Source organism: Phragmites australis, chromosome 5, assembly GCF_958298935.1.
Source record: "Phragmites australis chromosome 5, lpPhrAust1.1, whole genome shotgun sequence".
Lineage (NCBI taxonomy): Eukaryota > Viridiplantae > Streptophyta > Magnoliopsida > Poales > Poaceae > Phragmites > Phragmites australis.
In genome coordinates this window covers 41867440-41939013 of record NC_084925.1, presented here as the reverse complement: position 1 = coordinate 41939013, position 71574 = coordinate 41867440, and the positions used below count along the sequence as shown (strand labels likewise).

The 71574-nt window shown below is 44.5% G+C and overlaps 6 protein-coding genes across 6 annotated transcripts in view; 5 read left to right on the top strand and 1 right to left on the bottom strand.

The window, feature by feature from the left end:
* Positions 1–12716: 12716 nt before the first annotated feature.
* On the top strand, positions 12717–16510 carry LOC133919761 (TORTIFOLIA1-like protein 5). Its single transcript, XM_062364256.1, has 5 exons — positions 12717–13609; positions 13709–13838; positions 14153–14664; positions 15273–15649; positions 16025–16510. The coding sequence occupies exons 1-5, from the start codon at positions 12827–12829 to the stop codon at positions 16032–16034; spliced, it is 1812 nt and encodes a 603-aa protein (XP_062220240.1). The 5' UTR covers positions 12717–12826; the 3' UTR covers positions 16035–16510.
* A 6289-nt stretch (positions 16511–22799) lies between these two features.
* LOC133918089 (E2F transcription factor-like E2FE) lies at positions 22800–26152 on the top strand (the record flags this gene model as incomplete). The annotated part of the gene is made up of 10 exons (XM_062361845.1): positions 22800–23200; positions 23289–23409; positions 23507–23584; positions 23680–23745; positions 23853–23979; positions 24068–24135; positions 24218–24290; positions 24437–24498; positions 24583–24997; positions 25669–26152. Coding segments are annotated over 10 exons (1533 nt in total), but the record flags the coding sequence as incomplete, so codon positions are not given.
* Positions 26153–36163: 10011 nt separating this feature from the next.
* On the bottom strand, positions 36164–37148 carry LOC133917707 (uncharacterized). Its single transcript, XM_062361571.1, has 4 exons — positions 37066–37148; positions 36702–36975; positions 36514–36601; positions 36164–36408 (listed from the first exon to the last, which is right to left on the bottom strand). The coding sequence occupies exons 1-4, from the start codon at positions 37075–37077 to the stop codon at positions 36276–36278; spliced, it is 507 nt and encodes a 168-aa protein (XP_062217555.1). The 5' UTR covers positions 37078–37148; the 3' UTR covers positions 36164–36275.
* Positions 37149–41032: 3884 nt separating this feature from the next.
* Positions 41033–45177, top strand: LOC133919758 (pyruvate dehydrogenase E1 component subunit alpha-1, mitochondrial-like). The gene is made up of 8 exons (XM_062364255.1): positions 41033–41843; positions 41942–42021; positions 42565–42642; positions 43526–43621; positions 43704–43775; positions 43879–43932; positions 44022–44087; positions 44827–45177. The coding sequence occupies exons 1-8, from the start codon at positions 41162–41164 to the stop codon at positions 44869–44871; spliced, it is 1173 nt and encodes a 390-aa protein (XP_062220239.1). The 5' UTR covers positions 41033–41161; the 3' UTR covers positions 44872–45177.
* A 9958-nt stretch (positions 45178–55135) lies between these two features.
* Positions 55136–56838, top strand: LOC133919757 (probable galacturonosyltransferase-like 2). Its single transcript, XM_062364254.1, has one exon. It carries the CDS (start codon positions 55151–55153, stop codon positions 56438–56440), a length of 1290 nt encoding a protein of 429 aa, XP_062220238.1. The 5' UTR covers positions 55136–55150; the 3' UTR covers positions 56441–56838.
* Positions 56839–67464: 10626 nt separating this feature from the next.
* LOC133919756 (formin-like protein 16) overlaps positions 67465–71574 on the top strand; it is a 4557-nt gene continuing 447 nt past the window's right edge. The window contains exons 1-2 of the mRNA XM_062364253.1: positions 67465–68765; positions 70455–71574. The exon at positions 70455–71574 is cut by the window's right edge and continues 447 nt beyond it. Of these exons, the coding sequence (XP_062220237.1) occupies positions 67513–68765; positions 70455–71574 (2373 nt within the window). The 5' untranslated portion in view covers positions 67465–67512. The remainder of the gene's footprint in view (positions 68766–70454) is intronic.

The following is a 71574-nucleotide window of genomic DNA, read 5'->3' as shown; positions in this document are numbered from 1 at the left end:
TGGAGTGACTCAATCTTTAATGGTTCTTACTTCTCAGCCAATCGCGCAACCATTGTCAGCACCATCAGCATAGAATGTTCATCTTCCCCATCTTGTATCACATGCGTCTGCTCACGACTCTTGTTGCTACTGCACTCCTAGGCCCTATGACCATACTTGTTGCAGTTACGACATTTGTCGGTGGTGGAAGCTCAGCTCATTTTAGCCCTTGCGTAGCGTGTGCAGTTGGCGCAGCCATGCCCTTTTAGACATCGCTTGCCGCGCCTACCGCCACTCTGGCCACCTTGGTCACCGCCTTGTTCTCGTCTCTTTATATGCGCCAACCACTCCTCTTCAGTGAGCAGCAAGAGCTCACCCTTCTCGTCGCTGCTCCCGATCCTGTACTGCTGCTCGACAGCTCTCAGGCGTCCTATAACCTCCTCCACCGAGAGCACATTGAGGTGCAGCAGAGTATCGATGGGAATTGCCACCTAAGACAACCTGTCCAGAATAACTTCTAGAAGCTTTCGCATAATTTCATCGTCTATGATTTCATCATCTAGTACGCGAAGGTTATTGGTAAGGCCGATGATGTGCATGGCGAAGTCATCGATAAACTCTCCCTCCTTGAAGCTTCTGGGCATTGGCCTCCTTCAAGTGCTGCACACCAACACTATAGTAAACATGGCCCTCTTAGCGCATGTATGTGATTTTGGTGATTAATTAAAACATAATCAATGAGACTAACATGTTTGTCAAGCATATACTTTAGTAGGTCTCATGGATGCAACAAAAGAAAGTCACCGAAGTTGAAACAAAGAGAGAAATGAATTGGACTTATTAAATGAATTTTGATATGATCAAATGGGATGGATATCTCTACAGTCATGTAGAACACTTCAGAAGCTTTTTATAGAGTCCAAGTTCATCAAAATCGAAGTTCAGAGCGAAAAGTTATACCTGAAATACGAATTGCTAGTCAGCTGAAAATATGCACGCCGGATATTCCAGCGTTCACAAAGAAAATATTATGATGTTCACAAAAATGCTCCAGTGTTCATAAAGAAAATACTTCGGCATTCAAAAAAAAATTACAGTGAAGTCTAATACATGCCAGATGTTTTGACGCTCACAAAATGAACACACAGACCATTTTTTGCGGAGAGGATGAAAATGGCTCGGTTGGCATCGTATGCACGTCGGATGTTCCAGTGTTCATATGAGGACATCACGCCGTATCTTTCGGCGTTCACAATGAGTCTGAGTGGGTTTTTAATGGCTAGTTCATAGATGATGTACACACCGGATCATCCTACGTTTATAGAAAATTTAAGCCGTTTGAGCAACAGCTAGTTCATGGGGTTGATGGTATAAATACCCTCCACTCAGTCATTTAAAGGTGTTGGAGTCTAGAGAAGCTCACATACACTTAAAAAGATATTCAAACCACCAAAGTACTTAAAGTGATCATACAAGGCAATTAAGTATAAGATTAGAGAATGATTAGTGCTAATAGAACTAGAGAGAACTATTGCTAGGTGTTGCTGTCTAGAGAGTGGATCAAAGAGTGATCCTAGATTGTACCAGGTGGTATGCTGTCACCTTAGAGTCTTGGTGACTCGCCGGTACCTTGGGCCTTGGTGGCTCAAGCTTCTTGACCCTCCGATTTGGTGTGGAGTGGTGGCAAGACTTTTGTACGGGGACACGAAGACCCTTGCTTTGTGGCATCAAGCTCCGAAGTGAAGACGACGGTAAGTGATCGGAAGAAATGCTTGTGGTGAGGCATTTCTTTTGTGGCTTGGTGACTCAGCCTACTTGAGGTCTAAGTGGCTCAAGGGCCATGACTGTATGCCATCCAGAAGCTATACCCTAAGTGGTTGTTCCAACATGGACTAAAGGTGGTGTTTATGCCATCGATACCACGAGATAAAAATCACTTGTGCCGAGTTTGCTCTCTCTACCTCTTTATGTTTCGCATTTACTTCTTACAATCTATCCTTGCATGTTTATTTTTATGGAGTAGTTTTCTAGGTTTGGCTATAAGTTGCAAACCTTTGAACAGTAGAATAGACACATTAAATAAACTTAAAGCATGTTTAGATAGAAATTGATATAGGTTTACCTTATGAAGTTTTTAGAGTTGATTAGTTTTAAGTATCCTAATTTAATCCTTCTTAGGATGTCACTGATCCCTTCAAGTGTGCATGGTCTTCACCGCCTCCCATGCCGCCTTCGCCGTATCCTTGACCTCAAGGGTTGGGAGCAGCTCCTAAGGCACCGCCCGAAGGATGGAAGACAGGGCCAACCTATCTTCGTAGAAGTCGTCGTTGCCAGGCTCGATCACATCTCAGAGCCCTTGGCTTGGAGAGTGACTCGCATCACCAAGGACCATTCTTGATAATTGGTGCTTATGAGCATTGGGCACACCACAATGCCGGATGTCGCCCTCACGACCCTCTGCACCACCAGGTCACAGCCTCCATCGTCACGATGTCACGGATGACACTGAGGAGGCAATGACGACACACAGCGGTTCCAGTGTGGAGGCGTCCGGAAATGCGCACCCCTGGGGCCCACGATGACATGGAGGTGCTCCTTCAAATGACAACCGACTCTGATGTCAATTATTGGATCTCCTATCGCACTGGATCGCTCACCCTCGCAAGAAATCGACACTCAGACACTTGCCCAGAACTCTGACGGATATGATGAACCCGGCACTATTTTATTGTCGACAATAACGCGCAGAGCTATGATGAAGCTGGCAAAAATTGAAGACAGGTGGTTTTGGTGCTGCGAAAGCTTGCAGCGTTTTTTTATTGATTTCACTGAATAAATAGACAATAAAATAGTGGCCGAAGTGGCCGATATGTGCGCCATGATCACCACAACTCGTGCCATCCCACAAGTGCGATCATGCCGCGCATACATGCAACAAACATGGAAGTAAACAACAAACTCCGACTCTAACGAAAGTGATTAATCACGACTGGGCTAAGAAAACAGGAAACCGGGGAGAGTGCAGATCGTGCGAGAATTAGACCCTCTCAGCTCATACCAATTCGACTACCACGAGGCAATAGCTAATATGCAACAAGGCAATGTACTCAGGCTGGGCGATCTGGAGCTGCATGCGGAACGACCAGTGTCTCAGATTCTGCCCGAGAAAGAAAAGATGATTCAGATGAGGTTGTGTTGTAGTGAGATGCGGTAGTGGTCGATTCTGTTTCTTTTTCTGATTAGTTCATGCCATGAGTTGCTGTAATAGAGTAGCTGTTCTGATCAGGTGCTTGAGGATGCTACAACTACGTGATAAGGTTGGCGAACCTTATCAAACGATGCTGTATCTGTAAACGCTTTTATGGACCTTTGCAATGCAGCGAGACTGAAGCATCGTCCCTAAAACTCTTAAGAAAATTAGCAAAGAAGAAAATATGGCGCGAATATGGCAGGAGAGTGTCCTACATATCAGGCCGTAACATCTGGACCGACAGACCATTGCTTTGCTCCTAAGTGTCGACTAGCAAAGGGTTGCTAGAAATCTAGACAGCTCCAGGTCTAAATAATTCACAATCATCAACGACTCGGTTCTTTTTCTATGCGCGACAACTATGAATAACACAGCTGCTTTTGACTAATTTACAAGCTAAGAAAATCTAACGACACGTGCCACAGGATTACGAGCCCTGATGAATGAATGTTTCCAAAGCTCCCGTGGTCCAGCATGCATTATGGATACTATCAACGTCCATGGGAACATAGACAAAATGAATTTATTTATGGACCAACCTCCGCAGCCTCTGAAGAAATTCGATGAGGTCTCTCGGAATTTACCAGGATTTCTTGAAACTAGCGGACTAACCGCGCATTGTCGTGGGCTAGCAGACTGAAAAACATAAGCCGTATTGTACAACAATCGAACAATATAAAAGATTAGAATGCTCAATATTGGGCCCACTTGATTCAAAATGCTCTGAGTAAGTCATTGTACTTGAATTTATTTTTCTCAATAAAATTATCTGAATCACATGCCATGATATTTTGTTCATGGAATCAAACATGTATGCTACATAAAGGTGAAATACTACTTCGATTGCTATTGGTAGGTAGCCAATGTTTAATTTACACCAGCAAAATGCATCAGGTTTCTATTGTGATGGACGTTCATACTGTAAACTACAATAGCTATACCAAGACACGGTCACATTTCATTATTTAACTTGCATGTGCCAAGAAATGCTGTATTAAGTCACACTTCACATATGTGACATTTCAATTTCTCACCTTGCAAAAGTATTGCATAATCTGATTGTTTCAGCACACCTGGTGGCACCAGTCATCCTATTTTAGACAATCATGCTATTTTAAACCGGACGAAAGAGAAGAAATTACCGATACATATTTCAATACAAAATAGAATTCATACTGCCACATGCTCTTTTTATTTTTTTTAAACGATATTATTTGTTGGAACTATACACATTAAGCATTGGACATCATCAGCGCAGATCAGGATGGGTTAAAAAACAATTGTGGCAGCTCAGGGCAAGATCAGGAGTGAGGACTTACTGTCACCATTATGCATTACATAATGCAGCCATATTTCCCATATATCTTCACAAAGCTCTTCAAATTTCCCATGTGTCATGGCTCCTGCAACAAATAACCCACATAAAAGTAATGGCTTATGCCAACATGTTGCAAAGTTTCAGAGTTTTAAGACCAAATATCACCCCCAAACAACTTAGGACGTCTCAATCACAGGAAAGAAGTAATTGATTTTGTAAAAAAACACATTTGAACGAAATAACTTACATGGAATCTGATCCATAATAGGAACGGGAACAATGGTCGCTGCATCAGAAAATCCTAGGCATCTTCTCAAGTAGTGCAATCATATTTTGTTGGTTCTGAATTCTTATGGCTCACATGTGTCCCTCAGTAAATGCTGGTTCCGCTCTTCAAGCACATCGGAGTGTAGGACGAGGTGGCGCAGGGGCTAGAGAGGCCAACGAGTGTGCGCCGCATCGTCGCGGCGGTGGCGGAGCCGAAGCATGGGCCTACGAGGCAAAAAGAGGACCGAAGACAGAGATGAGCACGGAGAACGCGGGGTGGTGTCTGGGTAAATCGCTAATTCGTTGGGGAGAGGACGTAGTCAACGACTTGGTGGACGTTTAGGCCGCTCGGCCAAGACGGAGGCTTCTGGAGGCAGGGAAACGTGGGCAGCTCGTGTGCCGTTGCTAGGAGATCTGAGGAGCCGGGCGTGGAAAGGGACTGTTGTATGAACATTGTAATAGTAGCTGACGGGAAAACCATAGAATCTATATGATATGATATGATAGTTGGGTTTTCCTGACCAGGACCGTGAGCGACCAGCTCCCACGAGCAGATCACGAGATCAGTTCACACGAGCGAGCAGACGCACGACTAGGAAGATCCGATCACACAAGCGATCAGCAAGACGTGCTGCACTCGAGTAGTTTCCAATTAGCACGTGCACGACCACGTGATCCGCCAGTGACCACGCAAGTACGTGCTCGATCACCCTGTCCGACCAGGTGAGCGCCCGATCACACGAACAACCCGGCGAGAAGCAAGACAGACGATCCGTCAATCGGAACTCGACGAGAGAACACAAGAACACATAAATTTCTGAGGCTGCGACAGCTTAGCCTTTTCTTTTCTTCTATTTCTTCCGAAGTCTAGATTCGAGATCCGAGTTTGTTGGGTACTTAACCGAGTACTTCAAGCTTTCCTTGACCCAATCGTAGATCTGAGCTCTCCGAGTATCTAACCAAGTACTTTGAGCTTTCCACGATTCGATACCCCGAGGAGATCCGAGCTCTCTGAGTATCTAACCAAGTACTTTGAGTTTTTCCCTCCGATGCATGTAAACTCTTATTACATGCCCTTACTTATATAGGTCCTGAATACTCAACCCGCCAGACATACAAGCTAATCGACTTGTATCTAAGACTCCGTACACCTGCACGTGTACTTTACCATACAAGCATACAGACTCCAATTCAAACACTACGACATGGACACATGTAAGCATACGACTCGAACTTAATTGGTCACCGTGTATTCCGCGGACTCGTAGACCTTCTATACAATTAAGTATACGGCAGCTGACCAACCAAAACTATCCAAATTTTCTACTTGCATACATCTGACTTAACTTTACTAAATACTTAACTTACCTAAAGACATCAAAACAAAATTAATTTCCAACCATGATTTGCAGGAAAAAAAAACGCATCACAGTGTCCCAACTAACCTCCGTGTAAAGCAGTGGTCCTGTGGCACAGTGGCAGGGGTGATGATCGCTAGGGATTTTTTTCGGGGTCCAAGAAATTAAGTGAGCACGTAACCGGCGTGATGGATGGGAAGCAAGCACCTATGATTGTGCCGCCGCGCATGTGGCGATAATTGGGAGGGGCGCTGCCTTTTTCCTTGCTCTTTGAATGGCTCCCCTCCCCTGCGACATGGCATGGCATTCCATTACGCAGCCTTCCATGTCAGGGGCACCACAACCGTCAAAGCCACATGCCACCGGCCAGGGACTGCGACTGTGAGCGCCACCAAACAAGCGTCCGTGGTCAGAGTCATTCACTGGCTTCGCCACTGAGCCATTGGCAGTGTGCGTACACCTACCACAACATTTCTTCTTTCTTGTTTGATGTTTCAAGAGTTTAGGCCATGTTTGGAGCATAGGAATATATATATGTACCGTACCTAGCTAAAGGTTGTTCCGGCTGAAGAAATATTCTACACAAACGTTCTTCAATTTGAAAGAAAATAGCGTTGCAAGGATTGTTCATGCATCAGCTTCCCACAGCGATCCAGGAATACAAAACGTTTTCCAAGGGCAACAGGATCTAACAAAGCCGTAGGTGGTGAGCCGTGAGCGTTTAAGCCAAGGAATGGTGATCCGTTGCTAGCTTTTGGGTCCTGTGGGTGGTCCTCGTGTTGATGCCGGCACACATAAAGGGTCATTCTTTTCCTTCAGTACTCTCACATGATGTGCCATGCACTGTACTCTGTTTATGCGGTATTGACACTGATTTTTATGAGGTGTAGATGTGCAGTGGTTTCTTGGAACCCAATCTGAGGTCCATGCATGATAGTAGTAGTAAGATGAAGAACCAAAGAGCTCACTGTGATCTTTTTGTTTTCCTCAAACTATTTTCTGCCATAAGGTGGGGAGTTGTATCAACATTTGTACTGTCAGGTATATGAATAAGGTTTGTATAAAACGTAGAAATTTCTCAGGACTACAGAAAATTCACACGAAACAATTCAATTTTCCTTGAAAGATGGAAACTTTCCATCATTAATTCGTGCTGTACACATAGGCGAGTAACCACTTTACATATCAGTCGTCGAAGCATGATAGACTAGATCAACCATCCGATGGGGGATAGACCTACCCCATGATCTTCTCCCGGCCGGGAGAAATAACAAACTGTTCACAGACCTGAAGTTCATTCATCATATCAATCTCCTGGCCGGTTGCACTGGAAAATTTCTCTTTGGAGGCCAACATCCAAGTGGCATCCACTTGAGCGTCTGCCAAGATTCACCTATTAAACCAGGCCGGTGGATGTGGATCCCATGCAATTCAATATCGTCCAGCGATCCTGAAAGTTGCTACCATGCCATACGGTATTGAGCAATAATCAACTTTTGGTGCAACCCCTTTACGAGAGCATAAAATGCTTATATTCTCAGACGAAACTACGAAGATCTTTTGTCAAGCCATCATGCATGCATGCATGCCTTTCCCTTATATCTTAATACAATAACACTTTTAGCTAGAATTAATTAACAATGCATGAAATGAAACAATCCTATTTGCACTTTGTGCAAGCACTCTCCTGAGTCTTGTCTCCACTTAGTTACGGAATGCTCCTTTACCATATAGTCTAGTAGGGTCTTGACAGGAAGCTAAGGCAACCAACCATCCGTCCTAAGGCTGCAGAGTCACTCCATTTAGGACTGATGGATCGCTATAACCCAATGCATCCATTCCTCTGGAAAGCCTTGAGATTGTTGGCTATACTTATCTCTTGGAGATCCAGAAGGAACGGAACAGATGCATATTCAACAAAAAAGAGAAGCCGGCTGTACAAATTCTGAGCATTGTGCTTCATGAGATGGGTATCTGGACCTTTGTAGAGGCGCACCACTTACGGTACTTTATGGCGAGAGATTAGCTCGCTCTCCCCTTTCGGTTTTTGAGACCTCCGCTACGGTTTGGGAGTGAGAAAGCCCTTTTTACTCCTTCTAATTTATTGTACTTTTGGTTTTTCAGTTCCTTCTCCTTTTTAATACAAAATTAACACTGCCGGTTTGGGTTTAAAAAAATGAAACGTCAACGCCAGGTCGTGTTCAACAATGGCTGAGCTGGATTAAGAATGCAATGCATGCACAGATCGGCGGATGCATGGAACATCACGTTCCATGCGTAAAAGGCCAAGCAGAAGAGGCGTTTCGGTCACATGCATGCGCTGCGAGCGCGGCGCGGTCACACGTCGCATGGGATGGTTCTGGACTTGCCATACATGCATGCCATCCGGGTGCAGCGAATGCAGGCAATTGCCTATGGATCACACAATTGTGTGATGGCCATGGATGCGACCTCGGCCTTGATGTTGAGTTGGACGCACAATTTTCTTTGGACTTTTGGATTAGCCTCGTGGTTACAGCTATGGGGAGCACTGAAGCAATTCTCTTGCTCACAAACGTTTGAGGTCCTATGCGTGTGTAGTTCTGTGACTTCGTTTGCTGTTACTCCACCGTGAAGGAATGAATGACTCGGGCAACAGACCTACTCACTTTCGGTCATAAATATTTATCTCTTTAATTAAAATTTGATTAAACTTTTAAAATTTTGGCCTTCAAAAACTTATATAATATTTAGTTTAAAAATATAAAAATCATAAGTGTATATTTTTTAAAATACTTTCATAATATTATATTTTTATTAGATATTATAACTATATTTTAATAAAAATAATAATCAAAATTACACATCAAAGATATAAAAAATTAAAAGTGACAAATATTTAGGATGGGAGGGAGTACATTCCAACGCATCTTGCCAAGAATCTGACAGTCACGCGTGTGTTCTACAGGCTGTACTATACATTGCCATGTGAAAATGGAGGACAAATCGCATCGCATGGCAATTATCCAGCTCAATCATCTGCTCATGAGTTGTGCATGGAATATTATGTCTGTTCTATTTTTTAAAAAGAATATTATGTCAGTTCTTTGCTTGATTGGGTATTGTCTCGTACGTATGCCATCATAAAAATCGGTTTCCTGTTAACGCCGACGCTTAGGCGGTGTTGTGATGTTTTTTTTAATTCTTCGAGAGGGTTTTTAGGTGAAAATTTGGTTTTGGTGTTTCAAATGGGCGACAGTGGTGCTATTGGCATCGTGCACTCGTTAGCATGGATTAAAATTTCATCAAAGTTTCATAAATTTTATAAATTTTGAAGGAAACGAATTATCTAATTTTAAAATTTTCTTTCAGTGATATGAATGACCCATAGAGCAAAGTACGGAAAATAACCGAAATTTTAGTGAAATTTCATGAATTTTGGTATTTTCGCCTATGAGAAAAATAATTGTAAAACGAAATTGAAATCCCTACTCCTTAGATGTGTCGTCTGTGAGTTCATTCCTCATGTTTTCGGGTGGTAGCCAGCTTGGATATGACCTTGGTCCGTTCTGTGGCTTTGTTGATCATTTCCTATCTAATTTAGCTAGGTAGCTGATTAGATGATACGTGATGTAAGATCTAGTTTAGCTAGATAATTTAGCCGTTATGTTTGCGTTTTTATGTTTGTTTTTTCTTTAATTAACTAAGATGATTATGTGCATTTTAACTATATAGAGATCGAAGATAAATTTTTATCCAGTTATATATTTTTGATGTAACAATGAAAGTCAATCAAAGCTGTTTTTATCGGGAAAGGAAAGAAAAGGAATTCTCCTTGAGTTCAGATTAAGTGAGCTGTCCTTCTGTCGATGGGTTGTTACGTTTGTTCGGATCGAAGCCTAGAAGATCAGATTTTCCAGCTTCAGGAAACGTACGACGATAAACTTTTTCCACGTAAGATTCAGAGCTCGCATGCACAGTATATATTCACTTCGGTTTTTTAACTTTAAAGAGAGCATCGAAAGACAATTTCTAATAGCTTTTGTTTTCTGCATACTAACGTACATATACAAAACCGTGTTTTTCCCTCTCTCTTTTTTGAAGGCCAGCTCCGGCTTTGCGCAAAGCCAAAGCTGGCACGCAGCAGCATGCCATCACGTGCCGGTCGCCCAGTTCGTGGAGCGGTGGCCAGCTCGGCCGTCACCCGCCGAGCGTGATTCTCTCGCCCGCGCGCAGGCGCAGGCGCAGGCGCAGGCTGCGATGCAAGTCGAGCACGGCACGGCATGACGCCAAGCGGCAGAGCCTAGCACCAGCGCTCACCACCTCCCTGCGCCCCCGAGCGCGCGGCTGATATGACAGCCTTTTTTTCACCGCGCTGCGCGCCCGCGAAGCTAGGTCGACCCGTCCTTCCCCTCGGTCGGTTGGTTGCGGCATTGCGTGCAAGAGAAACATGGAGCTACTCCCTGTACCAGTGTAGCTGTAGCTGGCATTTGTGTGCTGTGGTGGAGGGTTGTAAATTGGGTGTCTAATTTGTGCGCATCTTAGCGGGCCTGTGATTTTGGATAATAGAATGATAATTACACGTATTAGCCGGCCTCTTTCTTTCTCGCCTCCAACGGTTCACGCCTGCCCCTCCTTCTATAACTGCTCCCTCGTCCCGTCCTCCTCCATCATCTTCGGTGGCTCCCCGTCGCTGAATCCCTCGTCGTCACACTAACTTAGTATTGTCTTGCAGTTGTTTTGCCACCCGCCAACGATACCGTCTACCGATGGTCCTCCACCACCTTATAGGCGTCACTGGCCTTAGCCCCCCCCCCCCCGGTCGCCGCCACCGTCACCTTCTCCTTCTCACTTGCCGCTACCCTGGACCTCCCTCTAGGCCCATCGGGACCCTAAAGTCTAACCCTAATTCAAACCTGGATCTTCCTCACCAACCGTTACCGACTCGGACACGAACAAACGTATCACGACTTTTCAAATCACGCGCGCTTGTATCAGCCTTTTGGCTTGTAAATCCGTGGTAGGTTGGTTGGTGCACTGGTGCCAGTATGTATTCCGGCTCCATACCGGCACCAGGGTCAGAGCAGAATTTTTTTACGGTGCTAGTACCCGGGAGGAATTACAGCATTAACTAAGAATTAAGTGGTGCTAAATATAGGCTTTTCGCTATTTGACATGGAAAATTTACAAAGTAAACTAGTTCTGTACTTGAAGCATTGGGGGGCCAAGGTGGCCCCTAATTCCCCCTCAAATTGTCAGACCATAACGTCTTCTGATTGTGCCACTCCATTTTGTCGCACATTCTGTAGTTTCTTTATGGGCTCCTAAGATACAAATGGACCATTACCTTTTTAGGCCTACATGTTTTTTTCCTGGAATTTTGTATGCTCACATGTTAAGAAGACTTAAAAATACCAGTAGTCATGCAGTCTCTAATACTACATTTTAGTGACCGTGTATTTGCAAGTAGTTCAGAGACGAATCGTGTCCAAAATTCTAGGTGGAGTAGAATTTTACTAGACCTTGATCGGCATCAGCTTTGGCATCCACTGTTGAGCCACACTCACCCGCTCCTGGATAACCATAGGTAAGATCATCTTTAACCATATTTTGTTTATTTCTTTCATTTTTCAATTTTTTTCTTCGTTTTTATTTTCTTTATTTTTTTTATCTCTAACAGCTTTCTTTCGATAGAAATTGCGAAAAGAAAGGATATAGAATCCTGTCCTAAAGGAAATAATCTTAGAAATATTTTTATGATAAAAACTGTGAAGTAAAACCGTTGAAATATTAAAGGGAATGAAAATCTATTCACGACGGGAATTTAAACTGTGAAGGAGAACCCTTATCTAATTAGGACAGCTGCTCGATTTATTCGTAAGAGGTGATCCGCCTCTGGGGTAGTTAGTCCCATGAAAACATAGATCAATTCCGTGAATATGTCTAGATATACCATCACAGCTAGTCGGTATTTTCTGTCTCTTTTGTTTTTTAACACAAATGGATTGTTGCATCATAAAGCCTCTGGGAACTCCAAACCATATCATTAGCAGGAGTGTATTGGTTCGATTAATGTGCCTCATTCCAATCATTAATCCGGTGATGTGCCGAGCTACTGATTAATATTAGCATATCCTTTTCTCCCAGCTTCTCTGATGAAGAAACGGTGGCAGACGTAGTAGACCCCTTTTCTAGATCGGTTGTGTCAACACAAAACGCCGCACGACGTCGGGATGTTCTTTCCTATCCAGTTAATCATCGTTTGATCATATATTTTATAAGAACTAATTTATAATAAAAAAAATTAAAATATATTATCAAATATTGATCAATTTTAAGACATATAATCAATTTTCGCATGGGTTAATACTGCACTGGTAATTTATGGAGTTTGATACCGGTGTACAAAGCTGCTTTGAGCTCTTCCATGTCAGACAGAGGAAAAGAAAGAAAAGGAAAAGTTAAAAAGAAGAAAACAAATGAGAAGCGCATGAATAATCGCGCAGTAGCAGTACTGCCTACCCCGGACCCGGCACCTATTAGAGAGAGCGTCAGTAGCTAGGCAGCTTCCATGCCACTCCACGGCACACACCAATAACTTGGCGGCACTTAGCGGCTGTCGGCTCTTCGCGGAGCCACACCGCGACAGCACCGCTCGTGGCTCCCGCGCGCGCCATGGGCACCGCCGCGCGGCGTGAGCCGCTCAAGCAGCGCGTGAACCGCTGCCTCCTCAAGCTCTCCGACCGCGACACGGAGGCCATGGCGGCCGCGGAGCTCGAGGCCATCGCGCGCGCGCTGGGCCCGGACGAGCTCCCGGCCTTCGTCTCCGCGGTCTCGGACGCGCGCCCCACCGACAAGACCCCGCTCCGCCGCCACGCGCTCCGCGCCCTCGCGCTCGTCGCCGCCACCCACTCGCGCGACGCCGTCGCGCCGCTCGTCCCGCGCATCCTCGCCGCCGCGCTCCGCCGCGTCCGGGACCAGGACTCCTCCGTCCGCGCCGCGCTCGTCGACACCGTCCGCGCCGCGGCGGCCGCGGCGGGCTCAGCGTCCGCCGCTCTCCGGCCCCTCACGGACGCGCTCCTCCACGAGCAGGATCAGTGCGCGCAGCTAGCGGCCGCGCTCGCCACGGTCGCCGCCGTCGAGGCATCCACCCTCGCCGCCGACCTCGCTTCCTACCTACACAAGCTCCAACCCCGCCTTCTCAAGCTCCTCCGCAGCAATGCCTTCAAAGCCAAGCCCGCGCTCATCACCCTCATCGGCGCCTCCGCGGCCGTGGGCGGCGCTGCCGAAGTCACCGCCTCCATCCCGTGCCTCCGCGATGCAATCGCCAGTGACGACTGGGCGGCGAGGAAGGCCGCGGCGGAGGCGCTTGCTGCATTGGCTTTAGAGCACACGGATCTTCTCATGACCTACAAATCCTCTTGCGTAACCTTCTTCGAGGCCAGAAGGTTTGACAAGGTCGGTCTTCAATTTGGCTCGGATCTTGATGATGGCATTCATTTTTTTTTTATCCGAGTGTGCGTGTTGAGTTTCCGGTGTTCTTGTTGGCCAATGCAGGTCAAGATTGTGCGAGAGTCGATGAACCGGATGATCGAGGTCTGGAAGGAGATCCCGGATGTTGAAGAGGACGAATGCTCCTCCGCTGCGCCACCAGCCTCGCAGTCACAACGAAGATCTTCTCTAACAGGTGAGGATCATTCCCTTTGTAGTTTTAGTTGCTACTTGCTACTACCTCTGCTTGTGCAGATCTGGTAAATTTAGGCGTTGTCTACACAACGCCTGGTTCCATTATAGCAATTCCGTAAATTTATGTTTGTACTTTGCAAGAAGTAAAGAACCACAGAAACTTTTGTATGTTGCAAGTAGTAAAGAACCACATAAAAGGAGTTCGGTAGTTAGAAGAGGATTCTATTGTAATTTGCTGATAAAGTCTTGAACTGTTATGTAACTGTGTAAGTGCTTCATCAATTTTTTGACACGGATTATTTTGTTATTAAACAGGGAGTGCAAGTGACGGGCGATATCCAGCTGCTTCCCTAGGCTCAAACTCAGTTCAATCGGCGACGAGGAGGAGCAGATTACCAGTGAGCAGATCACCTCCGCCTGATGTGTCGCACAGCGTCACCAAAGCAAATAACCCTTTATCCATCAGGAACAAGAAGCTGTCGCCTCCTTCACACCGCAAAGTAGGCATTGCTGTTGCTCCGGATGCTACCCCAATCAAAGTGGTGACGGAGGAGAAGCTTCTGAAAGGAGGCAATGTGAGGGAAAGACTGGAGGCAAGGAGGACACTCTTCCAGGGAAGCGAGGAGAGAGCGAACAAGCTGGCTGGACTGAAAGCAGGGTCCCGAGTCGTTCCATATGAGGGTGGTGGTAATTTGGAAGAGATTTCTGAAGTTGATGATGGATCAGAGAGGTTTCAATTAGTTCACAAAGACGAGAGCTTTTCAGAGATTAGGACACAGCTTCGTCAGATTGAAAACCAGCAGAGCAGTTTACTAGATCTTCTCCAGGTAATTTTCGTTTGTTGCATTGGATCTTGTATTGTTGTATTTTAAAATTCAATTATGAGGCTTATAGGGCTCGTAGCCATAAATGTATTTGCAGATATGAATAACTAAAAATTTCTGCCCTGATTACTTGGCTAATATACCAGAGGAAATATCTTCAGGAATTTAGTTGCAACATCTGTGTTGGTTGCGAGAAGAGGGTAACATCTATGTTGGTTGCAACAATGCTGGAAAGGGATTGCTGCTGCAAAATACTTACCAACGTTCAGCATTGATTTTTCAGTATGAGTGATTTGTAGGGTCGGATTCAAAGTAACATAATAACTGCAAATTAAGACATTGTCATATACATACAGCATGTGCCATGTTGCTGTACAGGTTCCCCACGTAACCTGACACCGCTAAATGTAACCATGCACTGATCTGACTAGTGCCATGAAGGCATATTATCATCTTGCTGATTTACCTGCGACTGTCATGCGGCAATTAACATTTTAAATCATAAGTCATATAGTCATGAGTCACTGTGGGCCTTATGAGCACTAAGCTTCTGATACCCTCCATGTTTATTGGAAGCACATCTGACATTTGTAGTTCAATTTGTTTATCAGAAATTCATGGGGAATTCTGAGAATGGCATGAATTCTTTGGAGACAAGGGTACGTGGGCTGGAGATGACATTGGACGAGATCACTCGTGATTTGGCCTTCTCTTCAGGAAGGATGTCTAACAGGGAACCTGATGTGAACACCTGCTGCATTCTGAGCCCAAATTTCTGGAGAAGGCGCGATGGTGGTAGGTATTCCTCCAGGTATTCTGTCTCCGACGCACCAAACAGCTCGGAGGAGAGCAGAACTTCTTACAAATGGGAAAGGCAGAAGTTTGAACTTGTCACCAACCCACTAGCCGAGACGAACATTTCATCTGGAGGAAAAACAGGGGTTACTCAAGAAGGCAGGAGAAAGGATACAACTTTACAGAAGTCAAGGTAATTCTTCTGTTAATGAAAACTCTAGTAACCTTGTTCTCTATGATTCAGTAGATGCAGCAGATATAGTAGTTGGGGCAATCAGATATTCCAACCTAATAAAGTAGAGAAGTTGGAAGCTGACAGTAACAATGCAGAATAAAAGTAGTACTTTTCATACGTAATGCGTTGAAATTATTTTAAAGTTACGGTGTCATTTCAACGTTTTATATATGCAATGCATCTTGCTGAATCTTTCTTTTTTAAGACAGGTAGGGCTTCCCTCTCATTCGCCACCAACCCGCATTTAAATTTCCAATATATTTTGCCTAACATAATTCCTTTCAGCTCACCTACTCGGCAACTAATAATTGTTTTTTCTCATAATTTCTTCAGGATGGGTTAGGCATGATGAAGACATGCTGTTTGCAGTATGAGCTGTTCGAGTTTCTTATGAGCATGGAGGCAGCTAAAATTCTCTTTTCCCGTGCAACTTTTTTTTTGAAGAAACTTACTCTTCAATTTTCGGAAGCTTTTCTCCTTCATTGGACCTGAAAGCATGAGGTGTACTTGGATTATGGAGCTCTATGGGAGTTACTGCCAAGCTTAAACTCTTGAACACTCGCTTCTTGAGCTGGATCGTCAGTTGACTTCTTGATCATCACACTACTAAGTATTGTTGGCTTGAGACTGAAGATACAGTCCCTCCCAGGAGTATGCTCAGCCTGGCATGAGAACGACCACTGTCTTTCGTCCCACATACTGCTTTAGAAAAGAGCTAGCTTCGTATTAGAACATAAACACGCTGTACCACCGTACGGATTATGGATGTGCTATGTAAATAGTTTGGATAAAGCAACTTCGTGCTCGTGAGCTTCTTGACCATATTTCCAGTGTGTGCCCGACTGTTGACACCTGGCATGGTGACGCTACATGTCCTAGTGATCACATTACACATCTAAAACGAGTGCTTGGCTATAAGGTTCATAGTTACCTGCAAATAACCACAAAAATTGTTGAGAAAGAAACTCAAATATCCTACCTGCGCATAGTATGGATTCGTTTGGCAGAGCTACAGCTCAACAATTTTTAGAGCTGGTCATATCTAGTTTAAAAAATAAAATACAACTAGAGCGATATTGATGGGTATTTGGTTGAGCCAAATTGTTCTTATTTAGACTAAAAATATATGTTTAACCTATATTATTTTTTTATAAACTTTAAATCATATATAGATCTTATAGTTGGAACTCTGCCAAACATGATATAAGGATCAACTCAGACCAGATCTTCCAATTGGAATGTATGGGCATGCAAATGATACGGGCAAAGTAGCGAGAGACGCACATAGTGAAGACAAACTTATTCTGGGACGGACACACATATTGAGATCATTATCCATCTGTCCGTGTATTTGTAAGCATGTAATCCTCGAAATGTGAAATTCTTTTGTTGACTGCAAGACATGTGAGGGAGTATGAAATTTTGATCTTTTTAACCGTTGCTCGATTGGATGATCGGAGACCGTTGATGTATAGATCTCATCGAAATGATTCCGTTGCTATCTAGCATTGCGTTTTGGCACTTGGTGAGTCTGTGATGAGCCCAGAAAAATTTTGGATGTTGGATAAATTGAAAAAAGGCTTGGTGGGATCATCTCCCACCCGATCCCACCTGCACACCGCCCTCATCTGACCATCTCGGCCCGACCGCCCACATCAGTCTCCTCTAGCCCTAGCCGCCGACTCCATCCCCGCTGTCGCTGTCGGCCGTCGCCGCCTCACGATCGTCGCCCCCAGCCGCCGTCTCTGCCTCCCGCTGCCTCGACTGCGTTCAGCCATCATCGCCGATCGCCAGCTGGAGCGTCGCTGGCAGGTGGCACAGGGGCGTGAGAGCAAAGGGCGTGGGGGAACTGTGGGGGAAGGGTCAGCCATCCAAGAAAGCAAAAGGAAGAAAAGAAGAAGAAAGAAGGAGAAAGAAGAAAGACGAAGGGAGAAGAGGAAGTAAGGAGAAGGAGGTCTCCTACGAGTTCGCTAGTTTCTTTTGTTGTTTTGTGGTTTCGCTCCAAAGGTGACTCCTTCATAGTCTTTAGATGCTTGTAGGAGGTTGAGGTCGATCATCCGCGTCATCGGTTGAGTGTGTGCTTAGTACAATTAGTGAGTAGCGCATCAACTCAATTTGAGGACTAATCGTTGTCGGTTTTGATCATAGGTTTATAATGGATGTTGTAGTTCTTGTCGTAAGTTTTCTGATGGCGTTTGTCCTTTTCCTTTTGGTTAAGTGGTGTAGGAGTTTTTGGCTAATTAGTGTTGTAATCCGGCGAGAGTTAGAACATGTATTGTGTCTTGTTCTTCGATCTTTGACTAAGCTAGAGGATGTTCTTACTCGGCATCCAACGAGGTAGTTGCTAAATGTCTTTCTGTATCCCTTTAGTTGTCAGGTTTGCGAGGTTTTGGGCGTAGAAGCGTGTGTCTTCTTTTGTTTTGTTGTTGCGGTTCCTTGGTGCTAATAGAGTGTTTGTTCAGGTGGTGCCACTTCATGTCATAGCTATTGCCTGCCTTCATTGTCGGTAAAAGGCAAGTGAAGTAGCGGATGGCTATGCTTTAATTTGTTATTTGGTTGCATTTATTCTTTTACTTGCAATGCATACATCTAACCTGATAAATTGATTATGGGCAAAAATACAAAATTAGACAATATGCATGAGCGTATTTATTGAAATAAACAACATGTAGGTGTATTTACGAATCTAACATCCATATTCGACACACGGTGTATCGAAAAAGGTATTTTCAGCACACCATGTGCCGAATACGGCACTGTTGGCCGTATTTGGCACACGATGTGCCAAAAATCACATGTATTTCGCACACCGTGTGCCGAATACGGGCAATAGTGCATATTCGGCACACCGTGTGCCAAAATATCCTTTTTCGCACACTGCGTGCCGTCACGTCATGCTTTACTTTTTCACTTTTCGCTTTACACTTTATTCCTTCAACCGGCCGATCACCCGCATGCGAGATTCTTCGTTCATTCGGCGCAGGTATAAATTGGTTCTTGCAACGCATTGCGAAGCTACACTCGAGCACGAGCAGAGCAGCAGTCAAGCGCGAGCAGCATTTGAAGCAGCAGTCGAGCGTGAGCAGGTGTAGTGCAGCAGCAGTCGAGCGCGAGCAGGAGTAGTGCAGCAGCAGCCAGGCCGAGCAGCAACGCGAGGAGAGGACTGCCTTCTGTAATAGTAAGTACATAGATTATATATGTAATTAATATTTAGATTAGAAAATGTAATTAGAGTAAGTAGGGTATTTATTCTGTTCGAATACAATGGTTAAATGGTATTAAGTTGAAGGTGTTGAAGATGTTGTTTGGAAGTTTCGAAGAGTCTTACAACTATGCCCTGAGGCTGCTGCAGAAGATTTCCATGACGAATTCAAGGATCCAGTGGGCCATGGCGGATGAGCCGATCAGGCTGGAGGATGGGTTATACAGCAGCACTGGCCGATACCTCATTAGATTTTTCTGGTCTTTTGCCCAATGCATCGAAGCTTTCAACTATTGCAATCCAGTTGTATGTGTGGATGCCAAATTTCTTAGCAGCAAGTACCATGGTAACCTTATGACAACGATGACGACGGATGCAAACAATCAGATCATTCCTCTCACGTATACAATGGTTGAGAGTGAGAACAATGATAGTTGGTTGTGGTTCCTTATCTTGGTGAGGACACGTGTTGTTAACAATAGAGAACGAGTTTGCATCATCTCAGACCGCAACAAGTGCCTCTTGCATGCGTTGAACGTGCTGCATGACAGCACAAACTACTCAATTGCATGGCCTGATATGGAGAGAAGGTTGTGCATGCGACACTTGGGTGTGAACATGTACTCAAGATACCACAACAAGGGTCTTGTAAAGAGGTTCAAAGGGTTGTGTCATATTCGGCACACGGTGTGCCAAAAAGTTATGTTATTGGTTATGCATGAATCATGATATATGTATGTGTCTCATTCAATGGAAGTTTTGTCACCGTGTGTTCGACCATGACCGTACTAATACTTCATCGTATGTTACCCGAGAAGAGGTACGATACACACCTTTATGTTACTCGAGGAGGGATAAAGGTGAGAAAGAGCATATCATGTGCATATATATGCATTCATATGAAGTTATTTAGTTTATATATGCATTCATATGAAGTTATTTAATTTGATTGCATCAATGTCGTGAAGGATCATTCTAGAAGATGTTAAAATGATTGTTGTTGCCGTTGGATTTGCCTAGCTATATTTTTCCCTGATGTTGCTAGTATATTCCGTTTCTAGTTTCTATTTAAAGATGATTGCTTAATTAACTGTGGCTAAATAACTTATTAAAGTAAATTTCCTTGTTGAGGTTTTTGAATCTCACATTGATTTCTTTTTAGGTACTTTTTGAGGTGACGACGTGTATATGGGATGGGAAGCTGCACGCCACTTACAATTTCACATTTCTTTTTTGTTAAGCCTGTTATATTGTTAGATGACGTCGCTTTGCCCTATGATATATGTTTTGGCGTGTGGTGGTTTAGATGTTATGATCGATATATGTTGCTAGGACATATATATTACTAGTGTGATGTTCTATAAACTATTATCTATCTATATATGTTCACTGTCGGTTATATCTCAAGTTCTATAAAAGATGATGTTGAAATTTTCCTTAAACTTCGGCAACTCCATAGGTTGGGGCAGGTGACATTTCGGATTTGCAGGGGCCTGAGTTGTTATAGAGCATTAGGCACTGATGCACGGTGACGGCAAACAACAGTGGAGATGGTAGATATCGCCGCTGTCAGTTATATCTCTAGTTTTAAAAAAGATGATGTTAAAATTTTTCTTGAACTTTGGTAACTCCATAGGTTGGGTAGGTGACATTTCGGATTTGTAGGGGTCTGAGTTGTTATAGAGCATTAGGCACTGATGCACGGTAATGACAGTCAACAGTGAAGATGGTAGACATCGCTGGAACAGCGGAAGGCGGCAACTCTCGCGTCACCCCATCGCCAGGGGCGGATCCACCGCTAGGGCGAGCCCGGGCGGCCGCCCGAGCTCCCTGGCGGTGGACTCCCCTTCCCCCTCATGGATTTCCAGAGGATTCATCGATTTTCGGCGGCGTAACTGTGTGAGGCTATGTCGCTGTGAGGAACCGAGGAAGAAGAAGACCCATTTGGGGCTTTGGGCAGTTGGGCTATGAGGCCGACACCCGCACCTTTCCATCCGCATGGCCCAGTGACCCAGTTGGATTGCTTCCTCTTCGCCCTTTCCCGTTTCCCCCAAATCAGACTCCTAATCTTCACCACAACTCCAATCAGCCCCTGCCAATCGTAACTCTCGGGCTCCCGGCGGCGGTGGCCTGCGGGCAAGGAGCAAGGAGTCAACTGTCAAGGACGCCATCGACTTCGGCCGGCCCACAAAGCCGCACAGCCTCCGGGGAGCTACAAGGAGCCCGGCGTCGGGACGTCGGGTGGATGACTGGATTCCTCCTCGCCATTAGCTTCGCGGGGCTTCTCAACTTGCTCCCGCTCAGAAAGGTGGCTCCTTTGTCTATTTTCACAAATTGTCTCGAATTAATGGAGCATTAGGATAGCATGCAGTATTTTTCTCCGAAACCAACAACATGCAATTTGGAAGTAGTATATTGGCAATCTTTTTCTAGCCAGCTCAACTGCTTAAGCCTTTTGATATCAGTTCTCCAAAATTGCTAAATGGGACACCCTTGCGTGTTTTAGTACCTTTTAAACTGCTACAGGTTTGAAGATATATGCATCAACATCTATTTTCTTTCATTTATATGTCAGCACCTGATAATTTGCATAACATTTTCAGGCTTTGGTCATAGGCTATAAATTGACTTGGATTGTAAAGTGGCACTGCTGCACAGGGCACTCCGCCACTCCGCCACTCCGGCACTGGCTGCCACCATGAGCCACAAATTCATTCGAGGTAAGGTACTAAACTGGTTAGCTATCAAACTGATTTTGCTGGTCCATTTGAGTTGTCTGTGTTAGAGTGTGTGTGTGTGTGTGTGACTGTGTGAGGCAATTATTGATTGATTGATTGATTCAGGACATCAATTGTTGATTGATTCCAATTGTGAGTGTGACTGTGTGAGGCATTCAGATTCAGGATTTGAGGTAATGGTGATGAGCAATTGAGAACTCTTTGCTTTGTGTAAGTGCAAAATATGCAATTTGCATTGTGCAATGAATGAATCATGAATGAAGAGATTTCTTACCATGTGTTGTGTGCTTTGTAGGATATCAATTATTAGATCATCAAGACATCAATAACAAAGAGATTTTTCAAACCAACATCTTTGGATACCCGAAGTACGAGGGAGAGTAGAGTTGGTGATAGACGTGATGCAGAAAATGAAACAGTAATCCTCACTCGGTTACTCGTGCTCCTGCAACTACTCGTATAGAATACAAAGGTATTAAGGATTTTGTTAGCTTCGCTTAATTATTGAAAACTTGTTCGTTTCGCTTAATTATTATCTTAATTAAGATATTTTTTTAATCTCATCTTAAGGTTCGCCCTAGCTGCTTTACCCGGCTGGATCCGCCACTGCCCATCGCGTTGTGGCAGTGGAAACCGCCTCCGCTGCGGGCATTGCGTTGCGCGGTGCCATGGCGACGTACGCACTAGGGCACTACGCAGCACGGGCGCGCCGCCGCCCGCGGCCAAGCAAGCGCGTACGGGGTGCCAAATCTACCAACCTCAAGCGCATATGGCGACGTACTCACGTGCCGCAACGCGCCGTCTCAGTCCGCGCCATCGACCCTCCTCCACGTGCCTTTTCTAAACGATCTCCTCGGGCGCGCGCTCGCCGTGACGAGCCGCGGAAAATAAAGCCCAAACCGCGGAGAACTCCGACTCCCTCCCCCTCCCCCTCCCGCTCTCGCCGCGCGATCACATCGGCGAGCAAAAAAACCCCACCCAAATCCGACGGCCACCTGCCCACTTCCGCACACGCTCACGCGCGCCCCTTCGGCTACGCCGCGCGCGTCTGTCGCTTAAATTTCAAACCGCGGAAACCCCTCACGCTTCCCACGCCCTACGAGCCACGACGAGCCGATCTCACGCGAACCGGCCCGAGCCGCACGGGAGCGGAACGAGAAAATTTTGAAAAGCGCTCGAATCCGCCACCGCCGCGCCAGATCGAGCCCTCCAGATTCGATTCCACGGCCGGCGCGGCGCCTCCTCCCGCACCCGCACAGATCTGTCCATCTATAATACCATCGCTACAAGAACTCGCTCCCCTCCGAAACCCGCACCACGCGAACACAAATCCTGCCGGATCCTCGCGGGCATCCCACGCGAATCGGAGACGGCGGTGGCTGCGTCCTCCTCTTCCGTTGCCAAGGTAGCCGCGGCCGCGGCGGCAGCAGCGGCGATGGAGTCTGCTTTGCCGCACCAGCACCAGAAGAAGGCGCGGCAGCTGCCAATGCTCGCCGGGGGCGGGGGTGCCAAGTGCAGCCACCACGCGTACAGCCGCAAACAGAAGTCGCTCGGCCTCCTCTGCTCCAAGTGAGCTTCTCGCAGCCTCGGCACGTTTGGAGATTTATAATTTCTGGGTTCTTTGCTGTTCTTACCGAATTTTATTTGCTGCTTTTAGCTTCGTGGTTTTGTACAACCGCGAGGATGTGGAGTCTATCGGGCTGGACGAAGCGGCCAAAAGCCTCGGTGTAGAGAGGCGCCGGATCTACGACATTGTCAACGTGCTCGAGAGCGTTGGGGTTAGTTCTTTCTTCTTCTGCCTTTCTTGGGCACAATTGTTGTGCAGTCTGTATTGGTGGTATTCTGAAATTTTGATTCGATTCTCCTTGCGAGAAGATTCTTGTGAGGAAGGCCAAGAATCGCTACACCTGGTTAGGCTTCGACGGAGTCCCGATGGCTTTGCGAGAACTCAAGGTTTGCATCTAGCCCCCTGTCCCTGTGTGATAATTCGATCAAGAACTGTAGATCTCATCCATCTACGCTGTGATTTCTTGTCTTGGTCTTCTCAGGAGAGGGCGTTAAGAGAGAAGTCCGGGTCTGCTCCTCTGCAAATGGAGCAGCAATCTGTTGCCATTGTAGGGCGTCTTATCTTTCCCTTCCGTTTGAATCGATGTTTATGGTTTCGGCGTGCAGGATGCAGTTCCTAACTGAAGTGTTTCTTCTCCTGTATCATGTTGCTAAGATGTCGGATGACGAAGATGATGATAAGTTCGGCGATCCCGATGGTGATATAGAGAGCGAGAAACTTAGTCAGACTGTGGATAATCCTTCTGACAAACCTGGTGCACCCCGTTGTAGGCTTAGATCTGGTACATTGCTATTTGCTTCATATTGATTTACTCTGTGTTGTTACATTCTGTCTGCCAGGCTCAAAATTCTGGTTGTCACATTTTTCAGATCATAGGAAGGAGAAATCACTTGGGTTGCTCACACAGAATTTCGTGAAGCTCTTCCTCACCATGGAGGTGAGCAATTCTTAATGTTTTATTTCTGCCTAAAGGTTCATGCACGATCAGTTTCTTGATGTGAAATCTATACTTGGAGCAGGTTGACACAATATCACTTGATGAAGCTGCAAAGCTGCTCCTTGGAGAAGGCCACGAGGAGTCCAATATGAGAAGTTAGTACTTGCATTTTCTCTTTCTAATCGTGCAGCAGTACTAGTATCAGGGCTAAGCAAACATAATCTAATCTTGATATCTTATTTTTTGAACGTAAGTAATCTTTTTTTAACGTAATAATCTTGATATCTTATTGGTAATGCAGCTAAAGTTCGGAGATTATATGACATTGCTAATGTGCTGTCTTCCTTGAATCTAATTGAGAAGGTAGGCTTTCGATCCTCACTGACGATTAAATCGAAATCCAATGATAGGAGCTGTATTTTAACACTCTTGAATTATGGCTTCCAGATACATCAAGCGGACACAAGAAAGCCTGCTTTCCGTTGGTTGGGCAAGGCAGGGAAACCAAAAGCAGAAAACGGTGTCACAGTTGCTGTACATCCACCAGGGAAGGCTGTATCGAACAAAAGAATATTTGGGACTGAACTCACTAACATTGGCATGCATAGAAGCAACCTGGATTCAACAATCCAGAAGAAAGCAAAACTGGCACAGAGTGGTGGTGACGTCTTGAAAAACTGTAAATTAGCTGTGGAGAGTCGGCTTGGGCAGGGTAACAAGAGTGGCTTTGTTTATGGACCTTTCCACCCTGCTGGTGCAAGGAAACAGGAGCCAGATGGTGGTAATAAATCAGTGCAAAGGGAGAGGGCTGAGGACTGGGAGAACCTTTCTGCTTCATTTCGACCACAGTACCAGAACCAAGGTGGGTTCAAAACTATTTTAATCTTGCTTAGTTCCTTTGACAAAATTAGAATCTTTGCTTCTTAAGAGAACTTTATTTCAGGTAGAAAAAGGAAGTGTCATCCTGTACTGCCTGGTTCACGGATTTAGGTTAGAAGTATGAGCATAACATGTCTATCTTGCTGAAGTTTTAAATAATTATGCATCACAAACTCCTTACTGAAACTTAATAATGGCATCCAATGGGCTTGAGATTAGTATCATTCTATGTATCTCGTTCCTAACAACCCAAAAGCTCCCAGCAAACTCCAGCCAAGCCAAATAGCATCATGTTTAGCTTCCGCGACCCACTGCTGTAAGCAACCAGCTACAAAGTCTGAGATTGAATTCAAGTATGACCCTAAGAACACTGCAACGCATGTATAATAAATACAACACCATGATCTTGTATTTTTAGTAGAAGTTACAGTATGAGGATATTGAACTTTATAAGCTATTATGATTTTATGAGGAACACCAGCCAGTAGTCCACTCTGACCATTTGTTAGCACGTTTAGAACATAGGGCGGGCTAACAATTGTAATGTTTATGCAAAATCTATTGTAGGAACGTTTGAACTGGTACTGCAGTAGTTATTAGGATGTTTTATTATGTATTGGACTCAATGTCGTCCACATTTTTTTCTGGATGCAGCCCTCGGTGATCTTTTCGCTCATTACGTGGAAGCATGGAAGTCGTGGTATTCTGAATTTGCGCAAGGCAGCAATATTATGCAGCAACGCTTCGACCAGTCTGCTATTAACCAATTTTTGTAGGCAAATCATAAGCTCAAGCACTGCAGTTCTAGTGCGCGCTTAGGTATTTGACTGTACAATTTGTCAAAAGGGGGAGAAAACAAAGACGTGACTTGGCCTAGGGTTCATTGTATTTACTCAATACAGGATGTCTTTAGGCTGTACCAGTCCAGAAAATAGAGTGAAGCACGTCTCATTATTAACTCACCTCTGTGGGTTCTCTATTGTTCATTCTTGTTAATGTGCTTACCTCTCCTTCGCCAAATAAAAAAATGTGCTTACCTCTGTGGGTTTTAGAATTTGCTGTCACTAGTCATGCTGCTGAAACTTGAAATATAGTATCTCTTTGTACTTCTTTTGGGACAGAAATTAACTGTACTCGTTTAAATCAGATGCAAGCACACATAAACACTGTTCAGCTGTATTTTGTTTGAGACATAACCTTTGTGAACTCAATTCACTGGCACAATTCAAATATCTTTCTTCAGGCTTGGCCTGAATTTTATTCAGAGACTGGTGTAAAAGACAGTCAATCCAATCAAAATACAAGTTCTTGATTCTTGCTTGGATTAAGGAGAGCACCCCAATTCCCACTACCGAGCAATTCTCGTGGCTACATTATTATAATTTTCAGTGCATACCACTTGCGTTATTAATTTGCCAAGACAGTAAACTAATTAAATGCCAAGATAAAAAGTGTATCGTCCGGCTCCAATCATAATTCTGCCAGCCAGGCAATTTTATAACTGTTTAACTTAGAAGAGATCAGATACCGTACGAAAATTCTAAAAAAAAATGCACATCAGATGTGCCTTTACTTCAAATAAAATCCTGTTGTTGCTTGTCTTCTAACCATTTTTTTAACCATATTGATGTCATTATAGACTTGTTTAACAAAGCTCTAGCTTAAGAATTTTTTAGCAGAATATTCCTAGCTCGTGAAATTTATAGAGCTAGAGTTGAGAATACACTAAAACTTTTAAATGAGTCATTTTGTTTATATTCTAGATTAAAAATATATACTTAAATCACTTTATATTAACTTATAAACACTAAATCTAAGATAAAGTTAAAAATCGGAGTACTACCAAACCGAATCTATATTATACAAATCAAACTCGCTTAGCCAATTAAATTAAACTAAAATATGGTATTCGCGCACTTCTGTGCAAGAGCGAACTGCACCATCAAACCAAACCCACGTGTGGCTAAAGATGGCAACGGGGCCAATTCCCGTCCGAAAGTGATTCTTCATCTTCGTCCTTATAGGAAACTAGTAACCGTGCACGTGCGACACGCACGAGCAATTGTATTACTACGGTTTCTAAAATATGCGGACACCTTTTATATTCTGAGTTAACATAAATCAAGTAACCGAATATTTAATAAAACACTGCTAGTTTAATTTAATCATGCTGCAAATCTGCATCTACTACAAGGAAAAAAACATCTAGTACAACTCCAATATGTCTCACCACTGCAATACGTCTCCATACACAATATTCTTTCCTGTGGGATCTATTTCTTTATTTGGGTTAGTAAGAATCTAAATCGTCTGCCTTGACACACATGCAATTAATAACGTTGCGACGAATGCATACATATGAAATCAGTAATATTGCAGCGGGAGTCAAAATTTTAAGCAAAATATGGTGTAGAAGTTTACGATCACATATTATATTATTTAAGCAAACCACGGTGTAGAAGTTTACGATCACCTATTACAATTGTACGTAATTGAACTCATGAGAAAGAACTTATATAAAGGAGAAAATATAATATCACGTGCAAATATAATATCACAAGTATTTTATCTTTGGAAACATCGAATGCCTAATGCTCTTGACAATTTTTCGTAGAAGGAGGGGATGTCGTCTTCACGTTCGTTCCTGTTATATTTCAGTAAGTTTAACAAAAATTGCTTCCTTAGTTGACTGTCGTTACCATCCTGCATATGCATTTCATGTCGATAACAAGGATCCGTGCGAATTGTGCACCGTTGTGCGTTGGAGAAGACTTACTCTATGAATTGTAGGTTCTGGCCTTTTCTCCATTCTATGTGCGCTTGAACTCGAAAACGAAGAAACCAGAAGCGTTCCTACAGCACAATTAATTATTATATTTGCAATTCACAAACGAATCAATTATAGTGAGGTTAGAAGCAAGATACCGATCATGAAACCGAAGAACACCATTCCAATACATCTCTGTACACAATATTCTTGGTGCTTTTCCCCATGGCATCTATATCTTTATTTGGCTTAGCTAGAATCCGTGTTGACTGACGTGATACACCCCTCGATAATGCAACATACAGCTGTCCATGAGAAAACACAGGCTCGGGTAGATAAATACCAACATTAGGAATGGTTTGCCCTTGAGCTTTGTTTATAGTCATTGCAAAGCTAAGGCGGATTGGAAATTGTTTCCTCTTGAATCTGAAAGGGAGTGAAATGTCCTCTGAGGGGGACAAAGGGATCCTAGGAATGAACACCCTCTTTCCAGCATGTTGCCCGCCAACAATCTCTGCATCAATGGCATTACGTTGGCAGGCTCTAACCATTAGCCTTGTTCCATTGCAGAGACCGTTGTGAGGATCAAGATTCCGAAGCAGGATGACTGGACAGTTGCTTTTGAGTTTAAGCAAATGTGGTGGCAATCCATTTGGTGTGATTGAGTTCAGAAAGTCAATCGGATAGTTGTTTCGTGAATCATCATCGACGGAATCAAAGCTGTAGTATACCGTCTCCTTACCTGGAAACCTATCTATCATAATTGCATTCAGCTCATCCACATGCTCATTCTTAGTTGAGAGGATAGCACGTGCACTCATGTAGTCCGCTGACGTAGAATTGTTCTGGAGATCTGGGAATACAAATTCAATGAGTTTGTCAATTGATTCTTCTGCAATACTATAACCAACCACGATATCATTTGGGAGACGCACATAATCATCACCAATCGTCTCTTCTGTTCCGTTGCCGATCCTAAGGAGGTATTCGGAGAACCATGGGTCAGACTGCGCCCTCATATTCCGGGTTAGCTGTATCTTACGTATCTTCTCCCATATATAAGACCTTTGTAGTGTAGCATCAGTGATCTGTGCCCTCGTACCACGTGTCACCACTGGAAGGACCTGCCTAAAGTCTCCTCCAAATACCATGACCTTTCCACCAAAGAGCTGCGAGCATCCCATTATATCCTGGAGAGACCTATCGAGTGTTTCAACAGCTTGACGTTTGGTCATGGCAACTTCGTCCCAGATTATCAAGTGTGACCTGCGAAGCAACTCAGCGGTACCGCTCTGTTTGGTGAAATTACACATGTTGTTGTCGGAAAGCTTTATGGGGATCTTGAACCTGGAGTGGGCGGTGCGACCACCGGGCATGATGGACGCTGCAATACCAGACGTTGCAGTTGCAATGGCTATCAGACCCATTGAACGAACCTTTGCAAGTAATGCCTTGTACAAATATGTCTTTCCCGTGCCACCTGGACCGTCAACAAAGAATACCTGGCTCGTAGAGTTGATTACGTGATCCATTATTTCATCAAACCCCGACCGCTGCTCTGTGTTCAGTGTATTAATAAGATTCAGATGTTCTACATCTACGCCCACCGACAATTCCTCTAATATTTCTCTCAATTGATCGCTATAATAATCAGCTGTATGAACAATATAATAATAAAATATTAACTAAACCGTTAGTTAACATAACAAAATATTTACAATACAGTGTTAGATACATAAGCACTGACATAACTATAAGAGAACTGCCATTTTGTTATGTATTTACCAATAAATCATGACAATTGACAAAATAAGCGAAAAAAACGTAAAACACTACGCAAGGACATCACCTGAGTCGTCAACCTCCGGAAGACCATAATTCCTTACATCCTTGCCCATTGAATGAACCACGTTTCTAATATCCCTAAGCACCAGTTGCTCAACCATTGCTGCATCATTGTGTGTACGACGATAATCTTGGGACATTGCTTCAAAATGATTTTCCCATAAGCCACGGATATTTGTCGCCTCGCAGAATACAATAATTGTCGCAAACAACCTTCTCAGTGCACAAGGCATGTGGAATGTAGTGGACTCAGCCAAGCATTCATCGAGGGATCTATCAGTCTCTACGAGCCCTATCATCTCGCACGCTTCTCTGAAGGTGGAACATGTTTTCCCATGTACAGTACGAAGGTTCTCGTATGAAGTTGCGCCTCTCACATGGTTGAGGAGCACACGTAAATAGTACCTCTCCCCTTCAGCAGGATTTGCATACACAATTCTCCCAATCTGCGGCCTCTTTACCCTTGCCTGCCAGCGCTTGTCGGGCTTGATCCACCGGAAGTGCTCCGGGAACTCTTTGTATAACAATTTACGTGCCTTGCTATCCACCAGGTTCATCTTGAAATACTCAGTAAGCATTGACCTCTTAGATTTCTCCCGGTTCACCACATCATTCAGGTTATCAGTAGCTCTGTATGACACAAATTGCATGTTTGGCAGATGTAGTTGAAGTTGCAAAACAGAAGGAGATACGGCATACAAAGGGAAACCAAATATCCGATACACGGCCTCAGGGGGAGTTATGAACCTTGCATCCCTGTATTGTCGAATCTCGTTGATTACTGTACCGTTTTGATCTTGTGAATCGACTGAGAAGGATGCACGATCATGGCCTTTATAGACATATTTGTATAGGTACTTAACTGCCTTGATGCTTGAACAAACTTCGACATTAATATGGCAGTTATACCGCATAAGCAGTGTGGGGTTGTACGGAACCACCCATCTATTATCCAATACGGCACCCCTGGTCGCCACTCGACGACCATCTTCCCTTCTCCTATATATAGGATAAGAGTCTTTTCCTTGCTGTGTAGCTAAACAGAATTGTCTAGGATAACGAAAACGGCACTGTCCGTCTATCATGCAGGGGCAATTTTTGTTGAGAGCACCACATGGTCCATGTAGCATGTGCTTGATAACCAGAGCATGCAATACAGGGTACTTGTCAGGATCAGGAATCTCTGCTGAAATAACCTTGTCGTAATCATCGGGACTGCTTAACTTACTGTTAGGGGCCATAATCAATAAGAAGTGCTCATGTGGCAAACCCCTCTTCTGAAACTCCGTAACATGTGCATATGATCCGACCTCACCCAAGTGACTCTTCTTGATCAAAAAATCGTGTAAATCACGCAGCTTAGCCCGGTATACTCTCGCAACCAATTCTGGTCTATCTTGTGGTGTCTGGCATGGTAATAGTTGCCTTGTTATCTCCTCCCAATGTGGATTGCAGGTCATTGTGACAAAGTAATCAGGTTTCCCAAACCGGGTCACTAAAACCATTGCGTCAAGGAATCGTGCTTGCACGTCTCGATCTCCTCCAGGGAAAGTCCGTGGGAGCACAATTCTTAGACCAACCTCAGAAGCACGCACTTCACCAGCAGCAATTGTATCTATAATACCCTGTCCAGTATTATAATAAGCAACACATTAGACAAATGGAGGACATGTGTTAATGATACAATCTCAAATAAATAGGACGACATGTACTACCTGGTACAAATCTGCACGTATGAGAGCTTGATTCTCTGGTTTCGAATACCAATCGAGCCTCATAGACTCTATCTTTATGTATATGTCAACTACCCACTGCTGGAAAAGACGGCGCCCATGTAACAGTATGTTAAATTCCCCAAGCCTGATTTGCAACTTGAAACAATAATATTCCCTAGCACTGACATGTTTGCTGGACTCGTTACAACCATCTGCAAAAAACATAAACTCAATACCATAGTCACAAGGGGCTAAGAAAATTATTAGCTATTCATGCAAAATTTTAAATTTGGGAAGATAGGAAATAGCCTACGGACCTTCCTCGTCCCTGTTGTCATCATCATTGTTATCATAATTGTTTGGCCAATCTACTGGTTCAGGGCCTTCATAAAGCATCTTACGTTGCCATCCTGTTTCGCCACCAGGGAAAAACAAAGGATAGGCCAACGGATCGTAGCACCCATGGTATGCCCGAATATACCGAGGTCTGTCAGCTTTTCCATACACTATAACACTTCTATCGAAACATTTTTGTGGATCATTCCCTTCCATCCAGATAGCAGCAACTTGTGAAGCTGTGGGGGCATTGTACCTTCGCTGGTCCAATGTAATATCCGTGTTCAGCTCAATCCTATAATCATGGAGGTTTGGAGCAGAACCAACATTCTGAAAGGTCTGCACATAGGGGTTGTGCTCTAGTATCCTCCGTATCTTCCGGATCAAATTGATATCAAGACCAGGAGACCTCTTAGCTCTGTGTTCCATTGTCTCATCAGTATCATAGAAGTAAAGCTGTAGGTGCCGTGGACCCTTCCCACCAGGTACCAGCTGGTCCAAACGGTGATATAGCTGACCATGTGCACGAAATGTATATATACCAGTTCCTGCAGCAGTGCTGACTCGACGATCAAGTGTAACACCAAGACTTGTAAAGGAGAAATGAGAATTGAAATATCGTATGTGTTGTCTGAAGTATTTTGCATCGTCATCATCAAGGCTAGTATACAATCGTCGCAACTCATCCGGTACATCTGGAATGAAGATTTTAACCTTCCCTTTCCTACAACAAAAAGCAAGTCCCTCATATTGGAACCGTTTGGCTCCACAATACGGGCAGTTCTTTGCATCCCTCAAAACATGATGTTTCTTTGGAAGATTTTGGTAGATGCGATCATACGGATCATAACCTTGAATACCCACACTATCAGGACCTTCCACCACGTATGATTCAAAATCAACATCTGCACAAATACAAAAATATATATATGGCTAGGTTACATAATGAATCAGATAAAGCAACATATTATACGGGACTGAAAATTGCTACTTTATGTTTTTACCTTGACCATGATATAACCTCCCTTCTTCATCATCGAATTCATCGGGAATATCCTGGTCTGCCTCGAATTGCTCTATGGGTTGAAAGAAGCAGTGTTAGAACACATTAAAATATATAACTGACGAATGTATTAATGGATAATGTGTTACCTTCATCTGACGAATGTAGTTCCAGTGGTTCAAATATAACTGAATCATATAGTTCATTATCGGGATCTGGTCGATAATCAACATGTTTCGAAGGACCATGTGTTCCAATTGTGTTGTGCGTAGTATTTGATTCTACTTCTTGTTGATTTTCCACGCGAGCACTGGTTCTTTTCTGTTGGCGGCGAATACGCAGGATGTTTAAGTATTCTGATCTACGCTCATCTGACAGCTGTGCATACCACTGTCGACCCTTTTGACGTTTATGGTCCAGCTCACGACCAAAACCCCGATGGTCACTGCTCGTGAAACTTTCAATGCCACTGTCAGCTGTAACTGTCAGATAATACACTCAAATTAGTTTCCCTATTAAATATATGATAGATTATTTGTGGTAAAACAAAACCGAGTAAATAAACCATCACCATACCTGTGGGGTTCATCGGTTCACATGAAGAAGGTTCTCGATCATTAACATTGAAAACATCATATTTGTTTTTCTGGCGGTCTAAACGCTTCTTCTCTAAGTATTCAACCTTCTTATCCGCAGGCATTCGGGCATACCACGACCCATTATGAGGAGACAGATGATCATGATCTACGACACTCGCATCTAGTTTGTTTTCTGCACCCATCACAAAATTACAACCGGATCGACTATGAACACATGTTTTTTTAATTTTTCATGCAATATATGGCATGCTATTATACCTTTAACCGGAGTGCTTGTCATGTCTCCAAACGGGGTACGTATTGCACATGGCATGTGATGTAACTTTGTGACAGTGGATTTTCCTGATCCAATTTTATCGATGTCCAATGCTGTAACCGAACCATATGAATTATGAATTTTTGACCGTTGGTAGTTATCATTTCGGCGCAACCAACAAGTATCATCGCCAGGAGCAACATTTTCCTTATTCCATGCACTGAAAGATTGCCCACATACACTTGGAATGCCTGCAGACACAACACAAAAAAAAACATGGTATGCTTAATTAGATCGCCTAGAAAAGCAAAGGTGTTGATGAAAAACCAAATAATGAATTCATGGAATTACCTGTTGTTGTCGAGATAGGATTCGATGATTCACGGCAATCTGCAGTGAGAATTGTTGAACCATCTTTCTTATTCTTACGCCGCTCGCGATTCTTTCTGAGTAATTCTTCTTTCTTTTCTACAGACATTTGCGCGTACCGCTCCCTTTCCCTCTGCCTCTTACGTTCTTTAGGATCTATGAGCGCTGGCTGTGTTGTGGATGTCTTGGATCCACCACCTGAGATGTATATGTTGGGGCCATCTAATGAACAATCAAAACATGCAAGTACTGCTTTAAACATAGAACACTATACACAACGTATTGTAAGGTAATGGAATTACCATGTGTTACTGAAAGTGAAGTCGACTCTTGATGACATTCAACACCAAGAAGTGTCACATCATCCTTTTTTTGCTTACAAGATTCCCGCTTCATTTCAAGTAACTCATCTTTCTTATCTAAAGTAATTTGTGCGTACCGGTCCCTTTCCCTCTCACGCTTAATTTCAAGCAACTCATCGTTCTTACGTACATCCATTTGCATGATCCGGTCCCTTCTCCTTTCACGCTTTATTTTAAGGAACTCTTCTTTCCTATCTATAGACATTTGTGCGTACCGTTCTCTTTCCCTTTGTCTCTTACGTTCTTTGGCATCTGTGAGAGATGGTTGCGCACTGGACGATGAAGACCCACCCACACCGTTAATATCGGATCCTTCTAATAAAAACCCAAAAATATATTTGGTCAGTAGTTTACATATGAACTTCACAAATTATATCGAAAAAGAATCGCTTAAGACAGATTATGATCAACATCACTTGTAATACCGATGATAGTCAGGTCATTAAACGTCGTAGTATAATCAATTCGCTTCCAAGACGACATCTGCGAGAAAGGATATCTGACCCTTAAATTCGGGAAATTTTCTAATGCCAAATTAAATAAATAACTAAAGGAAACAGCATGACGTCTAAATTTCCACTACTACATCATGTCTAAAAGAAGTATGAATTTAATATCTGTTGCAAAGGATAGACCAAAAAATATGATGCATTCAAAATAATGAAACAACATCCATTGTGAAGGATTTTAATTTGGTAAAGAATGGTGCTAACTGGCTAACGGAATCAAAACAGCAATTCTTCTGATCAAAATAGAAATACATGTAACTACAAATAATTGAATATCATCATGAGATAGAAATTATACGTATCTATCACAATATGTGAATATATGATATTGCGATTTCATTTCACAGCAAGGCTAGCTGTGTCTGTATCGATAAGAGATAAGAGAGAGAGATAGAGCAGGCAAAAGGATGTTAATTGATCATGAGTATTGTTCGTCGACGGTTGTATTCTGGTAGCAACCAGAATAGGGAGCCGAAGCTTTACAGACGAGGACTTGAGACGTAATGAAAGGTATATGCCGGCCAAGGTTCCTCACATGAATCGCATACGGTCGTATTTTTCATACAATTTTTAACGCACACATGTTGCATAATGTACTACGTTTATGATTCTTTTTTTTAAAAAAAATACGCACACAAGTTTACAAACCCAAACATCCATGTTCATATTCTAATATCCGCCAAATTGCAGTTACAGATAATGTTTTCATATATTAATATCTGCAAAAGTGCAGTTACAGATAATATTCTGATTGACAAGTAAAGACACTATTTGGTGTTCATGAATCGAATGCACGTACACAATAAACATCTGAGATTTTAAGAAGGATCAAATTTCAGACACGTGCATTGACTACAAACAACTCGAAATGTCAGTTGTTACTTGTTATGAACCATTGGCAACATAAGAACATAATCACCTTAGTTAATGAAATTTATTTGGATGTGTTCAACAACATTTCAGACCAAGTAATTGTGAGTAATCATTGAAAACCTAAGAATAATATAGAAATCACGATGAAGCAAACCTCTAAGGAATCAATACAAAATAGCATGTCCGATTGTAAACTACAATCATTATAACTATCTATTATTATCCATTACAAAACTATACGAGGAGATTAACTTGTAGCCATAAGTCTCCAACGTAGGTCACACCACTGTTGCTAGGTACGCCCACCTTTTTTCAATAAATCTGTTCACGAATCTGTAGTCCCTATTGCCCCTGATTAACGACCGCTGGAAGGCTGCACAATCCGAACAGAGATGTTTAAATTAACTATATTATAGGGTCAGTTGATAATTCATATTTCAGTAATTATGTTCATGTACAATAATTTTTAGATGGCTATAGAACTACTCACCCTGTAGTTCACGACTGTCAAGATTATTTGGATTGAATGTAAATATCGTGTGATCTGAAGTCTCCAAACACCCTATCATAAAATGAACTTTCTTAGTTACTATGCAGTTACATAAGTAGAAACTATAAGGTGGGGAATCACTCACTGTGTCTCTTATTCAATTTCAGCATGGTCCCAATGATAACGTGTTTATTATTTCCCGCAGATTGCAAGCTTATCGCATACCGCTCTAAAAGCTCACACCAAATTCCAACAACTATAAGGTTGAACCTACAAGTTCACAATAAAAAACAAATGATGTTATGCATGAAATTATTATCTCTACTATATAAGACTTGACTTAACAAATTTTCAATTGATATCAACAAAGTATACCTTGTGTCCATTAGTATGACCTCTCTGTAGGGTTTACTGCGACCAACGTGCTCAAGTTTACACCAGTGCACAACAACTCCGGCTACATCTGTATGATGTATTAATTAATTATATCAGTTTATTAAATGAACACTCTTGCTTCTCTCATTATAATAGATAAAAGAAAATATTTCACACTTAATTTTTACCTACAAACGTCTTGTTAGGACGTCGGTACACTTCATGGATTGGCATGAGATGCTTCGGATAGAGCGGAAATTGAATAGGCATGGTATACGACTCAACTCTAGTGCGGTCGTTCAAGACACACTCATACCGGTGCCCAATATTCCGAAACTGCATCGCCTCCTCCCAGTTAGGATCGAATCTCACTTCATGCAGGGTATAAATGCACCCTTCTGCGAGTAAAGTGTTGAATCTCTCAACGTTGTTGTTCAATGTAATTGCTTCTATTTTGGATCCCTTAAAATTATTAAATAACCAAAAAGTTAGGTTGTAATAATATTTCTTATAACGCGATTGTTATCTCTATCCATTAGACAAGTGACTTACATTGATATCCATGAGAATGAAGTGTTGGCTATCACGATGACGAGAGGGGATCGGGAACTTGACATCTACCCTAACAACGACACTCCATAATCTCTCCAAATCCAAATATTCAATATCATCGAATAATTTGAATCTGTATAAAATTACATGTTAGCCTTATTTTGTTTATAATTTATTTTAGCTACATGTTGATAGGTGAATATAATATAAACGCACCTAGGCGCCACTGGCTTGTGAGAGAAGTTTGCATACGTTCTCTTTCGGCTAAGCTCCATAGGGCTATATGTTTTTACAAAAACAGACTACATAATCGCATAGGCCACAAAAGAACACAACAAACGTTAGGGATTCAAATAGCAAAATAGCGAGGTGGAATATACATTTGTATCCTCCAACCTTTTTTTCTGAGAAACCAGTCTAAGTACATCTACAGCTACTGTTATGAAGAAGGCAACCGTGCAAAATGCAACACAGTGTTCAGGTAGCTCCTTCACCCCTCCCACCACAGTTTCAATAATTATTCATTTCTTTTCCACATGCAAGTGCTAGATAGTTCAATAGCTTAATACATAGTTCAACAGCCATTTAGATAGTTCAATAGCCTAATACATAGTTCAACAGCTTTATGCAAAATAATAGAAGCAGATAAGGAAACCATAGTGCTCATAAGCGTCACATGGATCATAAGTCATAAGTTACAATAATATGCTGACAGAGCATGACAAAAAAAGGAGCTCAGATTTTAAACCATGACATGCTACACTGTTCCATGGCCCATGGCACAGCTTAATACATAGTTCAACAGCCATTTAGATAGTTCAATAGCCTAATACATAGTTCAACAGCTTTATGCAAAATAATAGAAGCAGATAAGGAAACCATAGTGCTCACAAGCGTCACAGCAATCATAAGTCATAAGTTACAATAATATGCTGACAGAGCATGACAAAAAAGGAGCACAGATTTTAAACCACAGCCAGCCAAGTTCCAAGACTGAATAAACTGCTTTTATTGTTTAAAAAAAATGAGGCTATGTATCACAGAAATTAATCATCTAGGAAAATAACATTGCAATTCCAATTGAAAGCAAGAACTTACTTGAACTGGTGTAAATGCGAAACTTGATTTCAACCCTGATTTTGGCCCACAACTGCCACAATTCTTCTATTTGAAACTGATATGAAGCAATATCGAAAAAAAATTAATGATGAGACAACAGATTGTGAAAGGCATTAAGAAGATTCGAAATACAATCAACTCGTTGCAAAGAGCAAGAGAATGTAACTAAGTTCAATGCAGCATGCATAAAAAGCAGATTTTATTGCGAATGGTACATAGTGCAATGAATTTTTGTGTGAAGGTAACGGTAATAACTTTAGCAGATTAGTATACAGAAGAGAAGACGATTGGTGCAGAGCACCTAGCAGAGAATAATCACTTTCACAAAAGGAAGTGTTAAACATGAATCTACGAGATTGCTTGGAACATTACACATGTCCTTAACCATCCAAGCATGAATCAGTATAGTGCCCTAATCTTGGATGAATCAGTATAGTGCTCAGTGTATCCTAATCTTGGATGGTTAAAGAGAGTCTCATAAACCTGAATCTAAGACATCTAAGACAATTGATAAAAGCATGAATCCAGATTAAGGAATGACAATAGTCAGGTACAACAGAGAAAAACATTACACACCTCCTCAGTGAAAGGTCGACTGAGGTATATCCAAATAGTAAATCAGAGCTTTATACCAGCACAAATTTGTTTAATGTAAAATGTGACCTGGCCTCTCTGCAGCACAAGAACACTCCAACTCACAGCCCACAGTCCATGACTCCTGCACAATGTAATGCATTGTCAAAAGGAAGAAACCATATGGCATCGGCTAATGGTGACACTTCTTCAGGTGAAAAGTCCAATGAGGTATATCCAAACAGTAAATCAGGGCTTTGTACCAGTACAAGTTTGATTAGTGGAAAATGTGACCTGGCCTCGCTGCAGCACAAAAACATTACACAATGTCACGTTTACTCGAAATGAATCCACTACTCGAACTTGTTTAATTTACACTCACTACCATACTGCTTACTCTAGCGGCCAACCCACTATTGCCAACCTTATTCTACATTGAACAACACATCAAGAGTGACCAAATTGTCTATAAAGCCATGGATGGACCTACAGAAGAAAGTTGTATTGTGTAGAACAGAGGTTCACCGCCGCTATTCTGGTCACAGAAGGCATCAAAGTTGAATGTTATACCTAATATCATATATAGAATCCAAAACCTGTCTATGAGACTTGATGCATCTTGCCATTTAGTCAATGCATGAGATGACCAACAATTATGAGGCTAATAACTTAAACTTGATTAAGCTGAGTTGTAGTTTAAAATTCTAAAAGTACAAGTATAAAATTCTGCTACAAAATCAAATAATCATTCACAAGTATAAAATTTCAACAAAACAAGCTATGAACAATGATATCAGTAGCAAATCTATCTGATAAGGACTTGTCAATATATAGAACAACACTACTGCAAGAAGTGAAGCAGGATATGCAGCCTATATAAAAAAGCTGAAATATAAAAATTCCACACCCAACTCCATATAAAAACTGAAACCCTCTCATGAAGAAGGTTTGCCTTAAGCCAACATCTTCAGATTTTTCATGAGAGTTAGGACATGAAACATTCTGAAGATTCTCATAGCACATACACAACTCAGATGAACACTTTGAGATCTATTTTTGATCGATTACAACCCATACCTGTCAAGTCAGAAGAAAACGACTAAAAACTAAAATTTCTAACATCAAATCTCCCAATCCAACTGAGTACCCTTTGATGAATTTACAGGAAAGCACGGCATCAAATCTCCCAATCCAATAGCTAATGATATGTAACATGCTTTCATGTAAAATAGCTAATGATATGCAAACAGATCAAATGCTATTAGTTGTGCGGCATAGCAGTGGACATACCTGAGAAAATGCATCAAACGTCAGTTCTTCAGGATATTCCTGCTTGTCGTCCGGCGCTAGATGCAGCGGCTCCCCGGTATCTTGCACTCCCCGTCAACGCAAAGCAAATAAATAACTTGCATATGTACTCAACTCGGCAGCCAAGGCTACAAGCAAAAGATGTTATTTTTTGGAAGGTAGGATACGAAGAAATTACCTTTTCCATATACGGAGAGGTTGGATCTTCCGGGCGGATCTTCCAGCGGCCATCGCGGGGGCGGATGGATTTTGGTAGGAGAGATTGGATCTTCCCGGCGGATCTTCCAGCGGCCTTTGCGGGGGCGGATCTTCCAGCCGGCCATCAGGGGGGCAGATAGGGAGGCGGGTGCTCCAGGCGGCCATCACGGGCGGGGTGCTCGGGGAGGCGGCGTGGCGCTCGGGGTGGCGGCATCGCGGGGGCGGATCTTCCAGCCGACCATCACGGGGGCGGATAGGGAGGCGGGGTGCTCGGGGAGGCGGCGTGGCGCTCGGGGTGGCGGCGGGGGCACTCTGTATGCGAAAACACAGCAGACGGACGGCGGGGGCACTCTAAATGGCAGGAAGGCAGGACGGACCGGGGCAGAACGCGAGGGAGCGAGGAGGAGCGTTGGATTGTGTCTGAAGGGTCTGATGAGCGTGCTCGACACCAAACACGTTCGTGCCTTTATAGTTTAGATTTTGTTGGGATCGAGTCTTAAATAAAAATATAAAATTAAATCATAGATAATTATTTCGATATGGTAACAATATGTTTGTAGTATAAATAAGTAATTTATTGATGCATACGAGAGTAGTTAATACAATATGGATTAAATATAATAGGTTAGAAAAAATGAGTAATTTATTATTTTTCCTATATAATATAATATATTAAAACTATAACAGGAACAGGTCCTATCCTCATATAACTTCGTGAAAGTCAATTTTTTTCATACCCATCTCTAATAAAAAAGTTCCTCACAAATTACCGAGGAGCGGAGCCGAACAAATCACCAACCAACCTTCTCCTTAGAACGCAACAACTCCGCAGATAAAAATCTCTCGTCTATCTGATACCTACCCCCCTTCTCCGCCGAAACCCTAGCGAGTCGTCGCCATGGCCGCGGCCGCCCTCCTCCGCCGCCTCCCCGCTGTGCGGGCCCCGGTCACAAACCTCATCGCGGCGCGCCCGATCTCTGACTCCACGGCCGCGTTCACCATCGAGACGTCCGTCCCCTTCACCGCCCACCTCGTCGACGCGCCCTCCCGCGATGTCACTACCACCCCGGCCGAGCTCCTCACCTTCTTCCGCGACATGTCCGTGATGCGCCGGATGGAGATCGCCGCCGACTCCCTCTACAAGGCCAAGCTCATCCGCGGGTTCTGCCACCTCTACGACGGCCAGGAGGCCGTCGCCGTCGGCATGGAGGCCGCCATCACGCGGTCCGATTCCATCATCACCGCCTACCGCGACCACTGCATCTACCTCGCCCGCGGAGGGGACCTCGTCTCCGCCTTCTCGGAGCTCATGGGCCGCGAGGCCGGTTGCTCCCGCGGGAAGGGCGGATCCATGCATTTCTACAAGAAGGACGCCAATTTCTATGGCGGTCACGGCATCGTCGGCGCACAGGTACCCCTCGGATGCGGACTTGCCTTCGCGCAGAAGTACAAGAAGGAGGACACCGCAACTTTCGCGCTCTATGGCGACGGTGCTGCTAACCAGGGACAGCTCTTTGAGGCGCTGAACATTTCGGCCCTTTGGAAGTTGCCCGCTATACTGGTCTGCGAAAACAACCATTGTGAGTTCGTGCATCACTTTTGGGAATTGGGGTTGCAATCGTGATATCTGATTGTTCATCTGACGTGACGTGATCTGGGTCTGATTTCTGTTATATAGATGGGATGGGGACAGCAGAGTGGAGGGCGGCGAAGAGCCCCTCTTACTACAAGCGCGGTGATTATGTGCCTGGATTGAAGGTGATGTCAAATTGTTGTTGTTGGCTTTGCTCATCATAGTGCCTGGATTCATGAAAGTTGACTGCTGTGATAAACTTGATTTCTGTTTGTGGTATGTTTGGATTGCTTATATTGGTTTTTATATGGAGAGTTTGACCCTATTGATTCTGTGTGGTATCTCTTTAGTTGCCAAAGAGGTGTCCCTTCATAAAAGGGTATAACTGATTCAGTATGGTATTTCATCACATGCTAGCCGTTCCAGCATGCACAGAAATAAGTCTCTTTAATTATTTATTGTAACTACCTAACAGCGATTTTAATTTGACCTGAGTTATTATGGTTTTTTTTGGAAGCTACACTGTTCCTTTGTTAAATGAATTTCATCCCTGTACCTTATAGACTATTGATTGGCAATTTTGCAATTATAAGAATGTTGATATATGCTTCCTCCTTTTGACCCATATTATCACCAGCTTTGACCATAAGGGGTTAACTCAAGCTTGGATTTCATGGTGATGTTACTTAATATTTGCTACTGACATCATAAAATATTACTGGGTGTAGGTTGACGGAATGGATGTTCTTGCTGTGAAGCAAGCGTGCAAATTTGCGAAGGAGCATGCTGTTGCGAATGGCCCAATTGTGAGTACTATGAACCTTTGTTGCCTTCTGTTATTTGGAGTATGCTCACCATGTAGGAGAACTACTGTTAGGCTTTAGGGGTTTGTAGTTGGGCTTGGCTGTACTGTTGTGCTAGTTGATTCAGATTTCTTTTTTAGATTCAAATGAAGAACCAATGCAGTAGACCAGAATTTTACTCCATAGAGCTGCACTCAGCTTTTCATGCTGGGAAAACACAATGGCTCTACATGATGCAAGTGTCTGGACCTTCCCTGGTCAAAACCGTTTATGATATTTCTCTAAAGATTTTCCCTCACTTGCTAGTTTGTGATTTAATGTTCCTAAAGAGTATATTGGAGGAATTATCTGCATTACTCCAGCTAGCTTGGTGTTCAGTGGCGATACTGGTTGTGCTGTTCTTGTGTCTACCCGTATGCCTCCTTACGTCAGTGTGTCAGCAAGAATTTCAACATTGAGCAATTAGATTGAAATCAGTTTTTTTAATTGAGATCTATTAAAGCAATAATTTCATGTTGGCCTTGTTTCATATAATATTGTTTATCGAACCACTGATAGTGGTATGCTTCCTGATCCAAGCAGCTGCGTTATTGGCTTATGTCAGCTACTGCCAGTGACCCTTCTGTACTTATGAAATATGAAAACAACTTTACTTTGATGCCAAATTAGGCTTCATTGTATCATAGGTTAGTGCTTTATATTATGCTAACTTCCAATGTGATGCTGCTGCTGTCTTCTGTTACCAAGGCACACTCAATAGTTCAACATAAGTGCATATACTCAAGTGTTGTTGCTAGTAACTTATGGTCATTATTTCTATGCTCATAATTTTCTCATTTTGTATGCCAAATGATGGTTACTAAATTTCCCCATTTCATGTATTTAGGTTCTTGAGATGGATACCTACAGGTACCATGGCCACTCTATGTCAGATCCAGGAAGCACTTACCGCACCAGGGATGAGATTTCTGGTGTAAGACAGGTAAGGATGTTTGATCTTTCAGTTTGGAGTTTAAGTCATGCTAAGAGTGGATTTCAATTAATTGTGTCACAATACCCACCAGGAGCGTGATCCAATTGAGAGAGTTAGAAAGCTGATCTTGGCTCATGACCTAGCAACTGCCGCTGAGCTCAAGGTACAAGATTCTCTGGGAGTATTTGATAAGGCCAATAAATAGCGAAATATTATACCATTCAGTCTATATTCTAATTCTTGATACACTTATTATTTCTTCTCAGGATATGGAGAAAGAAATTAGGAAAGAAGTCGATGCTGCCATTGCTAAAGCAAAGGTCTCTTTGCATTTAAATATGTTCTTATAGTTTTTCCGCTTCAAATTAGTTACGCTTACCACTACATATGCACCTTTCAATATCTACAGGAAAGCTCTATGCCTGATACTTCTGAGCTCTTCACAAATGTTTATAAGAAGGGCTTCGGTGTGGAGGTAAGTTGATGTGAAATATATTTCATCTGTCTTTTTTCTAACGGAAGTCAACTAATCTGAAATGCACAAAATCTAGGTTACATCTTTATCAGCCTGACAATCGTTGCATTCTCCTAATTATATGAAGTGGAGATATGGCACGTATATGCCAATAATTTCGTTATGTTTGTATGTTTGCGTTAGTGGGTAGAGCCTTTATAAGGAGTTGAGTTTCGGTAACCTGTATTTCAAGCGGTGCTTCTATAGTACTATATTGAACTAACCAGATGGGAGGTTTCCATGATCTTAACTCAAGCTAAAGATTTGAAATATTTTGTTGAAATTATGTCTCCTTTGGCAAGCACTACTTCCGGTCAGCAGTCACAAATTTGGACATCTACAGTGTCTCCGATATGTAATTTACCACTTATTTCGATTGTGATGTAGTTACAAGATCCAATACCATAATATTACTATGAAAGTGCCTTTTGAGACCAATATACACATGTTTTTTTTCTTGTTCTCAATCTAAATATTTTAAAAGATATTAAGTCAAAGTTTAAAAGTTTGACTACAGATATTTCCAAAACGAGAAGGTCTACTAATTCCATTATAATGACCATGCTTATTTCCATTTTTAAATCATATCACAAGCTCTTGGAAGAGCGGATGTGGCTTTAGTCATCATACTTCAACAACAGTTGAATTTTGATCATACGTGGGGATGGCCCAATTCTGACCGACTCTTCTGATTGTGCAGTCATTTGGGCCAGACAGGAAGGAGTTGAGAGCTTCCCTTCCATAGGCTGGCAGAAGGAAGATGGGCATTCCTTCTAATACGAATATGATAGCCAGGAGAAATAAGTATTGGTGAAGAAGGCCTCGGGCATTGCTGGAATTTTTTGCTGCAAAATGAAGATGGGCATTCCTGTATAGAGATGCGTTGTCTGGAGGATCAGCTTCTTATTTGTTTTGCTTCTTCTGTCCTTTTCTGCAATTCAATTTAACTGCTGCCTGAGTAGCTTCGTATTGAAGCTGGAGATTTGTCCTGCATAATTGGCCCTGATCGAAAGAACCTAAGCTGGGAATTATAATTTGCTCGTGTCCAATATCTCCGGCATATCGATTATGTATGACCACTATTGCCTTCTGTTCGTAGACTTTAAGGTTATTGAACATGGCAATTGGTTCACCTGGCAGTGATGTTAATTCTGAGTATTTTGATTGGATCAGGGCCGTATCTAGTTTAAATGAGAATGATCTGGCAGTGATGCTAACACTGTTTACACATATATGAGTTTTTTAGCAGTATTATCTGTTGATAAGGGTGTACTTATGGGTATGTGTGAGCGTGGTGTGTGCGTGCCACCTTGGAATCGAAATCGAAAGAAACAAGTGCTGTTGCGATGAGACGTACACGGCAACGAAGATGCAGCGCCGCAACGGCGGTATCGAGGAGGATGGCAGCTCCCAGCGGCAGCTGAAACGCACGGCTTCTGCTGCTGGCGGCGTGGCGGAGTTCGGTTCGCGAAGGAGCAGCTGGCCGCTTTGGAGGCCCGGTTTTGTTCCCATTCCAGTCTCCTATGATCCGGGTGGAGCGCCCGGGAGCGGGTCCTCATCAAGACCTAGCTGTTTGGGTCAATGCACGCGTGTTCCTTTGCCTACCTACTCTACCGGTGGGCCGTGGCTGAATCTCAAGCCCCGTACGGCCGTACCACCCACAAGAAGCGCCCGATTCCGATTTCCCTGCAGAATCGCAGCGTTTCGAGCTCCGGCTGTGGCTGTTGCCTAGCCCGGCAAGCCCGACTGCAGCTTCACGTTGTTGTGGACGCCGAAATCGGGTTGTGCCACTGCCAACGTACTTTCGAGACGGTACGTGACATCTCGCTCGGGCCAAACTCGCTACGTATGCACGGGGATGCATTGCCGCACGGTCGCACAAGCTGCGTGCTAGAAATCAGCAAGTTCCAAATCTTACACGCGGTTGCACGTTAGCTACGTACGTAGCGTATACATAGCACGCCGATACGAAATGCGAACCAGCGGAACTACTCTCCCAAGTCCCAACTGACCGCCAAATTACCCGTGGCGCGGCGCCGCCGGCGCGCACATGTAGAAAGAGCCGTTGCACGTCGGTGAGCAAAGCGCGCACGCGACCGATCCCTGTTTCAGTTTCAGGTCGTCGTCTTGGTCGCGCCCCGAGTGGAAGGAACGACCCGACCCGACCCGTTGAAGCCCCGAGTGGAAGGAACGACCCGAGACGAGTCGGAACTGGTTCAAGACCTACGAGGCAGCGTCGTCGCACGTCGCTATCGGGACAGCTGACGAGACGCCGAAGCCTGCGTGGTGCGCACGTACCTCGGCCGGTGCGTGGCCGTCACCGTATTCGCCTCGCTCTCGCCCGCTCGACCGCGTACGCAACAAGGGTGCGAGACCTTTAAGGTCCGTTTGGTTGGCAGTATGACTCAGTCTGTTCACTATCTAGTAAGTCAAGTTGAGTTTAATTAGATTGAGAAGATATTATATGGTTTCTTTGGTTGTTGTGCGTGCTTAATTTAACTGAGAAAGATTGTATTTGGTTATCTGTAAGAACGAGTATATATTGTATTATAAAAAAACATACTTTTTTATTAAAATAACCTAGTATTAGAAATATTTTTATAAATTAGTATATCACATGGTAAGAATATTAGTAAATTGTTTCTGATTTTTAGAAATTTATTTGAGCCATGAAAAATTACTAGAAGAAATAAAAGTAGGGTTTTTTTAGAATATTAATTAAATATTGACTTTTATTCTCTGATAAAATTAATTAAAATAGATTGTTAGTGATCTCTAATTTACTTATGAAGACGTTTAAAAATTTTAGATCACTATTATATCCCTGGCCCTGCGGGTGCAGGCCACGTGTTGTATAGGTGTTTGGGGCTCCCCTGTGCTTGTCTCGAGCTATGCAAGTGAGCAGCGTGAGCCTGGTCCCTCGAAACGGATTTCATCGCATTTCGGCTACGCCAGGCATGCGAGAGCTGCACTAATAATGCGATTAGCACATAATTAGTATACTTTAAATTTGATTCCGACTTAATATGATAAATTAAGTACTATAAATTATATTTATACAAAATAACTATTATATTAGTACTTATTTTTTATTTTAATTTTATAAACATATACAGATATACTCATACGAGCAACCAAACATAATCTCTTCTCAAACAAACTAAACCCATACAGTCAACCAAACCTATCCTATTATATCTCCTCAGCCTGAATTAACTCAATCTATCTCATTAAATATGAACAAAGTTAAGCTACGTGGACAACCCAGCAGGTCCTCCTAGCTGCATCGAGCGAGCAGGCCCTGTGGAAATAGATTCGAAAATAAATCCGTTTCTGCGGAGCCTAACCGGCGCAATGATTTTGCATGGGCGGAGCCTGTCCAGCCCGCGCGCCCAGGCAACCAAACGTGTCGGGCCTTCACGCGCGCGACCAGGTGAGCAGCCAACAAACAGGCCCTTTCCGCCGCGTCCCCCGTGCACCGCCATGCCATGCCCGGCGCCCCCGTGTCTCTGCGTACGCGCGCCCGGGCGACACGTACGACGAGTCAGGCTCGCCTGTGGCCTGTCCACGGCTGATTGGTTTGTAACTTGCATGAACCTATCCACGGCTGACGGCGACCAGCAGACTAGGGACGCTTGGCTTTGGCTGCTCAGAATCAGAAACGACCAGTGACTTCGCAACAGCTGCAGGCCTCGGCATTCAGCAGCATGACCCTCGCCTGGTATCCCTGCAAGAGAAGAGAGCCCGTGGCGACTCGTGCCTACCACTGTCGAAGCAGCACCGAGGCTCGGGAGAGCATATTCTGATTTCTGAAGCCTTCAACCCAAGTCTAGAAGCCACTTAGCGAATCTGATACGTAATAAAATCCAAATATTTGTGCTGATAAGGAGAGGGAAAGAAGGTTTTTTTTTAACAAGAGACTTTTCTCAGCTTATACCAAAAGTCAAATTAGACACCGTGAAGTTTTTAATATCAGTTAAGGCTATCATCTTACCAAGACAAGCCCAAACGAGCCAACAACTTAAATGAAAAATGTCTAGCTACAGCTCTCCATGAGTTCAGAAATACGAATTCATCTTAAGTGTAGAGTAGCAAGATACTCAGACAAAGTTATGAGAAACCTACGACTCAATGATGTCGGTGTGAGTCTCTTGAGTATGTGCAAAACTCTTCAACCATTCTAGCATGCGGGAGATAATCTTTTCAGATTTGAGCTTTGGACCCTTTTTGAGTAGACTCGTCATTTCTACATAAAAAAGATCTTAGAGAATACAATGTCAATCGGCTTGTTTGAAAATATCTTTTCAATCATCATTTTGTTGCACATCTTCCAAATAGCTAAATCTACATCCGCAAACATAAACAGGCTCAAATGTTATGAAATACCAAATTTACTAGGTAGCCAATTCATCCATAAAATCAGCCACCGACGATGGGTATCCATCCTATCCAACGGCATCCCTAATGCAACACCAAATAAACTTCGAAATGTGATATCTAAAGAAAATATAGCTAGTGATCTCCTTCTTTCCACATATGTAACACAACTCATTTCCCTTTCAATCTCTTTTCTTTAGGCTCGCTAATACTCGCAGCTTGTCCTAGAACATTTGCCAAAGAAAAGCTTTGATCTTAAAAGGTATGCCATACTTCTAAAGGATTTTAGCTCCTTTGCTAATCAACCCCCAAATGTTATAAATCTATAAAAAGTATCGTGGAGAACATGTTATATTTGTCAAGAGCTCAATACATCTCATATTCCAACTCATTTAGCTGCACCGTTTGTAATAACGTCAGCAAAGAACACCATTGGATATTGTTCTTTTCAATGAAGATTCTTCTGAACTCGACACTCCATTCCTCTTCCTCAAAACACTCCTTCACTATATAATTAGGATCAACACACTTTCTAAAACCATATATCTTTCTAACATCTCACTTTTCCTCTATTATTTAATTTATAAATTGTCTCCTATTGAAATAAGTGCTTAACTTTATATAAATCCTATCAGACCAGCGAAGCACCCTTGCATTGAGAGGTAATTTTTTTTCTAGATTTTATATATTGAGGGGAAAAAAGGGTTAATTCCTTCTCTCTTTCGCCGCGACAAACTTAGGGTTCGAGGTTCGGGGGCGGCGGCCCAAGTCGGAGGGCCTACAGGAGGTTCGGGGGGTGGCTATAGGCTAGGCGGAGGTGGTGGGCGAAGGTGACGTTGGCGGCGAGGGTGTGAAAGAGATAGCCCGGCAACGCCGGATTTACGTGACGTCAGGCGGCGATGGTAGATCCGGCGACGGGGAGCCACCGAAGACAGTGAAGGAGGGCGGGGCGGAAGCAAGCACGCTAAAGATTGTTGTTTTAAAGTACATTTTAGCAACTTTCCGATTGAAATGATTCCGAATGTACAAGAATATATAAAGACATAACTGCCAACATATATCATATAGGTAAACATGAGCATTTCAAAAGCATATATGAAAGCACATAAGCTACTCATGAATACAAATGAATCAAGACTGACAATTGACAAAGTGAGGCAATATAACACATGAACAGTTATTAAAACAAAGTCATGACTCTCAGAGCAAGTTGCCGAATCAATGGCCATCAACACATACTAAGATGTTACCGATCAGTGTATCAAGTCACCTCTAAAGCTAGACCGAGCTACCCTAGTTTATGATCAAGTGAACACCAATGAAAAATATAAAGCACAGTATCAGTCGGCCTCTAAAGAAAACAGAGAGAGAGTGCCGAACACAGAGTACAGCAGGGCGCCCAAACTACCAGGATCAGACAGCCTCAAAGACAGCCGAATGCAACTGATTAGAGCAAGGTGCCACAAGGTGGCACCAGATCAAGAGCAATATACAAGGGCGTCCAAGCCAACAGAATCAGATAACGCTAAGTGCTTTCCAGAGTTGCTTTGCCAACACAGAGCCACTGAACAGAGGGTGTCAAAAGGCACACCACAGTGGACACACAGAATAACAACAGAAATTCCACTAGATCAATAACCGGCAACTACGGCCCATCTTAAGAGCTCAATTGATACACTAAACGCACTTAGCTCGCATTCATCACAGAGCAGAATATTGCCAATTCTAGCATGCATATACAAAAGTACTTAAATGAGAATCAAAATTGCACGCTAGAATGTAGAGGAGGGATTGGAACGAGCTTACTGTCCAGAGGATGAAGATGGCAAGGCACGCGAATGCGCTGACCCAGAAAACTGAGATTCCCCCTCTATGCCAAGGACAACTGGGAATAGCTTTCGGAGATACAATGCCACAGAGCCGGCTGCGAAGCACACCACAGCCAACACCCGAGAAGCAGAGAAACCACAACAGCAAGAGTCCAACACCGGGCTAAGGTGAAGAAGCCGAACACTGCAAGCAATGGCGTGCATGAAGGCACATCCCAGAAAACACCAAGCCGACAACACCACGGATCTCCTCGCGCACACGCGCAGCCAGCAACCGAACAGCCGAGCACCGAACAGGCGGAAGGCGCAGCGCCAAATCCCTCACGAGGCCGGCAAGAGAGAGTCGACGAGAACTCAACCAAAGGTGAGCTCAACCACGTCGGTCGACGCCCCACCGGAGGAAGCCGGCACAGCCTCGCGCGAGAGAAACAGAGAGAGAGAACCGTGGATCAGAGCAAGTGGAGAACAGCTCGCAAAAGGAATTGAGGGGAAGATCAGGTGAGTCCACCTGCCTTTGAAGGGAGAGGAAGAGGCCCGGCATCCACCCCACGACGCCTCAACGGTGCGCCGAATCCGCCGGGTGACGAACGGGTGACCGAGAAGGGCGGAGCCCCCCAACGCGCCCCTGAGGCGGCCGCCACCAAACCCCAGAGCACGGGCACCCCTTTAGGTTAGGCAGCGGGCCGGGTGGGCTGCTCGGCTTTTGGGCCTAGAAGCGGTCCATTCGGTCAGACCTAATTCCTCTTTTTTTTTCTTTTAAGGAATTTTCTCAATTCAAATTTGACTCCAACTCAAATTCGAATTTTAAAAGAAAAATCTCTTCAAATTTCAACAAAGATCACTAGAGGCGAGAAAGAAGGAGGGATAGATGACGATGAGAACATCAAGGAGGCTGGAAGCGGAGGCAGAGGGGAGGTGAAGACAGGCATATTGAGGGAGCTGAGTCGGAGGCGAAGACAGAGACAATAAAGACTTATCGTTTAGCTGTCAAAATTCGTACGCGCTGGGAAGTCACGCGCGAATTAGCACGTCCCGGCGGGAACCGATCCTTGGTTCTTTGGTCCAATGGACGAATGAAGCCAAGAACCTTCGAGCCACGCGTCGCCCCACCATGGCACCATCTGTACCCGATTGCAGACGTGGGGACAGAACGTTCAACACGCCCTGCTGATGCCCTCGCTGCACCAATCGTGACCACGACGAATGTTTGATCGATTGATCGCACGCATGCTTGTGGCACGCCATCCTCTTAAACCAAGGGCGTCTGTCGCGTATACGGTGGCCCAGAACCGTCCCGTTTTGTGGCTAGCTGCTTCGGCTTCTTCTAAATTCTAATACGGAGTACTTCTTTATTTTTTGATATTTCAGTGTAAACACATCTCGCTAGTCGCTACTACGTGTTGAATTCTTGCTTGTAGTCGCAGTCACTGTGCAGGATATGATCGTACAAGATGCAGACATCAAGTTGTGCGCAAATAAACCGAAAATTTCCACGATTCGCCGTGTTCTCGTCTTCTCGAGACCATCTTCCGGTCAAGAACTTACTGACGGCAGCAACCACTTACTGACGGCACTCTCCGGTCGTTTTTACCGTTTGATTCGATGTGGATGACGAAACAGACGGTGCTGGGCATCGCTTTTGAATCGGTCCGGTTTCCAGACTTTCCGTGCATCGCTTTTGAAGTGGCAAATTGCAACTGAAAAACGCGATTGATGAGACAGAGACGTCGGTACGATTGCTACAGATTTGTTATCGTTTTGCAAGTTTGATTGAGTAAACTGACCTCTAATAATACTGTACAGACATAGACGTGGTGATCAAATGGCTTGCTGATTCTTGCCCTCGTGATAGAGACCATCCCAGTTGCAAATTTGCATGACAACTTCACACCTTAACGAGTATAGCAAAATAGTATAAAAGAATGTGTATTCTAAGAACTGAGAAATTGCTGAAATCAGATTAGAGTACTGTGAATATATTTACTTCTTCTACAAGAAAGACTACAAGATAGGCCCTTTTGATCGCACCTATTATTTCAAGATGGAGAGTGAGACATCGTGGATTTCGAAGAGAATGAAATACTTAATTTCATATTTTTTTTCCTTGATAGGTGGGACTCACAGCAGAGGATGAAAAATAATCAAAATTTCCAATTTTGATATTTTCACTGTGAACTAAAAAAATTATAAAACGAAATTAAAATCCTACATAACAGATCTCTCATACAAGTAAACGTATTACTTAGTACAGATCATTACCAACAAAGTTAATTATGGTACCATTAGCCTGTCAGTTGTCAGACTCATGCAGAAAGCAATGGACGGGATTACTTGAAAAATGCAGGCAACAAACTCTGATATAGAGATGGCAACGAGTTGAGTCGGGCGCGGATTCAATAAAAAACTATCCACCATGAAACTTAGAATTAAAAATCCGATTCACACATGAACTACTAATCGGATTAAAATGTACACCGCACCTGAACTCGGTGGGGACCCGTCGGGTCGTACAGCAGATCTAAACAGGTCCCCAAATCAGAAAATCGAAGTAGATCATGTCGTGGTGCGGACTGTCGATGCCAAATCGAAGTAGATCTAGTCATGGTGCGGACGGCCTGCACCAAATCGAAGCAGAAGAGGCTGGAGGGGCTAACGTGGACGACCGACATGAAATAGAAGCAGAATAGGTCGGCAGGGGTGCACGAAGGGCCGACGAGGTAGCCGTGGCATGTGGTGACGATGGCGGCGGCGCGTGCAGGGATGGCTGAATGGGGCTAAGCCAGCTAGAGTTCTAACAATCTGACTGACAATCTTCAGTGCGTGGACTCCCTAATGAAGAGGCCTTTAGATATGCGTGTGGGCTTTTTGGATAAATATACAATGCACTGTTTCGGTGATCCGACGAGCACCCGCAGATGAAAACTAAAACACGAGCTCGATCTGAAACATTCCAGTATCTAACCCGATAAACCCGTGAACGAAAAATAGAACATGAATTCAGACCTATCAGGCGCAGCGGGTATCCAAATCTACGATTTTCATTGACATCCCTACTCTGACAGCGACATGAACTTCAGGGTGACAAGATGCTTCCGATTGTACCAACGTACGGAGATATACTTTTTTCCTGTGAAATGGCCTTGATTAAACGTGGATTACCCGGCAACTTAATTACCCTTGCAGCGTTGAAAAGCAGGGCAATTTGACATGTTCGGCACTAACCCGTAGTAGTACAGAATACAATACTGCATGTAAATCCTCAGTATTATCACCCGGGAAATCGTATTGTTGCTGTTTTGGGATGATTGTTCTGGTCAGATCTGTTTGTGGTCTCACAGAGATCGTCCAGATTTTTTTTGTTTTGAACGTGTATGCATGTATAGCATTATATCGTGGAAAATAAAATAAGGATATATTTGGTTTGTTTGCTCGTCTTGCTCGGCTCCTCTTGCCAGCAATGGAGAGCTAATTTGGTTGATGCGCTGAAAAAGAAAAGGTAAAAAAAAAACATAAGTACAGAGGTAGCCAGCAAACGAAACAAATCCAAGCAACCGTCCGATTCTTTCCCCGCTAAGGAAAAACGTGCGGCCAGCAAAAGATTCAAACGTTCTCTAAGTATAAAATATGCACAGAAACTGCACGTAGTGCAGTTGACTAAGGCTCTAAGAGAGGAGCCAGCCGGAGCTCGAACCCGGTCGTGTAAAAATCTTTAAAGAAGGCTAAGTAAAAAAGACTTTTTTTTAAAAAAAAGGTATAAAGTATGAAAAAAAAAACGAGGAAGAAGAGGCGGCAGGAAGCTTCTTTTTATCTTAAAGAAATGCAAAACGAATTAAAGCCATCTGCTAGCTGAGTAGCTCACTAGTACTCTTCCTCACCAACACAAATAGAAAACTAAAACGTGCAAACTTGTCGGCGTCGCAAACTTGCAATGTGTGCACAGAGCACAGCAAAGAGAAGTCACTTTAGCCACCTGATAGTGCCATTTCGGACGGTAGAGATTTGTTTGGAAAGAAATTGGAGTGCCGTTTTTTGTCATCTGTTCTCGTTGATTTCTCGTGAAATTACTACGATATGAAACCCTTATTATGTTCCAAAGATAAGAGATCACGACGATTCTGATTGAGTAGTTGAGTTGCAAATGTTCTTAACAGCTAAAGGGTACCTAAATGATACAACGCGTGCCATGTTGTATATTCACATGCCGTGTGAAGCTTCCAGGAAATCGCAGTAATTTCCCAACAAAAGCCTCCTATCCATAATCCTAAATGATAATTGAGAATTACTTACCGCAGCACAACGGAATTCTCAAATACGCGGCCTCATTTAATCCACCCCTGCATCAGTGGATCTCGACACGTGCACCCAATTGAGAACAGCTACATGTCTGATCTTTATCTGCTCCTTTAAAAGTTCCAATCCAAACCCATGAACTTTATCTGCGCCTTTAAAAGTTCCAATCCAAACCCATGAGCTCGTGTTGGCAACTTAGCTCTTTTTTTTGCACAATAAAATGTTTAGACGGTTAACAATTCTCTTTGGTAAACCCTCTCCTTTTGCAGATGCTATTCTCTCCGTTCCTGTGATCCCAACAACTGGGGGCAGACCAAATTGTACACGTCCGTGGCATTCGCTCTCGACGCCGCCAGAAGCCTATTTTTACTATTTTTTCAAACGAAAGACTATTTTCTAAAATTTGAAAAAAAAAAGAAATATATATAAAAAAACAGCAAGGCAACGCCGAAGCCAACGCACCGCATGTGGGACCCACGTTCCACGCGTGCTCTATTGGTAACGCCACATATAAATGTCCCCGATAAAATGACTCGGCCCATCGATCCATCCAGCGCGCGAGGGAGCGACGACGCCGACCACTTCCAGGAAGGAAACCACACAACCCAGCCCAACCGGGACCCCGATCCCCCCCAAGGGAGAGGGCGAGCCGGGAGGGCATCTCCGGAGACAAAGGCGGAGCCCTCGCCGGCGCCGGCCATGGGCGCTTCCCCGGCGATGTGGGCCGGGTTGGTCCTGGCGGCGTTCTTGGCCGCATCTGGGGCGACGGCCTCGGCGGCGGCGCTGCCGAGGTTCGCCGAGGCGCCGGAGTACCGGAACGGGGAGGGGTGCCCCGCGCCAGTGGCTGGCGCGGGGGTGTGCGACCCGGGCCTGGTGCACATCTCCATGACTCTGGACGCGCACTACCTCAGGGGGTCCGTGGCGGCCATCTACTCGCTGCTCAAGCACGCGTCGTGCCCGGAGTCGCTCTTCTTCCACTTCGTGGCCGCGGAAGGCGGCAGCGCGCCGGAGGTCGGCGAGCTCAGGGCCGCCGTGGCGGCGTCGTTCCCGTCGCTGCGGTTCGAGATCTACCCGTTCCGCGCCGACGCTGTCGCGGGGCTCATCTCCGCGTCCGTGCGCGCCGCGCTCGAGGCGCCGCTCAACTACGCGCGGAACTACCTCGCCGACCTGCTCCCGCGCTGCGTGCCGAGGACGATATACCTCGACTCCGACGTGCTCGCCGTCGACGACGTGCAGCGTCTTTGGGAGACGCGCCTGCCCGCCGCCGCCGTGGTGGCCGCACCCGAGTACTGCCACGCCAACTTCTCCCGCTATTTCACCGAGGCCTTCTGGTCCGACACCAAGCTCAGCGTGCGCGTCTTCGCTGGGCGCCGCCGCGCGCCCTGCTACTTCAACACGGGTGTCATGGTCATCGACCTCCGGCGATGGCGCGTCGGCAATTACCGCCGCCGCATCGAGTGGTGGATGGAGATGCAGAAACAAAAAAGAATCTACGAGCTTGGGTCCTTGCCCCCGTTCTTGCTCGTCTTCGCCGGCAAGGTAGAGGCCGTCGACCACCGGTGGAACCAGCACGGCTTGGGTGGCGACAACGTTTTCGGCAGCTGTCGCCCCCTCCACGAGGGTCCCGTCAGCCTGATGCACTGGTCCGGGAAGGGCAAGCCATGGGACCGCCTCGACGCCGGCAAGCCTTGCCTGCTCGACCACACCTGGAAGTCGTACGATCTCTACATTGACGAGAATGATTCATCTTCAGCATCAGCGCCGTCCCGGTCCGCCTTATCATCATCTGAATTGCCTGCTGCGGTGTTTTCTTGGTAGAAGCTGAAGACAGAGACAAAAATTCTTTCATTTGGGGAGGTCGTGGTTCTTGGCCGGTAATGGAATTGCCTTGCAATGCGTTGCCACTGCCACCACAGCTGCCGCTTTCGGCTGTACAGGACAGTGAGGGGAGGGGCGACACATTGCAGCGGCAGTGAGGGAAGACGACAGTGAATTGAGAGAGCAAATTATTGTTCATTTGCGCTACGATTCAGATTGATTCATTTAGGCTTTGATTGGGAGGTGGTGACTATCAGTGGTTGGAATTACTTGATTGGTGGTGTACAATTCTTGGATAGGATAAAGGCTTCATTTTTTGTCTATTAGTTCAGAATTGTTTCATGTACATGTCTATTCAGTACACTCGTATAATATCAATTGAATTGATTTGAATCAAATTGAGTGGATGCTATTCTGCCTATGCCGAAATCCTGCTGTCTTTGTGACTCGCTTCATCACCCAGATCAGAATGCCTAATCTCCTGCTATTGCTATTTTCCCTGCTATATTCATGTAGGCCAGGATGGCATAACGTTTTTTTACGTCTGTTTTGCTTATTATGCTCAGCAAGAATGGCCTAATTTATTGCTGTGCTTGTCGTAACTTCATCCAGAATGGCCTAACTTGTGGCATGTTTTGTAGTTATTGCATTGTCAGTGATTGCTGTTGTTAGTAGTTCTACGCTATATTTGCTTCTTAAACCTCTTCCCCTAATAGCAAGCATTTTTTTTTCAGTGTTCATCTGTTCTGATGTTGAGCTTCAAATGTTGTTTCCTGTGTTCTGGAAGTTCCTGTTACTCTAAAGTGATGATGACTTGTTTGTTCTGACTTCTGAGCTGGAGCCATTAGTGTTTCGTCCCTGTTACACATTAGCAGAAGCATTTGGAGTTGAGAGCATTAGACTACGCGAGGATCTTTACAGATGGATTGCACTGTTGCACACCTACATAGCTGCAAAAAAAGAGAGGAAAAGAACAAAAAATATTGTAGTTAGTTAAGATGAACATTTTATATCGAAAAGTGGAAGCGTAAGATTGGGACTTCTCAACCGACTAATAATACAGCGTTAATACTGCTAATCCTCCAACTAACGCCACCTAAATCTCCACTAAACCAATGATACAGATAGCCTCTCTTCAAATTACTCCCAGACGTTGGAATCTTTGAAAACAGATAGCAGGAATGCAGTAGGAAACTATGTTCATTTCAAACCTGACAAACAACAGATAGCAGGCTGCTTTCTGAAATTGTAGCAGCAACAGCATCTCAATTATGTGTCGTAATGATGACAGTGAAAGTAGCTGTAGAACAGACATCTTCCATGTTCATCGATTGACATTGCTGGTGACAACTTTTTCAGCAGCTGTAGACTTTTGCAGCTGGACATCTTCTAAGTACAGAACAACAACCGTGATATCCTGGATTCTGAAGAAAAAATATCCACTTTCCTCAGGATCATAGTAGCATGGGGACTGAGGAAGAGCAATAACCATGACATCACCCATGAATTGACAACGTGCTAGGAGAAACTGAGACCGCTGCTTCCCAATCGAACGGCTCTCAGAGCACGGTATCTGTTCCCACATTGCTTGGCAAGGACGTAAGGCTACACCAGAACCCCACACTTGCCCAGGCTGGAGGCTGGCCATGACCAACTGGGAGAGCTGGAAACGCAAGGCAAGTGCAACTAATGATTGTCTGTATTCCTCCTTGACCACTGCCTCCTATTCATATTTTTCGATCCATCCTTGTGAGTGTGATGAACTCCACCCACTGCACTGCCCAACGATCCTTCTCATCGGCCTGTGATCTTCAGAAGATCGCCGTTGGCTGCTGCCTTGTGGTTCATGCACATCAGGCGACCAGGCCATCCTCCCTCCTGGAAGCGACCGGTTTCTGCCACTAGTATCGGCAGGTCAGGTTGGTGCTGCCGCCACAGTGTCGGCCGGCCGGCAAAACCGATTCCAAGCCCGTGTCAGCGAGAGGAGAACACCGAACATGTTGGAAGTTTCTGAGTGGCACAGTTCGTCATGGATGAGACAGTGATCCGGCGCGAGCTCTTTCAGGTTCACGAGATGATGCGATGGCCAGTGCTGGAAATGGATTAATAGAAGATGGCATTTGGTGCTCGTTTGGAGCATAACACTTGTGCCTAACAGAAAAGCGTTTAGGTTAATGGGTGCTGTTAGGAGATGATTGAACGTGCAGAGAGATAGAGATGGCAGCAAATGGCGCCGAACTATAGGAAGACAAATACTAGCTTATCTTTCTTCGCTAAAAGGTGGAGTACAGCATTTGAGAGTTAGTAATAAGAGCATAACAAACACAGGCACCTAATAACCAACCACCGCGAGCCATTGCGCAGCCGTGGCCACCAAAGCTCGTGTCATAATTATGTAATGGCGACGTCAAGTTAAGAACACCGTAACGGCAAACATCAACGACAATGACATCGAGTCCAGCTAACTAAGCGTCAGGCTTCTTGTCGCATACAATGCGGAACGCAGAAAATTTGCAGGATTTTCACAAGAAACGGTTCAAATTCATCTATTATCTCAGTAAAACAGAGTTAAAAGAAACCACAATGTGCACTCTTAACAGCTAGAAGTTACCACATTAATAAAAAAAGAAAAAATCTACACCGTTGATTGATATGATAATCTAATAGTCTAGATTAAACCAAAAGGTCCATATCAAATATAATTAATAAATAACTAAATTTGGAATTAAAAATTATAAAAAATTAGTAGTTTGATTTGCAAACAAACTAGGAAGCAAAATACCTACACAAATAGTCAGTGTAAAATACAATTAATTAATAGCCAAAATTCGGAATTTCTATACGGATAAGGAAGAAAATATCTAAATAAAGAGTCCATGTAAAATATATTGTATAATAATTTAAATTAAGATTTAAAATAGAAAGAAAGAATGATCCATATCAGATAAAGCTTTAAAAATCAAAATAAAAAATAAATAAAGCTAATAACATAATTTCTATAAGAATTCAGGACCACCGTACAACTCAAGGTCGTTGCATCAAATAGGCAACAAAATAAGGCATAACATGTAAATTGCAGATGATAGAAGCTATGACCTTCAGCAACAACAAAGGGGCATCAACAAATTCATAGATCTGCAGGATGAGACAAATAATCAAATTGGTAGCGGAAGATATGGGCGTGTTATATTAGGCTTCGACCGCATAACTCAAGGTTGTGATGTTAGGCATGCAATAGGAGGCAAGCAAGGTGATATATTTGACTAAATTCATTGAGGAATTTTAAAAATCACAAAATAGATTTGTTGTCGTTGAGCATAAGATTATGATATCAGTTAGACGATGAGGCAAGTCATACCCCGCAGGCTATAGATAGTCGAGCAACAACCTACGATGACAACAAGGGATACTGAGGACACTGAGCTAGGTTTGGGACGCGTACCTCGTGGTTGCAAGGTAAACGGTGGGGGCAAGGCACAACCACATGCCACATATAGCGGAACCACAACCTATGATAACGACAAGGGACACCTATGAAGTCGAGGATCAACAAGGCAGGATGCCACGGTAAGAGCTAGGATTAGTCCAAGCAACTTGCGTTCGTGGCGGCAAGCATGTGAAGAGCATAGTTCGTGTATTTGTATGACCAAGACTTGCCTATACAATTATATTTGACTAAAACGTTAAGAAAATTCGAAAATCAGATAATAGATAATCTATTGATTATTAATTTACAATTGATTAGAGTATAAAAAAGCACAGTGCAAGAAAGCTAGCCACGTAAATACGCGGCAACCTTGCTAGTTTCACGAGAATCAACAAAAATTCCCTTGATTCTAGATGGGCCTAGCCGCCTAGGTGATTCAGTTGAGGGAAGCTTGCACCTGAGCTTCATCCTATTTTTTTTAGGAGAACTGGAGGGAGCTAGTCACTACAGATTATATATAAATAATAATAAAAAAGTACAAAGAAATAGGAGAATAAAAGATAAGGGGGATTAGTGGGAGGAAGAAAAAGAAAAACCAAAACAAGAACTATTAGTGACTTTACATGGTTAATGCATCGTGCTTCTAACAGCTCTCAACGACTTCTTCTCGTTGCCAATAATTAAAGAGCACAAGAACAGCAAAGAGTGGGGCTATATATCCAAGTGTAAGAACTTTGGAATATCTCGCGATGATTCGTGTGCGTCACTTGGGCTGTGAGCCATTGATTGGCAGATTTGGTTAAGCAACGAACAAGAACCTGACAGCTCGGTAGGTCACCTAAATGCGTGCAGGTAGCTTACTCCCGGCCGCGAAAGAATATCGGGAGCCCCGGCCGGGTTAGTAGTAGCACAACCAGCCGTCCTTGCTTGCATTCGTTGCACCAAAAGGCCTATTCTAAAGGAGAAAGGCAGTGCAGAAAACTAGTCTTCAGTCTTCGATGGTACAGCACGGATTTGGTGAGGTAATAGCTGGTGTGACACCACCTCACTTTCTTGTGAGAACTCAACATGAGAACATTGACAAGAGAAAGAAATTTACATGGCATAGCTTTATAAATGTGAGAAGATTTTAGTATGCTTAAAAGCTTAAGAGTAGAGGAGGTTCCCAAAAGGCATTGAAATGTGAATCAATTGGTGCCGGTTCATCGCTGCTGCTGTTGCTAACGACATCCTGCTGATGAAATCGCAGAGGAGATAACGACCAAGTGGCACAGGCCGAGCAAAGTAGAGTAAGGTCTAGTAGTCTACTCCAATTCATCGGATACTTGGGGTAGAGGCCGGGGCACCCTTGCTTGCCTCCCAAGCTTGTTGAACAGGCACAGTTGCAAGCACCAAACTGGACAATTCGGGGAATAAAGTTTCAGAGATGGATACTTAGCAGGGTAGCATCTATAAAGAATAGAGGTTTGGAGGGTGAAACCCAGATGGAAAGAAAGCTTGCGTGCATCCCCCGGAGAACATAACAGGGCAGGGGCAACAGATCCAACGTAGCACAGGCCTCCTTGTCGAAAGAAAGGTTGTTCTTTACCTGCGGTAAGAGAAAGCACTGACTCTCTGGACAGAACGGCAAAAGCGATTCACAAGGGAGAGAAGCCGGAAGTATGATTTGTTTCATCCTATAAAATATATGAGTTATGATAAATCTAATCGATCTTTCATTCATCCGAGTTGATTAAATAATCATCATATAAAGTTAGATCTTATTCTTCCTTCCAAAAATATATATAATATCTCATTATTTACCTTTCACACCTAGATATCTAATATTTATCTTTCATATATTAAAAAAATTAATATATTATTACTTGTCTTTCATACCTAAACCTCTAATATTTATCTTTTATATATTCACTGCTGGATTTCTATATCCTAAATTGATTTAGTTTGGACAAAAGCATGTGTTTTGCAGCTGGTCATTCAGTTCATCCTACTATCCCATGTACAAGTCGGCGGGCTTTGCCTGACCGTCTAGTCTGAGAAGCTTATACTCCTCCTGCCGTGAGCGAAATGGCCCATTTCTTTCTTGTCCTGGCCCATAGTGCGGCAGATGAAATGTTCCTAGAAACAAGACTCTTCTGGCCTGTTCACCAGGATTGCTGATCCAGCAACCACATAGCGGAAGTGGACTGGAGCCTCACAGCACATATGATAAAACATGGCCAATTTATGCCCTGCCCTGGCCCAAGGTGCGGCAGATCAAATGCTCCTTCATGCAAGAATTCAGCCCGTTCCGATCTAGGCTCCTGGACTCCAGATCCAGCAACCAAGTAGAAAGATAGGGAGTTCGAATCTCGATACGGGCCGCGGAGACGTCAAAGAATAAGGCCACGCGGTGTCGACGAACTGCCCTGCACTACGGCGGTGGAAATTGAAGGCAGTCCATAGAAAGTAAAAAATTGCCGATGTTTTTTTTAGGAAATTGTAAATACCTTCTACGAGTCACATTAAGTTACAAATACCTCCCTACAAGTAAAATAGCTGTATTTATCATCCTACAAGTCTAATTCCGGTATTAAGTCCCCTTAAGAGTTCTTACTTATCTGATAATCATATCTGTCATGACGTGACCTTGAATGTTATATGTAGACTTACAATATATGAATTAAGGGATGGAGGAGGGTTTAACAATATTTTTAAGGCAAATAGGACTTTTCATTTGGTCTAGGTCGCGGAGAGAATTGAGATGAAATAGTGTATTTGTTGGGCATCAATGCATGGTTAATACCCTCGATATTACCATATTTCCACCTTGGCAATCTATGTAGAACGCACAAGGACAAATCATAGAAGAATATGCTGGCATGGTATACCTTACCCTCAGAGAAGATTTTGCAACGGGTTAACATTATGGGGTGATAAATACAACAATTAAACTAGTAGAGGTATTTACCATTTTCTCATGTTTTTTGCGTCGGTAGCACTACCATGTTACAAGCAACGGTGACAAAAGACCCACACCGTCTCACTCACAGATCACTCTAATTATTAATGACAAACGACCTAACTTGCAAAGGCAAAAGAAAGCATCGAAAACATGGACAGGGTCAAAAAGAATTTGTTAGCTAATGTGGGCAACCAAACACCATTTGGCGACGATCACGTTGAAACGTTCGAGCTTTGCTAAAATTTCTTCCACTTTGTCCCGGTCAAAGAAAAGCTAGGCGAAAATTGCCAGTACCGAACATTGGGGGAGGTGAAGTTATGAGCCAAAGCTCTCCCTGGCCACCCGGTGGGGGCTACTCGGCGAGCTGGGATCATTTCAACTTTAGATAAGATGTGTGTTTCCATGTGGGCAGATGACATTTATCACTTATAAGACCGATGATGTGGCCATGCTTGCACACATTTTACACTCTTTTGGTACGGCTTCTGGCCTCGAGACCAACTTCGTCAAAACTTTGGTTTCACCAATATGTTGTGAGGGTATTGATCTGGCTACGGTCTCTGAGACATGTCGATCATTATCTCCAACTTCCCAAATAACTACTTCGGGCTGTCGCTCACCCTGGGCCACCTTAAGGTCACGGCCTTGTAGCCTATGCCTGATAAGGTGATTGAAAAGATGTCTTCTTAAAACGGGAGAAATATGTCATCTTCGGGCCGTCTTGCTCTCATTAAAGCATGATGAATTCCCAATCTATTCATTCCTTTTCAGCTATCAAAGTGTGACATCAATTTTATGCCAAATCGACAAAGCGAGGAGGCAATTTCTTTAGCCGGGATGCAAGCCTATCATGAACGGCTAATGCATGGTCAAGTGGAAGAGAGTTTGTAGGCCAAAAACGCTTACCAACCTAGGAGTTCTTGATCTCAAACTTTTTGGCAGGGAGCTAAGATAGCGCTAGCTCTTGCATGAATGGAGCTCGCTGCAAAAGGCTTGGGAGGGCACCCATGGTGCCGTGTGATAACAAAGAAATACTCCTCTTTACAGCTGCCACTTCCATTACTGTCAGAAATGGAGAAAGGGTGTCCTTTTGGCACTCTCCATGGGTTAAGGGCCTCAGACCTAAGGATCGCGCCCCTCTGCTTTTTGCTATCTCTATGCTAAGAGGTGCTCCCTCTAGGAGGCGCTGGATTCCCGACATGTCCTCATTACAATAAGTATCACAAGACCATGTTTTCCAATTTATTCGGTTTTGGCAGGCCACGAGGGAGATTAGTCTACAACCTTCGACACCTGACTCCATAACCTGGAAATGCTCGAGTCATGACGTCTACACTGCTCGATCCGCTTACTCCTTGATGTTCAATTGGTTCGTTGGCACGAACTTTACAAAGCTTAGCTGGAAGGATTGGGCACCGCCAAAGTGCAAATTCTTTGCATGGCTTGCACTCCAAGATAAAATCTAGGCTAGGGATCAGCTTGCTCGTAGGGATTGGCCCTGCAACCCATTTGCACCATATGCATGCATTCCCAAGAGATTTGCCTTCATTTGCTTGCGGAATGCTCTTTTGCTAGAAGGGTCTCGCGTAAGCTGGTAAGGAAATTTAAATAGCCAGCCATCCTCCCCGAGACGTGGACGCACAATACATGTGTTATTGGATGGTGGTCTTCAATTGCTAATTGCATCCACTCTTTCAGAAAGGCTTTGAGGATGCTTACAATGTTTGTCTCATGGGAGATTTGGACGGAAAGAAACATGCACATTTTTTAAGCAAAGAAAGATCGGCTATTTTGGTCTTTAACACCATCTTTGAGGAGGCTGATCTCTAGATTTTTACTGGGTGCACCATCTAGGGTTCTTCATATTGCGAGAATATGCTCTCATTTTTCTTCTTCTCTACTGTTGTTGCTTCCTTTGTCTCCGGGTTTGGGGTCCTCTAGGTTGTGGAGGCCTCATTCGGTTCACTCTTGTGTTCTTTAGCCTGCGGGGTTTTCTCTTTTCAATATAACATTGGTGGCTCTCCTATTGGTTATGTAAAAAAAATACGAGCTAAATAATTTGAGAGAGATATATTTTCTTCTTCATTTCATTCGATTTGGTTGAGTCCTCAAGTTTACGTGGCTGGGTATTCTGTCACTATCGAAGAAACTGTAACACTCTCATAAATGTGCATCCATATGGCATGATAAAATACGAAGGGCGAAATTTAGTCAAGGCACAAACTAACAAAAAGAATTGCATCACCTGAAACTTATGTTTCCACGATTCCATCGAATAAGAAAATTTGGAAATACAACGACCACTTCTTACTAAGTCAGTCGGAGCAGCAAGCTTAGGTTTGAACATGGCGAATGGTCACCGTAAAATATGTTTAGAATATTTTGTTGTTAGTTAGAATGATGACAGGTATATAAATACTCGACCCCCCTAAAAGGAGTAATTTTTCATTTTGGAAATAAACCAAGTATATAAGAAAAGGTTGGCACCAGGCATTGTTAGACAGAAGAACTAATACAGTACTTGTTTAAAACTCTTATCAGTTGAAACTTGGTGAATATTGCATAGAAACTAGAAGGTCTCCACTTATCTAGGAAATGGTACGATGTCCCTCCATACCTAAAATACAATCAGGAATAACTTTTCAGATGTTTTACAGGCCTTGGCCACAATAGAATAGGGCAACAGGACAAAGATGACAGAGGTGTGCTTCAGCAGTTGAATGCATGGAAGAAGAAAAGGCTAGCAGTAGCACCTAAAGGTTTCAGGTGCCAAATCATTTCTTTTTTGTGATAACCTGCAGTTACTGTGAGAAATTGATGCTGGCAAAATTGAGAGTCATTGAATCCAGTGAGAATGCTCAGAACTGGTTCCCGAGCAACCCCTCGGGGCCGTTTGGATTGTGGGGGCACCCCAAATTTCAGTTGCTGATAAGCGCGTCAAATTGAAAAGTCGACGGAACAAATCATCAACTACACAAGCAAAATTATTTAATCTGACTGTACATGTAAGCAAAGGAACTAGTCATGCGATCTAGAACCATCATTTTTCTGCTGAGAAACGCGTGCCAAAATCGAAGAGACGGTCCTTAAGCTGGCGTGCTCGCATCTGCGTGATGCATCATCAGCACACGAGATGGCACGTAGACTGGCCAGGGCAGCACAGGCACAGCACGCGAACAACTCGCCGCACTCCTGAACGCGAGGGCACAGAGCCACAGAGGGCAACCAGCTTTTCGGTGTGACCCTCCTCATGCTTCAGCAGTGGCCCAAGATTCGAATTACGGCCACGAAGTTAACGTTAGGCTGCACCGCTCCAGCCTCTGTGCGAAACACCAAACTACTACACCAGCTCGTTGGCGCTGGCAGCCAAATCCAGAGCGCATAAGACCAAACCCAACAGATTCTTTTCGCGGTTCAGATTCCCGTCGTGAAGGGATTTTCGTTCACTTCAGTGCTCTCAACGGTTTTCCTTCACGGTTCCCTTCACGACGGGATTCACAAGATCATTCCCTTCAGGACGGGATTCTCTCTCCGTTTTCTTCGTGATTCCCCTCGAAAAAAAGTTGTTGGAGATGAGAGAAAATAAAAGGAATGGGAATGAAAAAGTGAATCGAAAAAGGAATGGGAATGAAAAAGTGAATCGAAAAGGGAACAAAATGAAAAGAATATAGTTAGGGTAGTCTAAGGGTGTGTACAACACACCGACGCTTGGATCTACACGAGAGCCCGGACATACAATGCAAACAACTATTTTATAGATGTTTAAGTTGTTTGACATACTTAAGAGCTTGTATAAACGCCCATTAGCCCCAACGCACCTAACAGGCTTTCAACAATTTTTTTCTACTGACCAGATGTTGTTTCCATCCGAATAACCGTAGAACTCAGCTGGCCGTGCTTGTCTCCCGATCGTGTGAGTGGATTGCTTCAGACGTCAAACGCTTTCTTAAGCAGCAGCAAGCCCTATTTTAGGCGCTCGAGCTGAGATCCACGGTGGCAAGGAAACTTGCATAATTGCCTCCCAAGCACCCCCGCCTTGTACATCTCCCAACAACGCGAGTTTGGAAGTCCGGCCCCGCCGTCCATCCGGACCAAATCCACCCATAATTTAGCGGAAAATGGAATCGTTGCAGTCAGCATTCGGCAGAAAGGAAACCATTTTTGTTTGAAAGGAAACCTAAACCAAACTCAAACAACTCGTGACAAGTGAGAACAAATCGCGCGCGGAATGGTGTCGGTGTAGCGAGCTCGGAGCTTCCACCCGGCGCCCGGCGGACGTGTGATCTCAGTTCTTTGATTGGAGCTGCGCCTCGAGTGTGTACAGATCCGAGAGGTTCCCTCCCGAAACTACTTACCATGTTTGAACACTCGATCTGAAACGGACGCCTGGGATGGGAACCCGCCGCATCCCAGCAGCCAACAAAAAGGAAAATTCTGTGAGGTCGGGTCTTTCACGTAGACCCCAGTCACGCCGTGACACGTGCCCGTGCGCACGCAGGCCCGCACGCGCGCCGTGCGATCGAGCGTGCACGGCGCGGATGGGGTTCTCGTCCGGGTCCTTCACGCGCGGGCTCATAGAAGTTTCTTCCCAACCCAACAATAACGTAGCCGCCGGCAGCAGCGCCTACAAGTCAATCGCACCGCGTCTCACATCCCGCCCCCGTCAAATTTCCATTCCCCTACCCCCACCCCACCACGGCGATGGCTCCGCACCCTCCCCACCACCACCACCTCCTCCTCCTCGCCGTCCTCGTCCTCTCCCCCCTCGCCGCCGCGCAGCCGCAGCCGCAGCGCAACATCCAGACCAGCTTCCCCTCCACCCGCACGCCGGCCTTCGCCACCCCGCCGCCGCCGAAGATCATCTCCCCCTCCCCGCCTCCCACCACTGCGCCGCCACCCTCCCTGGGGTCCCCGCCCCCGTCGAAGTCGTCGTCCGTGAAGCGCAGCGACATCGCCGTGGCCGTGGTGAGCACAGCGCTGAGCAGCTTCGCGGTCTCGGGGCTCGCCTTCTTCCTCTTCCTCCGGCACGGGAAGAAGGAGCTGACGCACGTGGATGGGAACGGGTACAATAATGGTGCGCACGAAGGCGCCTTCACCGGGAAGCGGCCTGAGATGTCGCCGAAGCGGCCGCAACGGGGCGGGGGAGGAGGAGGCCGCATCGGGATGGTGGACGAGAACGGGCTGGACGCGATATACTGGCGGGAGTTCGAGAAAGACGGCGGCGGCGGCGGCAGGGGGAGGAAGCCCGCGGGGAGGTGGCCGGAGCCCCAGCAGTCGTCGCCGCCGTCTCCACCGCGGCGGTCGAGGAGGAACAAGATAGATCAGGAGCCGCTAATACCGAGGTTCTCCCTGGACTCCGCGTCCGCCGTTTTCGACGAGTCGCTGCACGGGCCCAGCACCGGCTCTAGCTCGTCCTTCTCCGTGGCCGCCGCCGAGGCGTACGCGCGTCCACCGCCGGCGGCGGTCGCCGTTAGCTCCGTGCCCCGCCCGTCTCCGCCGCCAGCCCCTGCCAATCCATCAAGCGCATCGCCGGCGCTGCCGCCGCCTCCGGGAAGAGCAAGCCCGCCACCTGCTCCATCCGTCACCGCCGCCTCATCCGCGCCGCCTCCATCACAACCACCGCCAAAACCAGCAGCCGCGTCGCCACCCCCGCCGTCACCACCCAAGGGTCCACCTGCGTCGCCACCGCCCAGGGGAGGCCCGCCTCCACCACCGCCACCCAAAGGCCCGTCCCCACCGCCGCCGCCACCGCCAGGAGGAAAGAAAGGAGGACCGCCTCCGCCACCTCCAAGAGGCGCAGGGGCGTCCTCCTCGAGGCCGCCGACGGCGCCGGGCATGCCATCAGGGGCTGGAGAGCAGCAGGCGAAGCTGAAGCCGCTGCACTGGGACAAGGTCAATGTGCAGGCCACCGACCATTCCATGGTGTGGGACAATATCACCGGCGGCTCATTCAAGTAAGCCCCTCCTGAATTAAACACCGCTTCTCATTTCCATTGCTCTTCTTCATAGTATTATTAGTAGTGTACCATGCTCTAGGTGTTAAAATTCCCTCTTGGTGCTTCATTTGCATGCTAGGACTGCATTAGTGTCACTAGGAACAGGGTACTGGAGACATAGGAATGGAGTAACTAGAGCGTGAACAGTACAGCTGTTCGAAAGCAGGGACCCTGAACTTCAGAGTTCAGACAGGGGTACCATGCAAATCAAATAGGCACTGCGAATTTTCGCTTTGAAAATGCAGACTCAAATTTCATCAGTAGCATTTGGCTCTGTTAATTAGCCTACCCAACCTGTTTGGGACAAATACTTTAATGTTGTTGTATAGAGTAGAGAAGCCACAGACTGATTTTGGCATGAAAAAGAATCGCCCAGAATATGCAAAGAGAGAGGTAAAGAGTAGTACAATTAGTTAAAAAAGGGCCTTTTTGCTGGGCATTTCAGTAGGAGCACATTCCTCGATGGGATCAGAAACCATGCATGTCGCTTTTTCGGTGGACTCACGTCGCTGCATCCTCGATAGGATGCCCAAATCATGAGCCTTTTTGTGCGCGTTTGTAGGCGCGTTTGTTCTAGTATCTGGAGTACTTTACATACAAGCTGCGACAAAGACAGACGGCGAGATTTGCAAATCTAAAGCGCGTTCTCTGTCTTTGCATGAGCATGGTTGAAAAATTAGAATGGGTATACGGGATTTCGTGGAACAAGTATACAAGTTGGGCATGAATTTTATTTTTCTTACCTTGACAAAATCAACCACTATATAGTTTAGTGCTATTCTTAAATTTACTAGTCGGGTCATTGTCTATTCTGCAAAGCACAAGATCATTGTCTATGCTGGAAAGCTGTGCTTATATATGCTTCCATGAACTTTGATAAAATTTTCGATGGAATTACAAAAATGAATGAGTATTACTAGTAAAATGCTCTATATATTGTGTAAACCATGATGGGGACGGAGATGCTTTAACCCCAGTTAGAGCATGAATAATGTTATATGCTTAAGGAAAGAGAGTGTTAAGCATATATATAAAAATTGTAATTTCTAATGCAAACAAGGACTACATATGCTTAAAAATTAATTTCAATGCAAACAAGGACTACATGTGCTTAAAATTATAGTTTCCAATATAAACAAAGATTACATGTGCTTGAATATAGGTAACTATCTTATTAACACTAATATAAGCAGCGGTGTTTAAGTAAGTACTTTGCCCTCCCTCTATGCACATGTACTACTTCAATTGAGGGAAAAAAAACCCGATTTTTTTCTATAAACACGTCCTCTGAACAGCTCATTGTACATGCTCGAAAGCAATGATGGGAACTTAAAAATAGGGTGTGGACTCGGGGCACCTTGAACTCGGTCAATATGGGCACCGAATTTTCTCTGTCCGCTTGCGCTACTGAACAATCATTCGTCAGTTGTCAGGGCATCCCTTTGCATGATTAGAGAATCTGGGCCTGGTGTCGATTAGTTACTGTAATGGTTTCGAAAAAAAAAATAGTTACTGCAATATTAATACGAGCAATTTTACATGGATTGACAATGATATTACGTAATGCTTAAAAAAGTGATACCTTTTCTCTGTCCGATCCAGACCACTTTTAAGTTCCTAACCGTGTTTACTCTGGTGTGTTTCCAGCTTGGATGAAGGCATCATCGAGGCCCTGTTCGGCACGGCGGCTGCAAACCGCAAGCCGAAATCTGCAGATTCCAAGGACTCCGGTGAATCCTCGTCCGGCCTTGGGGGCTCAAACACGCCGGAGCAAATATTCCTGCTCGAGCCGCGCAAGTCGCACAACATTTCGATCATCCTACGGTCCCTCACCGTGGGCCGGGATGAGATCATCGACGCCCTCCGTGACGGCAACACGGAGCTCAGCACGGAGGTCCTCGAGAAGCTGTCTCGGCTCAGCATCTCCAAGGAAGAAGAATCCACCATCCTGAAGTTCTCTGGGAATCCCGACAGGCTCGCCCCAGCAGAGGCTTTCCTCCTCCGCCTCCTCCTCGACGTTCCCAACCCGTTTGCACGCGTCAACGCGATGCTTTTCAAGGTGAACTACGGTGCCGAGGTTGCGCAGCTCAAGCAGTCGCTCCGGACCTTGGAAACTGCAAGCCAGGAGTTGAGGACAAAGGGGCTGTTCTTTAAGCTTCTCGAAGCCGTGCTCAAGGCAGGAAACAGGATGAATGCCGGAACAGCACGGGGCAATGCACAGGCCTTCAACCTTACGGCCCTTCGCAAGCTCTCCGACGTGAAGAGCACTGATGGGAGCACCACGTTGCTACACTTTGTCATTGAGGAGGTTGTTCGTTCAGAGGGAAAGCGCCTTGCCATCAACCGCAACTACAGCCTCCGCCGCTCTGGCAGCCTCGTGAAGTCTGGCCACGAGGGTGGCAGTTCAGCGGCAAGTCAAGGGCCATCACGGGAGGAGAGGCGGAATGAATATTTGAACCTGGGACTGCCAATTGTTGGAGGTCTCAGCACAGAGTTTGCAAATGTGAAGAGGGCAGCAATGGTGGACTACGACGCTGTTGTCAGTGAACGTGCGATTCTAGGCAACCGACTCACCGACATCAAGAGGCTCTTGGAGACCTGCAGTGATGATGGATTTGCGAGAGGGCTCGGAGGATTTGTGAAGGCTGCAGAACAGGAGCTTAAGGCACTAAGAGGAGAGCAGGAGAGAGTACTTGAGCTGGTCCAGCGAACAACAGAGTACTACCATGCCGGTGCCACCAAGGACAAGAACGCTCATCCCCTTCAG

Coding starts and splice junctions, on each gene's coding strand:
- LOC133919761 (XM_062364256.1), top strand. CDS start 12,827: ATGGGCACCGCCGCGCGGCGTGAGCCGCTCAAGCAGCGCGTGAACCGC. Junction 13,610..13,708: donor AGGCCAGAAGGTTTGACAAG/GTCGGTCTTCAA, acceptor TGGCCAATGCAG/GTCAAGATTGTGCGAGAGTC. Junction 13,839..14,152: donor ACGAAGATCTTCTCTAACAG/GTGAGGATCATT, acceptor GTTATTAAACAG/GGAGTGCAAGTGACGGGCGA.
- LOC133919757 (XM_062364254.1), top strand. CDS start 55,151: ATGACTCGGCCCATCGATCCATCCAGCGCGCGAGGGAGCGACGACGCC.
- LOC133917707 (XM_062361571.1), bottom strand. Junction 36,602..36,701: donor TCCTAACAAGACGTTTGTAG/GTAAAAATTAAG, acceptor TACATCATACAG/ATGTAGCCGGAGTTGTTGTG. Junction 36,409..36,513: donor GTCATACTAATGGACACAAG/GTATACTTTGTT, acceptor GTGAACTTGTAG/GTTCAACCTTATAGTTGTTG.
- LOC133919758 (XM_062364255.1), top strand. CDS start 41,162: ATGGCCGCGGCCGCCCTCCTCCGCCGCCTCCCCGCTGTGCGGGCCCCG. Junction 41,844..41,941: donor GGTCTGCGAAAACAACCATT/GTGAGTTCGTGC, acceptor TCTGTTATATAG/ATGGGATGGGGACAGCAGAG. Junction 43,933..44,021: donor CTGCCATTGCTAAAGCAAAG/GTCTCTTTGCAT, acceptor CAATATCTACAG/GAAAGCTCTATGCCTGATAC.